The sequence below is a fragment of the Nelumbo lutea genome, chromosome 2 (genome assembly GCF_056320005.1).
Source record: "Nelumbo lutea isolate HS-2025 chromosome 2, American lotus-T2T, whole genome shotgun sequence".
In the NCBI taxonomy this organism is placed as follows: domain Eukaryota; kingdom Viridiplantae; phylum Streptophyta; class Magnoliopsida; order Proteales; family Nelumbonaceae; genus Nelumbo; species Nelumbo lutea.
Window position 1 is genome coordinate 19,643,303 of NC_142685.1, and position 72,089 is coordinate 19,715,391.

At 36.8% G+C, this 72,089-nt stretch overlaps 2 protein-coding genes and 1 long non-coding RNA gene across 6 annotated transcripts; 1 reads left to right on the top strand and 2 right to left on the bottom strand.

Moving 5' to 3' along the window:
- Nucleotides 1-11,520: 11,520 nt before the first annotated feature.
- LOC148869004 (uncharacterized) lies at nt 11,521-12,278 on the bottom strand. The gene is made up of 2 exons (XR_016107769.1): nt 11,932-12,278; nt 11,521-11,847 (listed from the first exon to the last, which is right to left on the bottom strand). It is a non-coding gene; the product is annotated as an uncharacterized LOC148869004 (long non-coding RNA).
- Nucleotides 12,279-20,107: 7,829 nt separating this feature from the next.
- On the top strand, nt 20,108-46,638 carry ELF6 (Zinc finger (C2H2 type) family protein / transcription factor jumonji (jmj) family protein). Of its 2 annotated transcripts, XM_088972349.1 has the most exons (7): nt 20,108-21,796; nt 22,879-22,957; nt 23,063-23,130; nt 32,711-32,861; nt 42,068-42,747; nt 44,180-44,371; nt 44,536-46,638. In XM_088972349.1, the coding sequence occupies exons 1-7, from the start codon at nt 20,647-20,649 to the stop codon at nt 46,404-46,406; spliced, it is 4,191 nt and encodes a 1,396-aa protein (XP_088828475.1). In that variant the 5' UTR covers nt 20,108-20,646; the 3' UTR covers nt 46,407-46,638. The 2 variants fall into 2 exon arrangements, with proteins under 2 accessions (XP_088828475.1, XP_088828476.1); XM_088972350.1 differs by lacking the exon at nt 44,180-44,371.
- A 2,363-nt stretch (nt 46,639-49,001) lies between these two features.
- Nucleotides 49,002-58,496, bottom strand: LOC148869006 (uncharacterized). 3 transcript variants are annotated; one of them, XM_088967917.1, is made up of 6 exons: nt 58,185-58,486; nt 57,907-58,073; nt 55,258-57,069; nt 50,864-51,270; nt 50,685-50,745; nt 49,002-49,931 (listed from the first exon to the last, which is right to left on the bottom strand). In XM_088967917.1, the coding sequence occupies exons 3-6, from the start codon at nt 56,920-56,922 to the stop codon at nt 49,422-49,424; spliced, it is 2,643 nt and encodes an 880-aa protein (XP_088824043.1). In that variant the 5' UTR covers nt 56,923-57,069; nt 57,907-58,073; nt 58,185-58,486; the 3' UTR covers nt 49,002-49,421. The 3 variants fall into 3 exon arrangements, with proteins under 3 accessions (XP_088824043.1, XP_088824042.1, XP_088824041.1); XM_088967916.1 differs by lacking the exon at nt 57,907-58,073 and having other exon boundaries at nt 55,258-57,086; nt 58,185-58,496; XM_088967915.1 differs by lacking the exon at nt 57,907-58,073 and having other exon boundaries at nt 58,185-58,488.
- Nucleotides 58,497-72,089: the final 13,593 nt, after the last annotated feature.

The window sequence follows — 72,089 nt, forward strand, 5'->3', positions numbered from 1 at the left end:
ACCCCAACACTTCCACTATCCTTGGAAGTTGACCCACGTACCGAATGATCCGAAGGGTGGTCAACGTGCATGGCAGTTGCCTCAGGGAATCTCATACCACTTAGACGATTTCTCGGAAATCTCGGATACGGTGCGTGAAGCCCACGCCAAATTATGCCTATATAAAGGCACCAACCCCAATGGCATAAGGGGGGGAGGGCAAGTAAGCATATTCTAGCTCTTATACTCTATGGTTTTTAGCTCGCAGTCTACCATGAGAATACTGACTTAAGCATTGGAGCGACATCGCCGGGTTAGCCACCCCGGGTCCTCTGACATTGATTCCTTGCAAGTCTCTAAAGAACTACGAAACTCAACAATCAATCCAACTCGGCACCTAATAGGCAGCTCGGCCCTCTGGTCATCTCGGCACATAATATGCAGCTCGGCCCTTTGGTCAGCTCATCACCTAATATGCAGCTCGGCACTCTGGTCAGCTTGGCAACTAATGTGCAGTTCGGCATTCTAGTCAGCTCGGCACCTAACCTGCCCAGCTCGGCACCTAATTTGCCCCCAGCTCGACCTGGTCAGCTCAGCATCCAGGTCCTCATCTAGCAAAAATTCTCTACTTCGGCCTTTAAGTCATCGATCACTAGGAAACAAACCAAACGATAAGATACTTAGCACAAAAAATTGATACATGACCAAAAATTGATTCATCACTTCTCATTCTTTGTTATTCCAGCAAAAGAAATAGAGATGGTTAATCCTCGACAGAAAGCATGAACTAGGTCTTATTTATACACGAAGTCCGACTTAATCCATCACTCAGAAACCTAACTTTTCCAACCTCAACGGCTCGATCGACTTGCATTTTGTGACACGCACCAGTAGAACGAATCAAAGAACACAAGAAGAAAAACCCAACCACATCCACATGTAGCTGTAGTGGGTGCATTCCGATAACTACAAACAAGTGGCAATGCGGTCACTAGGTGAAGTAACCCGTCTAACCCCCAGATTCCACGATACATATCCACATATTTTCCTAATAATAAAAATAATTTCCAACTCTAACGGTGGATCCCCGCCGCTGCCGTTGCTACTTCTGGCGACAAAGAAGACGCGTCATCTTCTTTTCACTTCTCTCCTCTTCCTCTGCTTATTTATTAACTCCTGCATTTCCTTTCTTTGCCTGTTCTAATGAGGAATTTTGGGTTATTTTCTTTCCTATCATTATGCCGACAACGTCACAACCCCATTTCCTCATTTGACAACAATGGCAACCGTGAATGGGGTTATTGCTTCTTCAAGTGTCTCCCCCACTCCCCACCAAAGCAATTGTTGACCTTGTACTTAGGCTTAGAATGGGTAAAAATGAATAACATTTATTAAAGTATTTTTGTTACAAAATTCTTGTCATGCCCCACATTCTTAATAGAATGGAAAATTAGCCCGCACAAAAATTGAGGTACCCACAGCATGAAAAATAAGCATGCCCCATCTTACTCATTTATATTATTTGAGGAAACTTTGCTTACAAAACTTATGTTTATTAGCAGACTACTGTGAAAACCCTACAAAAGTGTTTTTTTATGAAAGTAAAGTACTTTTACGAAAGTACTTTCATAAAAGTACTTTTACACGAAAACACTTTTATAAAAGTGCTTTTACGAAAATATTTTTATAGAAGCACTTTTATGAAAATACTTTTATAAAAGCACTTTTATGAAATCACTTTTACGAAAGTACTTTTGTAAAAGCACTCTTGTGAAAGTACTTTCATAAAAGTACTTTTATTCATTCACTTTTAATTGGACCAGATTGGGTTAAAGTAGGTATTGTAGTGCTTTTTTATATATTTTTCGGATTTCTCATGTTATTTTGGTGTTTAATTCAGTTTGGATTAAATTGGACCCAATCCAGTCCATTTGCATTTTATTTGGATTGGATTGGGCTTGGTTTGTATGGATTTGGACTAGATTTGGTCCAGTCCATTTGTAAATGGACCAATATTGGATGGACTAGATTGAACCAAATCCAATCCAATTGACAGCCCTAACTGTTGGCCATCCACCGGTAAACATCTATGCCAACAATTTTGGAGACCTAGGCTAGTAGTTTATGAATACCGGCAAAATGAGCAACATACAACACTTGTTAGTCTGAAAGGAATTCATTTTTAAGAAAAAAGTGTTTGGTTCATACCAATATTTTCTCATTATACCTATTTTTACCCTTTCTTGTCCATTTTAGAACTAGTAAACATGCACATGCTTTGCATGTGGTAATTCTAAACCCCGATAATGATAGTAATAATATATCCAATTTTTTTATAAAATTTTATGTATTTTTATATTTTTTATTATTAATCGGATGCAGATTACAAAATTCATAACCGATTACATAAACATCCCATCCAAATATGTGATAATCGGATCACATTATAAAGTTTCAAGTATCATTAACAAGCCTACTTGCTTGGCTAGAGTCTTCTTTTTGTAGTGTTTTATCTTTTTTATGCATCTTTTTTCTTCTATTCATTTATCAAAAAAAAATATAAGATTTAAATAGAATGAATTGAATGAAGTGAAAATTAGTAGTTTAATTTACAATTTAAACCTTACAATTAAATAGGGACTAAATTCAAAAATGAATATTTTAGTCAAAAGAAAGTTTCACAATCTTATTCATATTTTTAATAATAGTGTAAATATAGAACTATGGATGTGTTCTTTTTTTTCTATATTTTTGTGTAAAAATAATTGTAATATATCACACTTAATTTTTATTTAATATTATAAATATATGATATTATACATGTGCCTGAAATTTTTTTTTTGCAAAATTTATGTATTTTTATATTTTATTAATGTTTATTATTTATTTATGACACTAAAGATTAACACATTTATCCCAAAAGTTGAACTATTTATTATCAATTTTTATATTTCATTTTTGGTTAGTTTTAAATTATATATTTCATTTTTCATTATCAATAAAAATAATTCTTATTTATTACACTTTCTTTTTAATTTGACTAATAAAAATATCATAAATGTGTCTAATTTTTCAATATTTTTTAATTTTTTATATTTATTTCTATTTTAAAATTTTTATTACCTAACTATGACTCCATAGGTTAATTAATTTGATTCGGATGGTTGAATTGTTTAGCCACCACTTAGACAAAATGACTTTTGTTTTTGAGTTAATTTTAAAACATATGGGTTTATATTGTTATAAATATTGACATAGATCTAATTAGTAGAATTATTAGAGAAAAATAACTTAAAATATAGGATTGAATAAGAGAAAATGGGATTTAATGCTTTAAATATAAGACTTAATGAGAGGGGATCAAATGAGGTAGAAAGTAATAATTGAAGTTAAATTTTCAACTCTTATAATTAGAGATGGATTAAATACACAAACTTAGGTGTTTTAGTAGTCATTACGGCTGGCACTAAAATTATAATAAAATGACTTTTACACAATTTCTCAAACAAAAAAAATATAGGGTAATTTTAGTCCAAAAAATAAAGGGTAATTTTAATCAGCCAAAAAAATTAACTTTCGAGTAAAACTTGTTTTAGTAGTTTCTTCAAAGCAACTCAATCAAAACTTTAACTCTCCTAAACATGGGCTCCGTAGCCAGTCTTTAGACAAGCTATAGGAAAAGCTTAGCTCCGGGCCCTTTCTCATAATCAGTGAGTGTAACCCATTTCTTAAATACAATTGTGTACCAAGGAAGTAATAATCTAAATTCATTTCTGAAGAACCATACCACCATGATTTTATCTACCAAACAACAATATAAAATAAGATGATGGGCTCAGCTTGATAATGATTTCCCCTGTTATTTCATCTATGATGATTAGGGCCTCTAGACCATTATCTTGTATGTGTGAGGTTTGGGGGTGGTGAGAAAATGATAGGGTATTAATGAGTAAATAAATAATATGGATTGAGACATAGTTTTATGTTGAATCAGTTTGCAATGAAAACAATAAATAAATAAATAAGTAAACACATAAATAATAGAGTTGCCATTGTTGACCCAAAGGTGGAACCAAGAAGCCACTGAGCAGACATCAGCTGGTTGAACCGTTCAACCTACGACTTATACATGGTTTCCAAGCTGGTACGTTTCAGTTTGAATAGTGTTGAAAGCTATATGGGAAAAAAAAAAAAAAAAAGAAGGAAATACATTTTGGTACGAAACATGGTGTATAATATTTTATACTATATTGTTTTAAAAAATAATCTGAAAAAACTATGCACTAATCCAGATTTCCTATCTACTCTCAATCCGCCGTGATTTCCCGTTTGATTATGCACATATAGCGTCCAATTGAATATTGAGATTATTTCCCGTACATGTATATTAAATTTATGGGAAGATATTCTTCATGTACGGCTGAATTTTCATACTTTGAGATTGATTGTATGTATAGAGGTTTTACTTGCAGAAAATCTGATAGACAATTGAAGTAAATATGTTTTGTGAATGTTAAACTGACTTGTCATATTTGTTGTGCCAGCAATTTAACCTAAAACATAAACACTGAAAACAAGCTCTTCAATGTCTGAATCTATACGGAATGATTTTTGCTTTGGCCTCACGTCAGACATGAAGGCTCAGTTAGTTTGGAAGGAGTATAAATACAAATATGTAGAGTGCAAAACCTTATATTTTGTATGTATTTGCGCAGTATACATTTGTATTTGTACTCCTTCCAAATGGAGACTAAGACAAACTTTCCTTATCTCCATCATGGGATAATAAAGGGCCATGTCTTTTAAGATTTTGAGATGTTTTTATTTTTCTATTTTTTTTCATATTAATTCTCATAATAAGCAACTACTATACATCATTTATCATTTGCCTATAATGTATCATTGGCATTGGTGTGAGCCATAAAATTTAAATTTAATTATATAATATTTAACTTATATTTTATATTTTATGCATAGCACATGCCCTTACACTAGTACCATATAAAATGAATATACATGCCAATGGAGTGGCATGGCTTGGTTGTTACGACAACTCGGCTGTCCCAGTGGAGATGCAGATTCGGGTGTATGATATTCAAAGGCAATCTTCTTTTGATGATTATTCCATTTTTTTAAGAATGAAGGCATGCTAGGAATTCAGCTATCTTCTTTAATAGGCATGTTGAATATGTCAATAAATGCATAGATGTCCCACCAATAACTCAATTAATTATATTATAGTTTTAGTTGAATATAATGCAATCTAATTAGATTATAAAATCAGTTTATTTAATTAAATTTTCCACTGTGAAACTAATATTAAAAATTAACTTGCTTCTTGATAAAATTAATAAAAAAGGATAAAATAATACAAGGTGGTAATTTTTTTAGTTTTAATGTTTATTTTCAATAAATTGTAGCCATAAAATAATTAAAATGAAAAAATAATAAAAATTAAAAAATAAAATTAAGTACAAAAAATACTAAATATAAAAACATAAAAATGAATAATTATAATAAAAGTAATAAAATTTGTTTCTCTCAACAAACTTATAGCTAATGATTTTAAATTAAGTATAATTTCAAAATATAATTAATAAAATGTAAAAAAATAAATTAATGGAATAACCCCGAGAATCAATAACCATAATTAAATTAAATTAATTAACTAATTAGTTATTAGTTTCTTAATTACATTAATTAACTTAACAAATTTAGTTCACTTAGAAAAGGATTATATAATTAAAAAGATTAACTAAATAAAAGATAATTATATAATTAGTTAACTAATTATAACTTAATTACTAAAGCTTATTTAATTAGTTAACCAATTAATTAATAACATAATAAATTAATTAACTAATTAATTTAATAATGTAATAAAAAATATAGATAAGAATGATATATATTAGCAAAAATTATTTTAATAAGAATTAAACAATTAACAAAGTTATTATATTAAACTTAATTATTATTAATTTAAAATACCCTAATCCACTAAATAAAAATTTAGTAAAGTCGAAACAACTTAATAATAAATAAATAAAAACTAATACAATTAGGAAAGTCACAATGCTACTTCTTGGGGTGCAACTTGGATGAGTTGGGTTTGATTGAGGGTCAACCTAAGCGCAACCCTAAGTCTCAAACCTTGAGCTTAGGCTTGGCTCAACTCAATGTTAAGCTTTAGTGTACCAACCCAAGCTTAACTTGATATTAACCCGTATCTTGGGTTGGGCTTGAACTTGGGTGTGTGTAGCCCAATTTTTAGGTAGAATAGATTGATGACATGCAGATATGTATATCATAAAAATGTTGGGTGGGTTCAAATTGGGTTGAGTCAGGTCAGGCGACCCAAGGCCTCAATTCAAGCCCAACTTGAGTTTATGTTAGGCTTAAGTTTTTTACCAGGACCAACTTGAAGTTCGAAAACTCAAGCCCAACCTATGCAAAACCTTTGGTTGAATTGGGTAGGACTCGGGTTGGGCTCACCCAAGTTGCACTCTTATCTCCTTTTGTTTTAAATTTTTTAACAAAGCCCGTGAATCGCACAGGTCCCTACTAAAGTTAGGGTAAATTATAAAAACTTTCCGTTGAGTTTTCTGACAACCCTATAAACCTACACTAAATTTTATTCCCTGATGTTTGAAAGATGGTGAAAATACCTCCCGTTTCTTATTCTTCTTCTTCCTTTTTTTTTTTCTTTTTCTTACTTTTATTCTCTTTTTCCTCCCTCACTTGTGATTTCCATCAATAAATGTATTAAAAGTCTAAAAGTCCTTCCAATAATCTCTCTCTTATTGAAGATGAAAGGGTCTCTTCAACGAAATCCACCAAAAATGTCACCTATGTTGATTCGAGTATGTTATACGATGATTTGTGAACAAATGAGGATATCAACTTCAAACGAGTCTCGACTGCATTGGAACTGGAGGGTATTATTTCATTTACAATTTTTTTTTATATGGCTACACAACGGGCCCATTGGGTAGCCCATCCCCTAACCCCTAACCCCCCAATCCAGGTGCAGGCGGATTCAATTGGGGGTGATCATGGGCCGGGCCTGAGTCAGGCTTTGCAATTATTATAAGGGTTATAGCTTAGGCCTGAGCCCGGCCCGGCCCAAGGTTTCAGGCCTGTAAGATAAGCCCTACCCAGTTCTATACGGATCTGGGCCGGGCCAGACCTGACTCTGGACCAATGTCTTTCATATATAAAACATTATGCATTTATAATATTTTATATTAAATGATATAATATGCATATAAACTTTTATTATATATTATATAATATAAAATATTACATATAATATAAATTATACATATCATGTTATAATATTTATATTTAAAATATATAATATAATGTAAAATAACATGTATACATATGTATACATTATACACAGAATGTATATGTTTAAATATATGTGGGTGGGGCCGGGCCTGAACACAAAGCCCAGGCCCAAGCCCAGAATTTCTGGGCCGGGCTTGTACCGACCGAGCCGGGCCAGGCTAAAGTGATCACCCCCAGATTCAATCCCAAGTCTCCGATACAACCAACAGCAAATCTTACCAACCCTTTTGTTGGCACCTTGCATTTTACTTACAATTTGTTATGGTTAAATACAACCATTGATAATTACTGCATTGAAACATGGATTAGGGAATCTTGGACTCATCATGCACAAAGTGAATTCGATTAGAAAATTTGATATTCGAATCTGATTAAATGTTTGACTATTCGTTCAAATTCGATTAATTAATTATTTTAGATAATTAATAAATATATAAAATAAATATTTTATTGATATAATTTATTTATATAACTTAATTATTATATGTACATTATACAAAATATTTTATACATTATACATAAGAATTAAACAATTGATCAAATTCGGATATCTACCAAATCGAATGAAATCATATCCAAATTTGAATTCGATTAACTATTCGGTAAGAATAAGATGTCCGAATTCAATCGATTAGATATTCGAATTATCTGAATTCGATTCGATTATATCGAATATTGAATTCAAAATCAGATTTTCGAATACAGTTGACACCCCTAGCAAGTAAGGGTACATTTATAAATGCACTAACATTTACACCTTGGAAACAATACTGGTTTTAAGTCTAAACTAATTTTCTACATAAATTAGCTCCAATATGTAGAATTCAGGGGCCTGATCCAGCCAGGGGCAAAGTCAAATATAGTGGTTGGTTGGGGGGGGGGGGGTCCTTGGCCTCCCAAACTTTTTGTTAAATCATTATTTGTATAGGTTGTGTTTGGAAACAATGCAAATGAAGTGTAAATTCCGGTTTAGGGTAAATTTGCACTCTAATTCACTTTTGCTTTAGTAACATTATATTTATGCATTGACAAATGACAGACCAATTCATATTTACAGTAATAATAAGATGTAAAAGTACATCAATAAAAAAGAAGTAAATTTACACTCAAATGGGTTTTTAATAAATAAATAAATAAATGCATATGCTTTATTGAAATTCATGTTTGCATCATCCATTACAACAAACAATCTGTCCCCCCCTCCAAAAAATAAACTAAGGATCATATTCTAATTCTCCTCCAATCCCCAAAACAAAAAAAATGAAAATATTTATTTATTTTTAAATATGTAATAGATTCAAATCTTTTCAAACCATTTTCTCCTATACCCTACTTCTACTGCTCCCTATCTCATTTGCACTCTCATGCATTTGGACCAGTGCAAATAAAATTACACTAAAAATCTGCAACCAACCGCAGCCTAATTCGATAACAACGAAGAGGTGGTGGCATGTCGGTGATGTCAACAATGATGAAGATGACAAGGTGGTGTCTTGGATTAACGTTGGCATTTCACGGCCTTATTAAGCCCGCCCAGGTTTGAAAGAAGGCCCACAGAAATGACAGCACCAAACAGTTGTTGGATCACCGATTCTACCAACTTGACATTCTGAGTTAAGCAGCGAGTCATGCTTGCTCGTGGGTTGTGGGCCTCTGCTTCTCTTATTGCTCTATAAACCCAAATTTCAAATTTTTGTCTTTATCCGGAATACTATAGGGAATGTGTTTGGTATGTGTCAACTTCGCGAAGATAAGCAGTCTCACGAAGTTGGAATTGGGCTTGACCCAAAACAAAATTTGCTGAGGTTGCAACTGCTGAAGGGTTGAAATTTGAGAACACCTTTTAAGTTTTGGATTAATTTGCAAATGAATCTATATTTTCTATCTATCTATCTATCTATCCATATCCTGCTTTCTTTTAACTCTCTCTCTCTCTTTCTCTTCTTAGTTCATTTTCCCTTTCCAGCCTCTTATTAAGCCAAGTCACTAGGGATTTAACCTATCTTATTAGGCCACATCATCCTTCTTCTCAACAATTTAAATCTTAAAAGTATTTTCCCCCACCTAAAACTTTCTCATAATCTATTTCACATACCCAATAAACCATTTAGGCCTCGTTCACTTTTCAGTAAATTACCTACCCGGGTAAATGTAGTTACTTGGATAAGTTTTTCTTGGGAAACACTTACCCAGGTAAGTGCATTTACCCATGTTCTTTTATTTCTCATGTAAATACAGAAATAACCATTTTATCCATAAAATTCCACTATTAAAAGGGGCATTTTTGTCCCATTCAAGTATTGAAAACTTTCTCCCTATGTGGAATAATTATTTATCCACGTAAGTGATACCTAGGAAAATAAACTTTCCCTAGTCCCCACATAAATCTGAAAAAAGAACATGGGATTCTTGGTCAATGGGAACCAAAATCCCATTGACCAACTTTCCCCCTCTCAAAATCCAATAAAAAAGAACGCCCCCTTAATTCTAGCATCTCTCTCTCTCTCTCTCCCTCTCCCTCTCTCTCTTCCTTTTAAACACATGCATTTAATTTTTTCATCAATATATTAAAATATTAATGTTTATATTTAACTTTTTTAAAAACATTTTAAGGTAAAACTTAAATATTGAAATAAGATAACTTAAAACTATCTAAAATAATGATAGAGAAAATAAATAAGACAATAAGACAAATAATAAAAAGTAAAGTAATAAAGTTTAATAATTAATTAAAACCCTTATTCTAATTATAAATAATATTTTAATATTGTCATTATAAAATCTATCTCTGTTTCTGTGGGACGTTTTGGGCCCCACACATCACTATCTATATTGATGTTGAATTTTTGTAAACACTATAGCTAGAAGATAGGTCAACAAAATAAAAATTTTTAGTTACCAATGTGAACATATCTTGATTGATTCCAGTTTAGTTTGCTAAATCTATCATGTAAAATTTTTTTAGAAAATATGTCTTGAAAATAAATATTAGAAACACTATTAATTAACATACTTTTATCAAAATATTAATTTCACTACTAATTAATTTCTTATTAAACTGTGTTTTTATTATATTTAAAAAAAAACATATTAAATTTTCATTGAAAACTTTTTCTATAAATTATGTGAAAATTTCACTACTAATTTCATAAAAATATTTTTTATGAACATGAATGGTCTCCTTTGTCTTATAGCTCCATTGTAGCAAACTTAAGTTTTGGAAGTATTGAGTGGTAAATCAAATGGATTAGATTGTTTCCCAAGTTTGCCAATTTCTTAAGAAAAGAAAAAAAGCAAAAGAAGAAATGAAGGGGCCCAAAAAATCGTTGAGCATCAAGAAGACAAAGTTCATGGGTCGTGTTATTTGAATACCTACAAACCATCAATCCACTAGCTTCAATTACCGGTTCATATTGAATTGCACCAATTTGGTTTCATCTATTTGGCCTAGTTATGCGATTTTGAAAATTAGAAGAGAAAATAAGAGAAAACTTTCACTAAAAACAATTTTATGAATTAGAAAATATCATAAAAAAAAAACAAGGAATGATAATACAAAAAAATTATTAACAATTTATTAATTAATAGAAAAGTAGATAAAATAAGGAAATTTTCTAAAAGAAATCAGAAAATAACAACAACATTAGAAACTTAGCATTTTAATTAATTGAGAAAATAAGAGAATTTTTCACTAAAAATAATAGAAACTTTTTAATATATTAAAATTAATATTTATTAAGAAAATATGAAAAAAAAAATCAATAGAAAAAATATAAATAAGGGAAACTTAAGAATCAACGGCTTACATTGCACGATTAACTTATTAATTAAAAGAAATTAACTAACTTAGTTTTATTAACTTACTCCAAAATTAGTAAAATCAATTTTATAAAAAATTAGCATTTAAATAAATAATAAAAAATACATAATTAAAAACAATAAAAATAGTTAACATACTTAGCAAAAGTTAATTTATTAGTTAAAATCAATACAAATTAATAAAAACATAATTTAATTAAAAGAAATAAAATTTAATTTTTAATTCAACTTAATAAAAGATGAACTCTCATTCTCCCTAATCCCTTCTAGATTTTTGTTTTTTTTAATTTATTTATTATATTCAGCTTGGTCCAATTAGAAATGTCCTAAAACTCTTGTTTAAGTATCACTTAACAAAGCCTACGCATCGCATTTAAGAGTTATAAAATTTATAAAATATAACCCAAAAATAGTTTGAGTTGGACTTGGTACCATTTGGCCCGACTCCTGCAACAATTTTATTAACAACACCGTTCATCGCACAGGGCCCGACTAAAATAAATAAATAAAACATACATGAAATAAGCTTAATGGTAGGATGATGATGGCTGAAGCGCCTGAGCCTTCTCCCCCAGATAGATGATAAAAGAGGGAATAACGCAACTGGAGAAAAAAAAAAATTGAAGGGATGAATCCGATGAAGAGCTCAGTTAGCCAAGTTTTCAGGGGGCTTTTGTTTCTTGCTTGTCCGAGAAATCCCTGTATGTTTGAAAAAAGTGTTTTAATGGGTTTATGAATATTGTCTTAATTTAAGAAAAGGAAAAGAAAAGAAATGTAAATTACCCCTTGAAACTTCTGAATATGAATGGGGGTTGTCTTGATGAAGATGAGGACTGTTCCAAGTCGAACTGCTGACACCCTCTACCGCAAGCTGCCATACAAACTTGAAGAGTAGAAGTGGGGAGCTTCATGCATACGGGCATGCAAGACATTCTACAATTGGCAGAAAGGCCCATTTGAAAGCTGGCCATCATCACCAGTGCACAGATCAAGAGAACTCCAACTGCTTTCCTGCAGGGCACCATGGTCGGCTGCTTCTGTGTGAAAGCAGGAGATCCTCTTGATCACCAGTGCTGTGGAATGTGGAAGATGGAAGAGGTTTGTTTAGGTGATTTATAGGTAGCTAGGTCAAGGGGTCCTCTCGCCCCATTGAGGGGTTGCTATAATTTGGGCTGAGACCCATGATTTTCTGTGGTGCCGAGGACAACCTGGACCTATAACTCGGATCACCTGCCAATAATATACATTTCAACTTCTGACACCGTACATCTTTATGAGTCCGGATCTTCTGCCCAAACAAATTCTGCTCATATCTACCTACATAACACGGAGAACATCTCATTCTTCTATATAGTATTATGCAAGGGGAGATGTTCCCAATTCACGGGGATAGTGTATTGTGAGTAGAGTGGGCAGAAAATCCGGAGTCCATCTTTAAACATGGTGGCTCCCATTTTCATGGTGAGAGGTGCGGTGTTAGATCAAGTTGATAGAGGTTGGGACATGATTTATTGGAGGAGATCCCAATTCAATTAAAGCATTGGGATGATTATATGAGAATTAATTGAGAAAATTCTCCCTTTTCCTTTCCATTTCACTCCTCTCTTTTGTCTCTTTAACTTATTTTGAATAAAAAAATGATATTTTGCCTTTAAATTATCTCAAATGCTGATGCGGACAACAGTTGCAATATATCCTTTTTTATTTTCTCTAAGAAAGGGCTGCAACTTGGGCCAGGTTAGCCCAAGCCCAATTTCGGATTCAAAGTTAGGTTGGGGCAACCTGACCCAACCCCACACTAAGGGTGCAATTTGGGTGGAGTTGGGTTGGGAATTTCTTAAATTTTTCATGGGCTTGAACCCTATGATCCGAATGTAATTGAAATTCTTTAAATTGAACAACCCAACTTATAATATATGATTTCAGATTTGCGCCCCACAAAATGTGCCCCACAGCAACCGTGCATCGGGAACATCTTCCACAGCAAACCCTTATATAACATCTGCATGCTAATAAAATATGTATCAAATATGTACCAAAAACTCTAAGGGGGTATTTGGCAATGTGATTGATTCTATTTTCTAAAAAAATAGAAACAACTACAATATCAGCAAAGCCAATGCATTTTTGCTGCGTGTGGCTGTTTTTTTATTCTGTTTTAGATGTTGTAACATAATTATTTTATTCTTTTTTTGTCTGTTTTTTGATAATGATGTCATTCTGAAACACCATAACTTTAAACAAAAAAGATGAGATACATCGAGTAATTGTATGAGCTAGCTGCTCCACTTTCAGATTTTGGGAGTATAAAGAACTGGGGTATTGGTGAATTCTCCTAGGTGTTTCCTACGGTCTGCGACGAGTCAATATTGGAATTTGTAAATTTTTATGTATTTTGTATTGTTTGATTAGGGTTTTTTGGTCATTAGAAATGCGTTTGTGGGTTGTAGTGTACTAATTTGATTTGTCTAGTTATAGTTGGTTGGTTAATGTATATATATAATCAAATTCGACCTGGGTTGGTCGGTTTTCTAGTTGATAGTGTGTGATCTGATGCTCTCTATTGGTAGACAATTCAGATGCCGGATTAGGTAGGCCGTTTGGTCAAACTGTAAAGAAAGGGAGAAAAGATCATAGTACTCGGGCTCCTTTACTCGGTTTGGGCACTCCAATGCTTAATTTAAAGAAATGGATTTTTCATAAAAGCTAGAAAGAGAGAGAGAGAGAGAGGTGGTTTCATGCTTGGAGGTGGAGAAGTGGACTCCACATAGGTAGGTAACGTTTACCCAATCCCGCCTAAAACGAGCAGGGTGATAACCAGTTCCTTCAACGTGGCATCGTGATCCTGGGGAATTTGGATGTGATAGTTCGCTTAAGGGGAGGTCACTCGGCACTAACGAGGCTCTCATAAGAGGGCCTCATCTTCCCAACAACCATCTAGGGCTAAAGCATCGAACCAATTCGGTCCCACTATGCTCTTTGTCGAGAATATCTATGAGCTTGTAGCTCGATATAGGGTTCCAATCTTCTAAATCAATTCGGATATTCCTTTCCCCTTGGGCAACACCTGTGGGAGCACATTGAAGATGAGGTCACTGTCTTTGAGGAGGCCCTAAAAGTAGGTCTTCGGTTCCCCTTTCATCCATTTATTCCCAAGGTGTTGAACTACTATAACATTAGCTTATATTAGTTTCATCCCAACTCTATTAGGACCCTGGTCGGCACCATTTCCTTTTGTCACCACACCGACTTCCCCCTATATCTTAAGACCTTCACCAACATATGCCATATAAAGAAAAATCATTCTAGTACTCCTGGGATGTACAATTACTACTTGTCCTATCGCCCCGGGTGTAAGCTACTGAATGACTTCCCATCCAAAGTACCGGCCTGAAAGATGAAGTATTCCTTCCTTGATCGAAGTGGCGGATGGCCATTCTTGACGACCTGGAGACAAGGATTAAAGTATTAGTATCAAGTATTGTATTAGACAACTTGGATATGGATACAGATATGGATATGCTTTGGAAATGCATGGATACAGATGAAAAATATGGATACCTTAGGGAAACACATAAAAATTTCATAACACATTAATAATATTAAATTTAAGGTCAAATAACCATAAATAATGTATAAATACATAGAAAATGTATATTTTAATGGTGTATATGAAAAAAAAATATTACAATTAATATAATATGATGCATATATACCATACAATTTTATTGATAATGTATCAATCAAGAGTCCAAAATGCAAAACATATTTTCCTATTATATTTTAATTATTATATCAATTATTTTCGATTTTACTATTTTTACTTTTTTTTTACATTAACAAAGAGGTCAACCAAATATTAAATTCAATATGTAAATTAAAATATCCATAAATAATTTATAAAAATGTTTAATCTCAACTTAAAATATATCAAATATATTAAATTTCTAAGATACATATCATATGAAAATTCATAAATTTTAACTTTTAAAATGATTATTCCACTATTATATTTTTATTCCTATAATTTTCTAATTAAAAATCTATTTTGGTATAAATGTAGATTAGTAGATTTGATATATTCAATTTAAGATTATATTCTTGAATATTTTATAAACAATGTTTTTATTTTCTAAATAATAAATATGATTTTATGTAATGTAAATTTATATATATATATATATATATATAGATAGATAGATAGATAGATAGATAGATAGATAGATATAGATATATCATGTGCAAATTTAAAATTTTTTTTGAGATTCAAACAATATTTTGATATAAATGTGTATTTTATATATTATTTATTTATATTGTTTTATAAAATACTAATTTTAAGTATTACTTTTTTTTTTTAATTTTTAGTTGGAGTTAACCATAATATGCATTTAAGTAATAAAGAAATAAATTTTGTATTTGGAGTGGTGTAATGGCTTAGTGGCACGAACGTTAAGTTGTCCTTTATTTCTTGACACAAATTTGAATCATTGCAACTTTCTTTTTTAGTAGAAGAGTATGCGCATGCGCATTTGTCTTGTGGGTAGCGTATCGTTCTACTCCATAGTGTGACAACGTGGCATTTGCGAGACTCGAGTTGATTATCTTGCACCATTCCTACTCCATAGTCTATTTGAAACTTCATCAATAGATAGTAGGTCGATACTACTGCTTGGAGGGCGTGCAAGATAGGCTGGCCTAGAATGGCATTGTAGGGAAAGGGAGTCGCGACCACTGGAAAGTCATGGTTGAAACGTATTGGATTTGGTGCCAATTCTGTTGTTACTGACACTCTCACCCGGACTAGGGGACACGCCACTTCTCCACTAAAGCTGACTAGGGGAACGTTGGCTGGCTACAGGTTTTTCTTCTCAAGCTCCATCCCAAAAAATAAAATTATACATTGAACACCCTTAGGGCCTGTTCATTATTTCCTCTTAATTCTTATCTCTTAAGAGTCATCTTTTAACTTCAAGAGAAAATTGGTTGTATGTTTCCTCTTATCTATAATCCGTTAAAGTGCAATCATACAATTTTTTGTTTTCTAACGATACCTCTAAAAAGACAAATAAAACTCTTATATGTAGGATGAAAATGGATATTGATAATTTTTAGAATTCAAAACAATATTCTCTACATTCAATGAAAGAAAAGTTCACCAATACCAATACACATCTTAATGTAATTATTGCACTTTCAGATATCAAGCCCTATAGCTTTGTAAATATTCATCTTTTTCCGAACTTGTGCAATTCACTCTCTTGTTCATAATGGAAAAATTATTTCACAAATCAGATGCCTTAGCTAATTTGGGCATTGATAGTGCTTCAAGCTACGCTTATTTCTCTGTTAACCATATGCCTATGTATGTCAAAGTTTTGGTTTTTGAGAATACACCGGTTTGTCGGTTCCCATATATACTTATTAAATTTTTTTTTATTTGGATCAGGTGGAGTGATTTTTGGGAGAGATTCGTTGTGTCTTAATTTAGGGCAAGGCGGGCCATCCCAATTAAGAAAATAAAAAAAAATGGATGACCCGTTCTAACAACAAAAATTACAGGCAAAAAACTGAGCGTGTGACTCACATATGACTTGAAAACGGAACCGTTTTGGCCACCGGTTTTTGGGTTAATGATTCGACTATTCGGTTCAAATGAATGGCCTGTTCTGACAACAAAAATTAAAAAAAATGATAAAAAATCATTGAACGGGTCAATGGTTCGATCGGCTGGGTCAATGGGTCATTGACCGATTCAACGATTTTTGGCTAGGGGCCGAGATTAGAATAAAATGGAACCGATTGCCTGGATGGTACCCAATTAAATAAAAAATAAAAAAAACAGCTAAAAACCATTAAACGGATTAACGGATCGACAGTTCAACTACTTGAATCAATGAATCGTTAACCGATTCAACAATTTTTTACTAGAAACTGAATCAACGGATCGACAACGATTCTATTCCAGCCTGTGCGAAGTAGGGCCCTCGGCTAGTCTTCTAATTAAAAGGATTCCTATTAAGCAGGAATTACAGTACGTACTAGTCCCCTACAATAAATTGTATCGTCATTTGAAATAAAGCATTGCCATTATCATATAATTAAGCCCCTTATTCCAATTATATATGTGGATTGACTACATGAATAATAAAATACCACTCTTGCCCTCATAATAAAATAAAAATAAAAGAAGGTTCATCAACTGAGAAAATACATGTTTTATTATTACAAACCCAAATTAAATTTAATATATATATATATACAAGCAGTAGACCAAGATAGCTAGCAATTATATACATCCAGAATGCAATGCAGGATTGCAGGGGGCTTCAATCCAAAAAGCTCCCCAATTGAACCTGAGAAGAAATATATATATATATATATATATATTCTCAGCTGCTTAATTAAGGTTATGTTTGGTTTGATGGAAAAGGTAATTAAGAAAAGGAAGAGAAATGTAGGGAAATTAATCTATACAAGATTTATAAAAGGGTTTCCTACATTTTTCTTCCTTTCCCTACATTTTCCTGAGTTGTTGTGATAGGCCGAACAGAAGAGAAGGAAAGAAAAAGGAAATGAAGAAGGGTGGGAAGCCAAAACTAAAGAAAGCGAATGGTGTATTCTATTACGCAGTAGAGTTGAGGTGTTGTTCTTCTTGAGGTACCCCCATCAGTCTGCAGCCATCGTCGCAACTACTTCGGCACATTTCTTCGGTTGCACCTTGCACGCCCATGCATACGGGCATGCAGTTCTGGAAACATCGGGCGACGTAGGTGTTGTACGCTCTGCACACTCCGATATCGCTCGTTATCAGCAAGGCCGTGATCAGAAGAACTGCGACTACTTTGCTGCAGGAGGCCATTTTTTATCTGATGAGAGAGATCAATTTGTGTATGAATTAATCTCTCAAGTATAGAAGATATATATAGACGACGATGCATGCATGCATGGGTTTGTGATGATCTATTTATATATAGTGGGATTCAATTAGAATTTAGAAGCAGCAAATTGATGGATGATATACCGTTAGTTTCTTGTATGAGGTGGTTATAATTTGGAGGAAAATATGGAAACGTAGAGCCAACGAAATTGCGTTGAAATTGTCTTGAACTGATTTTACATGTTAAGAAGAGTACTCCAAGTAGAGGATGGAGGAGAGTAGGGGTGGCAATTTTTCACTCAACCCACCTAGTATCTAATCCGCCTATTTACTTGGTGGGTTGTGTGATCAACTTGTCACCCAATCTGCCCATTTAAATGGGTTGGGTTGGGTTAATTATTACAGACATTAGTATTAATTCTTTAGCCTTTTATTTTATTTTCTTCATTTGAATTAAATAATTTATAATTAATGTATTAATTTTATATTAATTATTGACTAAATTTAGTTTTGTCTTAAATCAATACACTTCACCCATCCAAATCAATTTGACTCAAGTCCGGACTAGTTCAACGTGGTCTGACCCGATCCAACATATACCGATCCGAGTCGACCCGAATCCGAAATAAACATCAGACAGGATGGCTCAATACCACTTGCTTTGAACCTTCACCACTTGTGTAAATAACAACTACTATTACCACTAAGCTATGACTACCTTATTTGTTAAAAGGAGTTAGTTTTTTGTTTCAAGTACATAAATATAAGATTAATGGGTTTGGGTTGAACCAAAGCCATTTAATTTTATATAACTGGGTCATTAACAGGCTGGTGGGTTAAATGGATTGGGTTGACCCGACCCAATCCAGAAAAAAAAACTGGGCTGCTTTGGGTTGGGTCATGGGTCAACCTGTTGACCAGATTGCCAAGTCTAATTAGTACTATTTGTACATTGTTAGAAGTTTCAACTCTTTAATTTTTTCTATTTAGTCTTTACTCTTTATTTTATATTTGGAATTTCAAGGTTAATTCCTTTAATTTTGGCAATTTTTATGTAGTTTCTTTATTTTGTTTTAAATTTCAGTTATTTTTTAGGATGACCCGAAGTGACCCATGGGTTAACCATAACTCGAACATTTAGAATTAGGGTCTAGCATTTGATAATCCAACCCGAAATTCAACCCGATCCAAAATCAATCCGAGGTGTCTCGACCCAACCCGAACCCGACCCACCCAACCAAATTGCCATCGGCCGATTCAATGATAGGTCGCAATCACTACTCTTATTGCAATTATGGTTTTATGAAGCTGATTGTGCGCTATTTAACCAATGGATTGGCATCAAAATACAAAATCACCCCAATGAATGGAGAAAAAAAGCAAACAAAAAAAAAGATATTATTAGTTTCTACCAGCTTGACCCAAATCCATGCTTCAGTGATAGTATGAGTCACAAATAAAGTATTTAAGCAATATTTTTTATTCAGAAAAATATGATTTGTTACCCACTAACTCACTTCAGTTGACCTTCGTATCCCCCAAAAGCTAAGACACTCGAGCAACGATACAGTCGCGTTGCACTGTAGCACAATGCCGCATACGGGCCCACCCCCATCCATATACGTAACTCATTAGTCACTACGTACCGTATTGATATTATGCATGCAGTTATTTGATGGATATATCTTTCCATTTTGTTTTAGATCAAAATGTAAAGGAGTGATCTGATGGTTAGGATCGACGGATACCGAGTCATCGTATTGAATAGAACGTTATGATGTCATATTCGAAAATCCGACGGCTCGGATTGAGTTGGTATTATAATATTAACATGGGCATTTGCTCTATCATATCATGGACTTTCGTTCTTCGGCTCGTGGAATTGGACCAAGGTCCAAGGCCCACAAATTACTGCGTGCGGACTTTCTGTTTCTGGTTTATAATCTATATCCGTAGTGTAGAGTCATAGTCATGGAGGCTAGGCTACTGTCTATGCGTGCTAACGTGCGCAGATGGGCTAACAATAACACGATGTGATTGGGTGTGGGAGTTGATAAAATCTGCAGGTAGTTCTTTTATGGACAAATCTAAACAGGCAGCCAGGCAGGCAGTTTAACACGAAACTCTGAGCTCCCCAACTCCCAACCGAAATCGTGCGAACCACCGTGGCTCCGACGATGCGCTATACGCCATGGGCGTAGATTAGGACAGTCTTCAGAGTGCGGTTCCATATTGCGCAGAGAGAATGTTCCTTGGAACCCAGACAACCGGTTTTCAGTTTTGACACAGTAGAAATCGAGTCCTCTATCTCGTTACCTCAGTGTCTCGGAAGCAAAACCCTACCACTCAACTGCCGTTACGGGTTCCGTCGAAGGTTATTTTCTTCATCTAATTCCCTACTAGCTAGTTATTTCTGTTTTGCATGCTTGTTCTTCGATTAATGTATGCTGAGTCAGAGGAAACCAGTGGAAAATCTGTCAATAATCTTCAGCCTAGGGTTAGAAAGACGTACTTAATCCATGGGTTATTGGTGTTTCTATAAGGAAATTGTATATGTTTGCCCAGTGTGGTTTGTTTCTTGATTTATTCTGCTCTGGCCCTGTAAATCTCGGTTCACAATGGGTGATGTAAAGATACCTAATTGGTTAAAAGGTTTGCCTTTGGCACCCGAATATCACCCAACGGATACCGAATTCGCAGACCCAATTGCTTATATATCAAAAATCGAGAAGGAAGCGAGTGCCTTTGGGATTTGCAAAATTATCCCTCCATTGCCAAAACCTTCAAAGAGATATGTTATTGCCAACTTAAATAGGTCACTTTCGAGGTGCCCGGAACTGGGTTCTGATGTAAATTCCTCAGCTGTTTGTGCTTCCTCTCAACTGGGTGGTGGGGATAAAGGGAATGATGGGGAGCTTCGGGCGGTGTTCACGACAAGGCATCAAGAATTAGGCCAGAGTATGAAAAAAACCAAGGGACCCCCTCAGGTTCGGCAATCAGCAGTGCAAAGGCAAGTTTGGCAAAGTGGGGAGGTGTATACACTGGAGCAGTTCGAGTCTAAGTCCAAGGCTTTTGCTCGGAATATTTTAGGCATGTGTAAGGAAGTTTCTCCACTCCTTATAGAGGCATTATTTTGGAAGGCAGCTTCTGAAAAGCCTATATATGTGGAATATGCAAATGATGTGCCTGGGTCTGGTTTTGGAGAACCCAAGGAACCATTTCGGTACTTCCACAAGCGGAGCAGGAAGAGAAAGTTTGATAAGAAGGTTCCGGGAATCCCTAATTGTGAGAACCAGGTAGTGGATAATATAAGCAATTCTAACAAGGATGTTGAGAAAGACACCTTCATTAGTAATGATTCGATTCCATCTTCAGAGAGTTCTAAGCCATCTAGCTCGTCAAATTTGTCATCAGATGAGGGTTCAAAGTTTTTTAGGCAGAAGAGTCTAAGTGCTAGTTGTGACAGGGAAGGTACCGCTGGTTGGAAACTCTCAAACAGCCCTTGGAACTTACAAGTTATTGCACGCTCACCTGGCTCACTTACACGCTTTATGCCAGATGATATCCCGGGAGTTACTTCTCCCATGGTTTATATAGGCATGCTGTTCAGCTGGTTTGCCTGGCATGTGGAAGATCACGAGCTTCACAGCTTAAATTTTCTCCATACTGGTTCTCCAAAGACTTGGTATGCAGTTCCTGGAGATTATGCTTTTACTTTTGAGGAAGTTGTTCGTGCCCAAGGCTATGGGGGAAATCTTGATCGGCTAGGTACATTCACATGATTCTGCTGAATATTCAGTCCATCTTATGAGCTTTCATGATTTCATTTTTTTTTCTTGATGCCCTATTCTCTTATGAATGTTATGTTACAATCCTTCCCCCACCCTCCAAAGCCTGAGAAAAAAAAACAGCAAATTGACAGTGGTGGAGTAACTTTAATGTTTTTTTCTGATTGATGCTGTCTTTTACTTCTTAGGCAATCTGCCATTCTGCCCATTTCATTTCATAATTTCTTTCCAAAAACAGTGGTTGTAAGCAGATAGTTTTCAAGATGTCTAAGCGACACTGGGGCGCCTAGGCACTAGGCGATTAAAATTTTATAATATAAGAATCTGACTTTTGGCTAGTTTCCTAGTTTTATATACCATTCATCATGTATGTTAATTGAAAATATAGTAATTCTCTTTATTAAGAGCATTGAATTCACTCTAAAAATGTGGAAAATCATCACATCTAAAAGATAAAAAGTCTTTTACATATATTAATTTCATTATTTTCAAAAATAATACTGCTATAACAGGTATTTAATAGAGAAAATTCATATTAATTAGCAGCTAAAGATGGTTATCAACTTTATATGATAAATATTCATGATGGAAAGTAAAATAGAAAAAAAAAACAAGGATGGAGTTTCTGTTTTATTTAATTAGAGAGAGAGAGAGAATAGAAAAAATGACTTTATTATTCTATTCTTTCTTTCCTCTTTCTTTTCTTTTTTTCTTTCTTTCTTTTTCTCTTCTCAAAACCCTTTGATCTTTGAAATTTCAATAGTAAAACATTAAAACAAAGTATAATTGATATATATATATATATATATATATATATATATATATATATATACCATATAATAAAATGTATTAACACATACATTAATAAGATACAGCAATATAAATGATATTATAAAAGGCGCCTGCCTTGTCATTTTTGTCGCCTAGGTGGGCGCCTAGTCGCCCTGACAACTATACTAAGCACAGAGAATAATATCATTTCAATGACACACAGATAATGTTTCTTCTTATTCTTTTTTTTTTTTAAATAAAGGATAACCGAGTTTCTTTTTTTATTGTTAGCTGCACTTGCGCTTTTAGGAGAGAAGACAACTCTATTGTCACCTGAAGTGGTTGTTTCATCAGGAATTCCCTGTTGCAGGTGGGTCCTTATAAGGTGACCACTGTTTATTCCACTCATATGCCTTTTAGATATAGACTAATGTTTATGCTTGTGGTTTTCTTTTCTTTCTTTTTTCTCCTTTAGGGTAGTACAGCATCCTGGTGAATTTGTTGTGACTTTTCCAAGGGCTTACCACGTTGGATTCAGCCATGGTAATTACTTTACAAAATTCTCCTATTCTTAGAGAGCATTTGCTTATGAAATATAATTGTTTTAACTTTGTTCCCAAACTAACCAAACTAATAGTTGTTCTGAACTAGTGTCCTATGATGATCCTTGATACATTATTGTAAAATTTCTTGAAGGCTTGACTAAGCAAATGGAAAATGCCAATTGTTGACTTTCAAGCCTGTTCATAATTTTTAAATATCAATAACATGCATTTTTTCCTTTTTTTTTAACAATTTATATGTTAGATTAATACTTAATTTCATCTCATGTTGGGTCGTAAATGTCTTTGTCCCTTTATATTATGGTCGCCCTATTATAAAATAATATGAGGGGCTGCTGCCCGCTCTATTCTATTGACCATAGTACAAAGGGGCAAAGACATTTATGATAGGCTTGACTCCACTTGTTACAGAGATCAATATTACGGGGGGTAGGAACTCCTTTTGTAAGGATACCAGTGAATGAACTAGTTTGAGGAAGTGATGTAAGGAGTACAGATGTCTACCCATCTCTAACTTCTCTCTAATAAAATGCTTTTCAACTTTAACATGCTTTGTTCTGTCATGAAGAATAGGGTTGTGGGCAATACTGGTAGCAGCTTTGTTGTCACAATATAAAGCCATAGGGTTGTCACTGGAAGACCCAACTCAAGAAGCACGTTCTTCACCCATAACGTCTCTGTCACTCTATGAGCCATTACATGGTACTCAGACTCTGCACTTGAACAATCACCACAGACTGCTTCTTACTTCTCCATGTTACTAAATTACTCTGCACTAATAGGTTTCAACCTTCAAGTCTTCTCAGGAAAAAAAAAAGAACCCTTCAAGTGTCCATTGTTAACAAACAATATGCCTCTTCAAGGATGCTTCTTCAAATACTTCAATATCCTTTCAGCTGGTAAGATGCGTGATATTTTGGGAGCATGCATATGTTGACTGAGAACCTTGTATCTCCCATAGGAGGTCTAGAATATATTTCCAGTGGGAAATATATTCATGGATGTTTAGTAGGACTCTGAAAGTGCTAGGGATTGTAGAGGCCTTTAGAGGACCACCAGATAAGGTAAGGTATTCTAGGATGCAACTTGGACTGGGTTTGCTTGGGTTGATATCAACCCTAGCTCAATTTGATGTTTTAAAACCTTAACCCAACCCAATTTTGAACCCAAGGTTCTTAATCCTAACCCATTGAAATGCTACCTACCAACTTTGCAAATAGATGTATAAATACATACTTTCGTACTCATAAGTCATGCAAGCACTCATATTTTACAAAGAAGCATCATCGCCAACCTTTTTCCTCTACACCTCTCTCCCCATGAACACACTTGTCTACATAAATCCATACATATCCATATGTAACATTATAAGAATATACAATTACAAGTGAAAAGAATTGTGCCAGCACATTTTAAAACAGGTAGAATTGTAGATGCCTTGACAAATTGAAAAGTAAAAAAGAAGAGGACAATTGGCCCTTAGGTACTAAAACACTTAATAAGAAAAGCTCAATATTTGGTGTCATGAAGTGTTCATTTAGATAGATTACTAGATCAACTAATATTGTATCTAGGGGTGCAACTTGGGTGGGCTTAACCTGAACCCTACCCAACCCAATACACACACAATGTTTTACATTTGTTGTATAAATGTAGACATATGTTGTATAAGATATACTATTTAGATGAGGTGTATGGTGGTTACAACTTATTAAGTTGCAACTTATTGTAAAATACCATCCATAAAAGTAAAAGATAAATAAGAAACAAGTAGACAACCCAAGGCCTAGCTTGAGTATGTTAGGATTTGCCTTGAGCGTTGGGCCTGGGCTGACGACTTCTGGCTTGGCTTCAGTTTGGGCCACACTTCGTGCTAAGGTTAGTCTTAGGGTGGGGAATAGGTTGAGCCTAAGCCCAATCCAACCTGCCTGAGTTGCACCCCTAATTGTAATGGATGCAGTTGCAAGGGGTGGAGTAACAAGGTAGTATTTTTATTTTTTGATCAGTAAATATGTGTTTTATTAAAATTCAGATTGTAATCATTTTATACAATTTGATGATGGGACTATTGATCCCTTTTCCTCACTCTATTCATCCCTCATTATAGTGTAGCCCAAAATAATTGCTGTCTCAATACCCCTTGTTTTGCTTATCCATCAGTTAGCCCATTTGCACTTCTTCTTACCCATTTAAATTCAGCCTCAATCTCCTTTGTAATCTTCTCCACTTCCCTAATCACATGTTTAAACGTCCATGGGGTGTGGCCGCTATTTGTTGCCCATGAAGTTACTACTTTTGAATCCCCTTCCACTTCAACATGTCTGCATCCTAGTTGTTTGGCTAGCTTTAACCCTTGTAGTAATGCCAATAGTTCAGCCTTCAGCGAGTTTCTATTGCCAATCGGCCCTGAGAACATACCCAATATCCTCCTGTCAGGGTTTCTTAATACTCCTATTCCTGAGATGCCTGGATTTCCATATGAGCACCCGTCAAAATTCAGCTTTACTTTATTGCCTTCAGGTGGTTTCCACTCCAGCCTTACTTTATCTCTTAATCTCGAAGATTGTGCTACTTCAGACCAAGTTCTTAGAATATCTGCGACTGAGAAGACTTGAAAGCAGTCCAAGAGTTTTACCTAATGGGCTACTTTCACCTTGATATTATCAATCACTTCCTCTACTGTTCTACTTTTTTCCAAGAAAATTCTGTTGTTTCTCTCTTCCCATATTACCCAACAAATTGCTACCTTTGTTGCTTTCCACATTACCATCCCTCTTTTCGTTCTCTGTCTCAAGAAATCATGGTTGAAGAGTCCTGTCACATCTTGAGGGGGAGCCCACCTACAGCCAAAGAGAGTACAAAAGAAATCCCAAATTCGATGCACAAAAGAACAGGATATCATTAAATGAGAAAGGGTCTCACCACTTTCCTTACACAGTGAACACACATGAGGAGAAAGGCACGTGTATGGGTTCTTTTCTGCAGCATATCACAAGTGTTTACCTTACCAAGGAATACTTCTCAGCAAAAAGCTTGGATCTTCGGGGGAATTCCGGTTTTCTTTCACAGGGAAGATCCCACCTAGAGGGTTGGGGGAAGCAAGTACTTTGAAGAAAGAGGAGCAAGAAAAGAGGCTATCTGGAGAGCCTACCTAGATTCTTGAGTCTTCCAATGAAGGGTCCAGGTGGATCTGCCCTAAGAGGTTCAACAAGCGAGTTAAGGATTCACACTCATTCTCCCTTAGTCCCCCTTCTAAAGCCTAAATTCCAGTTCACACCAGTTGGACACAGTGATCCCAACATGGATATAGTTTTCCCCTTAAGGTTAGATAGTGCAAAGAGATCATGGAATTTGTCTTTTAGTGGGGTTTCCCTTACCCATAGATCTTCTCAAAACAGAATTCTATTACCTTGTCCCACATCAAATTGGATGGAATTGAGGAAACTAGGGTAGATTTCATGAATTGCTGTCCAAGGAGAAGCCAAAGACCTGTGAGGGGAAACTTTTTTATCCCAGCCATTTCTAGCCACCCCATGAATGCTCTCAATCACTTTGTGCCACAACCTGTCACCCTCAAAGGGAAACCTCCAAAGCCACTTACCTAGTAGAGCTGTGTTCCTTAAAAGGATGTTTCCAATTCCCAAACCCCCTTGTTCCTTGGGTTTACTAACATGCTCCCACTTGATCAAGTGATCCTTCCCTTCCTCTCTTGGGTGCCAGAGGAAATCTCTCATATACTTCTCTAGGCATCTTGCTACCTTAGAAGGGATTCTAAAAGTTGAAAGGAAATAGGTGGGGAGGTTTGCCACGGTGGCTCTAATCAAGGTTATTCTTCCACCCAACGAAATGTAATTCCTCTTCCAAAGGGCTAACTTCCTATCAAACCTTTTTAACATTGGTTTCCAGAAACCAACTGACTTGGGGTTTCCTCGTAAGGGTAAACCTAGGTAACTAATAGGCCAGCTTCTAATCTCACACCCCAAGATTTCTGCAAATCTTATTAGTTCTCCTTCTTCCAAATTGACCCCTACAATTCCACTTTTGGTCCAATTTATCCTCAACCCTGTCACTCTCACAAAATTATTCAGCAACACCCTCAAATTTTCCACCAACTCCTCATTGTTTCTTTCACAAAAAAATATGGTGTTATCTGCAAATTGGAAATGGGTAACAATCATTCAGTTTCTACCTACCCTCCACCCTCTGATGAGGTCTTGAGCATCAGCTTTTGCCACCATTCTACTTAACACTTCTGCCACTCAGGTAAACAAGAATGGGGATAGGGGGTCACCTTGCCTAATTCCTCCTCCTGGCCGGGAAGAAATCCTTTGCTGTACCATTGATTAGGATTGAGTGGTGAGCTGAACTTAAGCATCTTTTGATCCAAGCCCTCCATCTATCTCCGAATCCGAATCTTTCTAAAACTTTTAGGACATCCCAATTAACCAAGTCATAGGCTTTTTCTAGATCTACCTTACAAACCAGCCCCTTTTATCTACCCTTTCTTCTTTCCCCTACACATTCATTAGCCACCAAGATTTGATCCACAATCTGCCTTCCTTCTACAAAAGCTCATTGAAAAGGAGAGATGATCGAGGGCAATACTTTTTTTAGTCTTTCTGCTAAAACCTTTGACAAATTTTGTAAACACTCCCAATGAGACTTATTGGTCTAAAGTCTTTAGGGGTTTTGGCCTCTTCTTTGGAATCAAAGTGATAAAAGTGGCATTTGCTCCTGGTGATACCTCCGCTTTGGAGAAAAATTCATTAAAGACTTCCAGGATGTCTGATTTTACTATATCCCAACATTCTTGATAGAAGGCCATGGAGAAGCTCCCAGGGGCTTTAGATCTGTCCATTGAAAAAATAGCTTCCTTGATTTCTTGCAGAGAAAAACTCCTTTCTAGGACACGAGATTGTTCTTCTGACAAAATATCCCCTTCCATCTCTAGCAGTCCTGGCAACACTCCATGTGGGCTTGAGAAAATTTCTTTAAAATGATTTACAAAAATCCTTGTAATCCCTTGGCTTCTCTTACCACTTGTCCCTCTTCCTCCACACTCAAGATTAAGTTCTTTCTCCTTCCTGTTGCAAGAGAGCAAAAAAACTTGGTGTTTCCGTACCCCTCTGCGAGCCACTGACATCTTGATTTCTGTTTCCAACAAAGCTCCTCCTTTCGTAGTATCTCCTCAAGTTTTTGCTTTTGATTCCATCTTTCCCCTCTTTCTTCTTCTTCTGAAATGACTCTGAGAGCCTCTTTCCTATCTAGCTCCTCAATCCTTCTCACCAAAATATCTTTTATTTCCTCTACCCTTTCGAAATGGGCTTTATTCCATTCTTTTATTTTTTCTTTTAGTGTCTTCAGTTTTCTGGAGAAACCTACCATTTTCAACCTCCCCAAAGGTCTGTGTGCCTCCCACCACTCCTTTAGCCTGGTCTTAAAAGTAGGGTCTTCAAACCACATGTCCTCAAATCTGAATGGAGAAGGGCCTCCCCCTGGGATTTCTTTCTCAACACAAATAGGGCAATGGTCTGAGGTAACTCTAGGTAAGCCTCTTGCTATCAAGGATCCCCACATTTCTTCCCACTTAGGAGATAAGAGGAATCTGTCTAGTTTGGGGAAGGTTGGGGGGGATTGAAAATTTGACCAAGTATAATCTACCTGAAGCAGGGGGGGTGTCTCTTAATTCTAGTGTGTCTATTAGCCTATTGAATCTCCTCATACTAGTAATAAACCCTGATTCGGGTTGTTTGATTCCCCCGAATATCTGATGACATTTAAATCACCCCCCACGCACCACGGGCCATTCCACAATCCCCTGATGGCACATAATTCCTTCCAGAAAGCTTCTCTTTCTCTGTAAGAATTAGGGCCATACACATTTGTTAAAGCCCATTCTCTTCCGTCCAACTTTTAATTTTTAGGGAGATTGAATACTGGCCAATCAATTCTTCCACACATTCCATTTCCTCATTCCTCCATATGGTCAGAATTCCCCCTGAAGCTCCCCACGAGGGTGTATATGATCAGCTCAAACCCTTGGCTCCCCAAATGCTCCTTATCCACCTTCTATTCAGCTCTGATAATTTGGTTTCTTGAATCGTGATCAAAGTCTGGTTTTTCTTTCCTGAATTTCTTGAATCATGAACAAAGTCTGGTTTTTCTTTCCTGAAAATATTCCTGATTAACCTTCTCTTCTTGGCATTTCCTAATCCTCTTACATTCCAACTTATTATTTTCATCTTAGTGATTTGTGACACCCCTGGGTTGGTTCTTCTCAACACTCCCCTCTTCTTTTCTTCCCATTTTCCTCCGCATAATTTATTCCACTCTTAAGCTTCTCAATCTCACTCATTTTCCTTTTCCTTTGCTTACTCTTTTTTCTCAGGTAGACTTTCTTTCCTTTTTGCCTTTGTACCGCCCACTCTATCTCCTTCTAACCCCTCCTTTCCTTCCTGCCCATCTTCCTTTGCCCCCTCTAGGGTTTTGTTCTGGGATTGCTTCGTCTGGGTAGTGAGTGGGTTTAAGCTAGCATCAGCACTATCCAAACCTAGGGTTGGGTCAGCTACAACTTCCAGGATTAATGATATAACCCTAGCCCTCTCCTCCTCTACTCCATCTCCCAGCAGGTTCTTTGGCTCCGAAATTGTGGCACTTTGGATTGAGAGTTCCATGGTAGGTGGGGTTATGACAGGACTTGCACAGGTAGCCAAGAACGAATTAGAGACCTCTTTAGAAGGAAGCAAAGGAGAGGAAAAGGAACTGGAGATAAAGGCGTAGGGGTTCCCTGGTTTGGCACGTCCAAAACCTTCCTTCGATCGAAACCGGCTGATTGAGAGTCCCTGGCAGGTAACACTGGGATAGCATCTAACTTCTGTTCCTCTTGTGTATCTGTGCTTTGGATAGTTCTGATATCTGGATCTCTGTCTTGGATATCCCGAGGTTGTGTCTCCCTTGGTGTTTCTCTTGGATCACTGTTGGCTACAACTCAGTCCGCCTTAGGGGATGAGGCAAGTCTCATTTCTATTTCTTCTTCTGGTGACAATACATAGGTTCTAGAGGGTTCTTCAAACAGTAAATGCGTCCCTGTTATCTCATCATTCCACAGATTATAAGTTTTAGTGTGTGAAATACTTCCAATGCTGCTTTCATCGTGCCAGACATCTTCTTGCCTTGGATCTTCCCAATCGTCTTCTTCCTCAGAGTCTTCACGCTTGGACCTGTTAAACTTCGGGTTTGGCTTGTCTGGGGTTGTGGAGTTTGTCTTCACAATCGGCATCCATTTCCAGTTGCTCTTTGACCGGACGGTTTTTACTCCAGCGTCATCGCCGGCTGCTTTCAGAGGGGTTCCAGAGATATTTTCCGCGACCACTGTAATAGAGGAGGTTGCAGGGGTCAATTTGGATGATGATAGACCCCAGCAACCGTCCCCAAACCTTTGTGCCGGCCTGTGCCCATGTGACTTTAAGTGGTCACGTGACCTATTTAAGTTACCTGGTTCGACCGGTTTAGACCCTGGGTCCAGTTTTGGCGCCCTTTCAAAATTTGTTCTTTTATTTCCGCTCCCTCCAGCTGCCACGTCAGCATAAGATTTTTCTTAGCTCGATGATCTGAAATGAATGGCTCAGATTCTAATCCTTCTTTAGAATTCTGACGGTCATCTTTCGAGTTTACTGCCTGCCCGTTTGCCTTCTCCTTGCAAAGACAGTCAGACCTATCCTCCAAGCTTCTCCCATTTTTTACCTTTGCCATGTCATCATCTTCTACCTCTTGCAGGCTTCTACAGAGTCTCTCCTCCACCGACGACAGCAACCAGACTACCTCATGTGTGTCGCCTACCTCCAATCTCACTGTTCTCGGTATTGATTCTACTTTAACCCCCCCCCCCCCCCCCCCAGTTTCATCGAAGCTGCACTGATATTAGATACGTCCACTTCCTCGAGGACACCGCCCCACAGATCTGCGATTTTCTTGAACTTTTCACTGGACCAAAGATGAAATGGGAGCCCTAGCACTTTTATGCGGAAGATCTCTGTCTGATCTACACAATTCGCATTCAGACACCACTGACTGATCACTATTACTCCTTCAGAAGTCTGAATGGGAAGAGCATGTATTTCTTCCACCCGATGGTCTGCTTCTAGTTCTAATAATGCCTTATCTTCTTGAAATGGCCGAAGAACGAAGCTTCCGTCCACTTTCAGTTTTCTTTTAATCTCCTCTGCGACACATCCCCAGCTGCCTACTCTTTTGTTTGCAAGTATCACATATTTTTTACGCCAGTTCTGGTATGCTTGGTCTTCCTTCCCTGCAACTTCCTTTTCACCAACTATATGCAATAGATTTTTCGGAGCTTGGTTGGGTTGGATATTCGTTTGCCTGTTTTCGTTTCTCCATAAGAACATCTGCAATTGCTTTACGAACAGCAACCACCCCTTGCTCTGTTTTCCCATAGGAATACTAATCATTTGTCTTCTACCTTTGCCGAACCATTCTGAAACTGTTACAAACCAGCCCTTCCTATTTAGTCGAAGTTCAGCTACAAACTCCTTTCCATTGATTTTGATTGAGTTCTTCCAGGCTTGCGTTTTCCTTGACACCAAAGCTACATCTAGGAAACCTTTCAACCATGCTGCTACCTCCCTTTGGATATACACTGTGTCTCTTTTTTCTTCTCTTATCTTCAGAAACACCAGAAGCCTCGTTTTCACTTCTTCTAGTTTGTATTGCTTTGCTTCGAAAGAGATTTCCTTTCTCCACCTTCCCACTACTTCGAACTCTCCCTCCATTACAATCAAAGACTGGTTACACTATAAGACTTCCAATGCAAGAAGAAAACAAAGAGAGGAAAAGAAAAGAGATGGAAAGAGAAGAAAAATTAAGAGATTTTCTAGGTTTTACAATATCATCATTATCATCTAGTCCTATCCCAACTAAATGGGTTGGTTACATGAGTAACAAGGTAGTATATAATCCAAAGAGACAGTGAATTATTAATTTATTATGATGGTTTATGGCTCTCCTTTGGGCTGATTGTGTTTTGTATCCCTTCTGCTGTCTATAGAATGAGAGGGGTATTTTCTTCCTTGTTTGAGTTTTAATAAAATTTTATTTTTTATTTTTTATCTTTTGATCAGCAACATAAGAACAACTTTTATTAGAACATATGAAAATATTACAAGAATGAGTAGCCTTGGCTACCCCAGAAGAGCTTAGGATAACAACAAAAATATTTCTTATAATTACAATTGAGCTCAAAACCAATTCCTTCTATTGACCCTTGCTTAGCTAAATACTCAGCTAAGCTGTTTGCTGATCTAGGAACCCACTGCAGAACCACTGGCATGTCCTAGTTTTAATAAAATTTATCTTGGTTAACAATCAAAAGAAAAAAAAAGGTAACATAGAAGATAGGATGAGAGGGGTATTTTTTTTCCTTTGCTTTGGAAAACTGAAATCATTAGAAATCTCCTTGAATGAGTGTCTGTGTGTGCCTTTTACTTTTTCCCTCTTTCTTTTTGTTAATAGGTTCTCATGACCTTCCTTTCTGTGGAAAAAAGGTTTTAATTGCGGGGAAGCTGCTAACTTTGGAACCTCACAGTGGCTCAAGGTAGCCAAAGAAGCTGCAGTTCGTAGGGCTGCTATGAATTATCTTCCTATGCTTTCCCATCAGCAGCTGCTGTACTTGCTGACCATGTCATTTGTTTCAAGGTCAGCTTGTAAATTTTCTCAAATCTCAATTCCTCAATATATATTATTAACCAGTGCTTGTTAATTAGAAACTTCTCTATGAAAATTTCTTTTGATGTTTTGCTGTGGTTATCTACTAGGCTTGGATAAAAATTTGTAAATCTTGAGCTTTAACACACATTTACCTGATCATTAATCTGGAATGAAAAAAACACAAAAACCTACAATGGGGTGATTGGCATAGTTCTGTGATTTGTAATTTTTTCTATTAACAAGTTAATAAAACTTTTTTGATTGTTACTGATCAAAAAAATAAAAAAATAAAAAAAAACCACGAAAACCTTTATCTGATCATAGTATATCTTGGACATGTTATGACACCTTTTGATTCAGCTTTGTGGTTTGTAAAATTGTCTAAATCATACACTTCTAGCTGGTTGATAGACTTGCACAGTATTCTAATTTTCTTTTTCTATAAACAATTTAATAACCTTGGCTTGATGTAGGGTAAACCATTTCATGCCATGTAAGACAGAATAACTACCATAGTGTCATGGGGCTAGTTGACGTTGTACTGCATTAATGTGTTAAGTATAGGCACACATTTGATGTGTCAAGGGGAGCCTGTGCTTAACCTTTACACCTTAGTTCCCTTCTGACTACCTACCTCCTCTTAAAGAAGCACTTAAGCTTTGGGGGTTCTGACAGAAGAATACATCAAAATGTTGAATAATCATACTGATAATTACAATAATGTCATTGGCATTCCCCCACATACAAAATACATACATAGCCCCACCTAGACACACATGAGGACAATCTGATGGCATGCTGAGGGCAGCTATGTTTGTGCATTGCTCTCTCTCCATTGGCTATGCTCCAATAACCCAGAGTCAGCTACTTGGCTCTTTGTGCATTGCTCTCTCCATCAAATGGTCCAGTTTCAGGGGGGGTTTTAAAGTGCAACTATGTTTCCCAGAGACCATTTTTTTGAAGAGGTAAAGTAAGATTTTATTATGAAAAATAAAAGGATACAGGAATTGTTCACTGCACAAAGGCTGTGCAAAAGAAACACCTTAGGAATCCTCCAAAAAATAATCATTACACAAGCACTCGATACATCCCCTTTGAACAGCATATTTGAACTCAGCCACCCTCTCAGATCATCTACAACTGAATTTATCACCTTTTCTACTTGGAGCTGTTTTTGATCAAAGACCCTCCTATTTCTCTCCCTCCAAATGGACCACAAGATTGCCAAAGGAATTGCATTCCACAAGATCCTACCCTTTTTGCCCAAACTTTCAACTTTCCAGCTCTCAAGAAGGGACTTAGCAGAATTAGGCATGCAAGAGGAGTATTGTTTGGCCTTAACAAAGTGACTTCAAATTCTTGAAGAGAATTCACAGTAGAGAAACAAGTGACTGGAAGTCTCTTCTCCCTCACCGCATAAGACACAAGAGGCATCTGACAGCACCATCCCTTTTTGAATCAGCAAGGTCTTTGTCAAACACTTGTCTCCAACCACTATCCATGCAAAAAACTTCACTTTAGAGGGGGGCGGACCACCCCAAACTAGATGACTGGGGAAAGAGTCTGAGTCATCAGGCTCCAAAGCAGAGAAAAAGGATTTAACTGAGAACAATTCAGATTTGGACCAACCCCAACAGCGCTGATCTGGGGCAAGGGGGTTTAACCTTATGTCTTGAAGCTTTGCCAACAGCTCTTCCACCTGTGGAACCTCCCAATCATTAAAGTCTCTCCGGAAAGAGGGAGTTCAGACAAGTGAATCACCTGAAGCAACACAGCACTTAGCTACCATAACATCCTTATCAGCAGCCAAGAGAAATAATTCTGGAAACAGATCTTTCAAAGGGCAATCTGAGCACCAGCTGTCATGCCAAAAATTCAGCCTTGTACCATTCCCAACCTTACACTTAATTCCTTTCACAAAATGAGGATAAGCCTTATATGTCCCCTTCCACAAAATGAGCACCAGCTGTCATGTTTCCCAGAGACCATAAAAGCATTATTTAATTGCTGAAAATGAAAGGCTTTAAGCAAAAGAGGAAATTGTAAGGTGCCAACCAGCAGGTTGGTAAGGTCTCCTGCTGGTTGTAGCGGAGACTTGGGATCGAATCCTGTCTGCACCTAGGTTGGGGGATGGGCTACCCTCCATTGTGTAGCCCTTCAAAAGATATCAAAAAAAAAAAAAAGCAAAGGAGGAAATTATTTTGTTCTATGGTGCCTATAGTGGTGATTTGGGCTGTTTTGAGTGAAAGGTCATACATGCTTGAAAGCAAGGAAAACTCATGGAAGGCAATCTTGTACTGTAGGTACTTTAAAGTTTGTAGCTTTTGGTGCAACAGAGCTTCAGGAGTACCATGCTCTTCTTTTTTGACTTGTTATCTTTGAAAAAAATGAATATAGATATCCTCCCACTGTGTTAGCCTAGTGCACACAGGTTCTGGTGTACATTTTTTATCTTTTTTAATAGGGAAATTGTCCAAAACTCACCATGAGTTTTCAGCATTTCTCTTAAACTCACCACAACTTTTCTAAATGTCTAAAATTCACCATGTCACTAACTTGACGTTAAACAAACCAACAGGTGTTAATATATTACCATTTTAACCTTCATAGAAAAATATAAAATATATACAAAATAAATTAACAGGTGTTAATATATTACCATTTTAATATTTAGACATGAAAAAAGGAAATTTCAAAAAGTATTTTCAAATATAAAATACATGAAAACATAGAAATTCCAAAAAATATAAAAATTATAAAAATTACAAACAAAATAAAAAATTATTTTTAAATTATAGAAACTATAGAAATTGAAAAACAAAATCAGAAAATAAAAATTGTAGAAAAAACACAGAAATTACAAATAAATAACAAAGAATACAGGAAAATTTATAGATTGTAGAAAATAGAAAAGTTAAGAAAACAGAATTTATAAAAAACATTGGAAATTATAACAAAATACTAAATTGCAAAAAAAAAAAAAAGAAAATTGAAAACTAAAAAAGACCATTTTTTCTCTAACTCGCCATTCAAGGGTAATTTGGTCATGAAAAATGTTATTTATGCTGACATGGACACCTCTGTTAAGAAGCATTAACAGTGCACTAACGGAAGGTGAGTTTTGGAAAATAAAACTTTACTGACATGGTGAGTTTTAGCCATTTTGAAAGGTTGTGAGTTTTAGACAATTTCCCTTTTTAATATACATAAATGGAAGAGCTATACTTTACCTTTCAATACACACATACAGACCATACAATCATATACTCGTATAGGTGGTAAACCAAACTGATCAATGGACAACTAGGGAAAGTAAAAGGTATTAGAAATGGTAATGGGACAATGCAGAATGCTCCTTGAAATGATCAAGGGTTGGAGCAAATGTTGCTCATTAAAGTAAGGGGTAATGAAAGCTGGGACTTATGCAAGTGTGTTAGGCTGTGCAATCTCAGATTGGCCTTTGAATTACTTAGGCCTCCCCTTAGGAGATAATCCCAAGAAAGAAAGCTTTTGGAACTTGGTGGTGGAAAGATTTAAGAAAAGACTTGCTTCTTAGAGGAAAAATTGTCTTTCCTTAGGGGGAGGATCACTTTGATTAGGTCTACCCTAGATAATTTACCTGTTTACTTCCTATCAATGTTTAAGATTCCCACAAACGTCTCCAACAATTTGGAAAAGTTAATGAGGGATTTCTTTTGGGGAGCCAGGAGAGGAGAAGGGGGACCACAAGGTGAGTTGGGAAGTGGTAACTAGATGTAAGAAGCTAGGAGGTCTTGGGATTGGGAATATTAGGAAAAGAAACATGGCTTTGCTAGGGAAGTGGTTGTGGAGGTTTCCTTTGGAAAAGGACAAATTGTGGATGAAGATAGTGGCTAGCATTCATGGGCTGGAGGACAATGGCTAGGATCCTGGAATTCTTACAAGGGCTACAACTGCTTCTCCATGGAGAGCCATCCATGATCTACTTCCAGTATTCTCCCCTTGGATCAAGTATGGCTTGAATTCAGGTAACCTAATAAAGTTTTGGGAGCAAACTTGGGTTGGGATTTCCCTCATGGATCAGTTTCCCTCTTTGCATACTTTGTTAAATTTGAAAAATGAACCTATCCCTTCTTTCCTAGTTCCTTCAGACTCTACTTCTGGTTTTGGGTGGAACCTAGGCCTGAGAAGGGCCAATAGGGATACAGATTTAGGTTGCATTTTGACTCTATTAGCCAGGACCCTACTAAGGAAGACATCAGAATTTGGAACCCTTCCTCCTCGGGACCTTCTCTTGTGCCTCGTTCTTTGAAACCCTAATTCAACCTCCTACCTCTCTTGGGTTGTCCATTCTTGTTAAAGAGATCTGGAGCAAGCCCATTCCTCCTTGGCTTGGTAATTTTTGCTAGGAAACTTTCCTACAAAGAATTAACACAAATGACCTACTTCAAAGAAAGAGACCCAATTCTTGTTTATCCTCGAATAGGTGTACTTTCTGTTAAGTTGATGGGGAAACTGGCTACCACCTTATGGTTACTTGCCTGTTTGCTAAAACTACTTGGGAATGGGTTTTCTCCCTTTTTGGGTGTAATTGGAATCCCCCTTTGAATATGCAAAGCTTGTTCTCTCCTTATTTCATATGGCCTAAGAAAAGAGGGAGGATTATGTGGAGAAGCATTAGGGCAACAATATGTTGGTTTTTATGGGAAGAAAAAAACTCATGAACTTTTTTCAAACAAGGAAAGAACCATTGAAAACTTATTAGAGTTGATACACTCAAGGGTGGTCCATAGGCTGAAATATTTGGACCTATTCACAGATTTTTCTGTGGTTGATTTGTTGAGAAATTACAAAGAGATAGCTGATTCTGCCTAGATTAAGAGGACTCCTAGCCCCTCTTGGACCTCTCCATCCTCTGGATTCATAAAACTAAATTTTGATGGTAGTAGCATAAGGAATCCAAGGCCTTTTGAGATTGGGGGAGTTTTCAAGAATGAGGAAGGGATTATTCTTTCCATGTTTTCAGGTCCAGTCGGAGAAGGTAACTCTCTTAGGACTAAGACCTTTGTGGCTTTTGAAGGAGTCCAAAGAGCAAGAGAGTTGAACATCAGAAGATTGGTCCTTGAAGGTGACTCGAAGGTGGTGATTAGATGGCTAAAGGAAGACAGCAGTGGCATATGTGGAGCTACAATAATGAAAGGAAAATATTCAAATGGCTTACTAGGGACATTGAGGTGAAATACAGTTGGGTGAAGAGTACTGCTAACTCAATTGCCGATTGGTTAGCCAAGTAAGGGGTGAATAGGGATTCTTTGTTTTGGGCTAATTTCTAATTCCTCTTTCTTTGTAATATGCTGGTGGGGAGTTAAGACATTTTACCCCCCTCTCTTGTAATTAAAGATTCAGATCCTTAATAAAGCTTATTGTTATTGATAAAAAAAAAGTTGGGAGTTATGGTTATTTATTTCTCATAAGCCTTAGGGGAGTTGGAATTCTTTGATGCTTGGGAATTTGTTCTTCTAGTTTTTCTTTTATAGCCATTGAAACCTTAGGATTTGGGGACACATGGAGCATTAGGTCCCACCATTGGATGGGTCCTACCTAGAAGAGTATATTGTCGTAGAAGACCAATATAAACTGCTTGAGGTGAGGTTTGAAAGCTTCATTCACGAGTGCTTGAAAAACAAATGGGGCATTTGTAAGCCCAAAAGGCATCACCAGAAATTTGTATTGGCCTTTGTGTGTTCTAAAGGCGGTGTTGTGCACATCCTTTGGGCATTTGGTGGTACCTTGACCTCAAATCCATTTAGAAAACACTGTAGCAGCCCATAATTCATCCGATAACTCATCTATGACCAATATCGGAAATTGGTCTGTAATAGTTATGTGGTTTAGGGTGCTATAATCCACACAGAACCACCATGTTCTGTCTTTCTTCTTGACTAAGAGGATTCGTGATCAATGTGGATCAATACTTGGTTGTATCATCTTCTTTATCCATTCTTGCACCATTTTTCCGATTTCATTCCTTTGGAAATGAGGGTAGCAGTAGGGTCTTACATTAGTGGGTGGTGCCACCGCTTGTATAGGAATGCGGTGATCTTGGACCTTGACCAAAGGAAATTCCTTGGGTTCAACAAACACATCAACACATTGTTGTAGGAGATGGTTCGATGGCTGTCTGTGAGGGTTGGCTTGCGCTACCTCTATAGATAAAAACAACTCTAGGCCAGGCATAACTAAGCCCAGTTGCATGAGGACTAGCTATTGGGACCCAATGTTTTGAAAATCATATTTGTATCGTAAATCATAGAGAAAGTTGAATCGAATCAAATCATGAATCATATCGTAAATTGTAAGATTATTTCTATTTTTACAAACTTGTCAAAAAATTAAATATAGATATATTAAAAGGCTAAATATATATAGGAAAATGACTTTACTCCATTTTAAATCTATATCTACCATATATGTATTTAAACCAATAAAATTTACCACTTATACAATGGAAGCCTAAGATGATATAATCAAGTTTGACTTGAAAATCAAACAAATTTGCATAAAATGGCTCTTTAACCTACATATGATGGAAATTAAACTCATTTCTGTCTTAAATAATGTACATAAATCATTTTCTTGTAAGGGCTTTAAAAATGCCTCCCTTGTTAGAACTAAATATAAACAAAAAATAACAAATTAGAGAACTAGTTCTTAGTTGAATTTATTTGAATCATAGTGAATCGTAGAAATCATAAGATTTATGAATCAAATTGTGGGATTGAAACATAAATATAAGTTTTTTACAGAAAAGGATCCAGACATAACATTCAAATCAAAACATTGATTGGACCACCACTGGAAGCACTTGAGGTTCTCCTCTTGGGTCTCCAACTGATTCAATTGGGCTTAATTCCCTTGAGGAAGTGTGTGATACCATTCATTTGGAATTCCATGATGAGTTGGGCCCAGTCATAGATCACCCGGCCCAACTAATGCAACCAATTGCACATCCAACATGATGTTTGTTCCACTGGACTCTAATGGATAAAAGGCCATTGTCAAGAGTTTCCCTTGGACTTTTAGTGGAGTGGATGACTAAGCCCATCTGTCTGGCCAGATCACCCTTGATAAAATTCTATTTACTATCACTGTCAATGAGGATCATGACAGCTTGACCCAATAGTAGACCTTCAACTTTCATGGTTTGGGTAGAGTTGTGGCCCATCAAGGCCTGGAGAGATATTTTAGGAACCTCAGCCTATAGTTGGACAGACGTTTGTTCCTCATTTGGGCTTGCATCATTAGGTAGATCATCAATTTGTAGTAGATAAATCTGCTGGATATTCTAACAATGGCCTGGTGCAAATTTTTCGTCACAATTGTAACATAAGCCTTTTATACGCCAAGCTTGCATTTCGGCCCAAGTCAAGTGTCTGAAAGGCATAGGAGATTGGACTATAGCCCCAATTGTCTTCAATGGTGGCAGTTAGGCCTGATTGGGTGGGGTCTTCAAGATCAGCCCTGGTCTCTGGTTCACCTATCTGGGGATCTCTTACCCAAGGCCTCTGATGAAACTGCCAACCAAAGCCTTCTCCAACCAGCTGGTGCCCCTGGTGGTGAGCCTCCCAAACTCGACCTGGTACTCTTGAATGGTCTCTATTTACCTCGGCTTTGAGGGAGTCTCATTGTAATCTTTGTAGGCCGGTGAACCAAAAAGAACACAGAAGGATTTAGTGAAGTCCGATCATGTGATCCTCCTGTCCCATTGAAACTACAAAATCACCTCTACATCAAGGTAGATGGAAGCTATTGAGACCCATTGGTGTGGAGGGGTCTTGTGGTACTCAAAGTAATGTTCAGCCTTGAAGATCCAAGACATTGGATCATCATTGGAGAAGGTATGGAAATCAAGCTTTGTGAACTTGCCAGTGAATCCGCCTCTCCTGTGATTACTTCTGTCGCTATCCTGTTCTCTTTGCTGCCGAAATTCATTCTCTCGCTCTAAGTATCATCGTGGAGAATGCTTCCTTGATAAACACATGCCTTCCATTGTTCAACCACCCACTATTTATATGCCTTTTACAACTGAATTAGTTAGTTATAGATCTCATTTCAACCACTAACTGACGTGGTTGTCTGGATAAACATATCAAATGGGTGGCCTCTAGGTTGCTGAGCTGGGGTTGGATGGACCTGAGCTTTTAGGTGTGGAGTTCTGGGCTTGGTTTGGGCTGGCCACTGCCGGGGGGGAGGGGGTTGGGCTTGTTCATAAACCATGCATGTCTAAAACAATTTACTACAACATGCACATACAAACTCTGGGAATATCCAAATTCCTTAATTTTTGTGAATCTAAATGATCTTAGTATCCTAAAATTTGAATTATTTCTTTTAGGGTAAATGGTTGTAACCTTGGTATTTGGTAAGCCAAGAGATTTTTCCTTTTCTCCTTTTTTATGTTGGTGATAGATCCCCGGTAAAGGGTTTGGGGGGGGGGGACAAAAGAAAGGAAGTAATTGGGTGATTTTGAAAATCTTGATAAAGAATGTTAACAAGATGGTGGGAAGTTTTCCAGCGTTGGACTTCTGATTTGTATGTCTACTATTTGGGTTTTTCCTTCACTCTTGGATCATTAAGCTACTGCGTTTATCTTTTGTTGTACACTTTCTCACCATTAATTGATTCTGCATCACACAATACTTTCAAGCACTATGGAATCATTGGAGGGCCTGCAAGGTGCTGCAACATCCTGAAGGTAGAATGGGTTTACAACTACCCTATGAAATCAACCAATCCTAAATATCTTTCCATGTTTTATGATTTCAAATATAATAGTCATCTAATGGCTACACTGGATTCATTAGTTCTATATCTGATAATCCCAACAGGAATCTCCAGAGATGCCTTTGCAAATTTGCAAGTAGCTAATGCATTTCTTCTCTGTGATTGTGTGTACAAAACTTTTAGATTTATATGTGGTAAATCAGGTTCTTATGCCCTTATGCTTATGTGAGTTGTTGAGTTATATATATTTATACTCTAAGTTTTCACTGGAAAGTTTTGGTAAAATATTGCACCACCTTTATAATTTTATTCCTTTTGTTTGCCTTCGTAGATTATATTTCCATTCTTGTGGTGTCCAAACATTTTAGAGAGGGCACCTAATCCATAACTTTTTCTCCAGTTTGAATCTGCTGGACTTATTTTCATGCCAGAGTACCTAGATCCTTACTCCCAGGAGCACGAAGTTCTCGACTGAGAGATCGCCAGAAGGAAGAAAGAGAACTACTAGTAAAGAAAGCATTTGTAGATGATATGTTGACAGAAAACAATCTATTATCGAATCTTCTTGGAAAAGGATCAACTTATCATGCAGTATTGTGGGATCCTGAATCACTGCCTTCCCCTTGTAAAGATTCTCAGTCATTTCCTTTGCCCACTTTTCCAGATGCATCTAGCTTGTTAGTTGATGAGAGAAACATGAAAACCTGCAACAATGAAAAGAAAATTTTCCATCTAGAGAATGTGTTACATGATGGGCCCGATAGTGTTGGTACTACATCAAGCAGAAAATTATTGCCTATTGGTACCAATAATGACGATTGTTGTGATAGTGTGGTTGACCAAACAAAGTTAAATATGGACACTTCCGACAACTTGTATGCGGAAGATGCTGATTTGCCATATGGTTTACATGTTGACTCAGAAACATTGGCATGTGTGGCTTGTGGGATTCTTGGTTTTCCATTTATGTCTGTAGTACAACCATCTGAGAAAGCATTTGAGAAATTCTTTCATGCGGATTGCCAATCGTCTCAAGAAGGGACAACTCTAAACTCTGAAAAGTCTTTTTCTTCTTCATACATGGATGTCAGTTGCAATGGTTCTGCTTCAGGTTCTACTGCTGCAAACTTGGTCTTATTTAATATCTTTTCCTGGTTTCCTTGGGTTATATAGTCATTATTTTTATAATTGATTGGATGAAGATCTCACTTAAGAACTTATTGTGCTATGCAATTTTCTATGCAGAGGAGTGTATCCCCCCTTAAGCCATCTACTAAGCCAACACTTGAAAGAATTAGTTGATCTCACCATCTATCTGTTATGTTTTTTAGATTTGTAGGGAAATAGTAATGAAAAGCCAGGAACAGTGTGCTTGTAATGTCTCTTTTCCCTCTGCATTGGTCATCATAGGTCCTGCAGAGGGTCAAACATGTGGATGCGTTTCAAGTTTGCTGAACTGCTAAAGTCTTAATACAAAGGGACTTGTAAATTTGCAACCTTGAGATGATCTCCATGCATATGATGAATTGATAACCTTTCTTAGTCTCTTTTTTACCCTTGGAAAGATAAAGGGGGGAGTGGCTTCAAGAGATCAACCTCTAGATACTGGCCACCAATTTTCTTTTCCACATTGACCGGGGGGGGTTGTTATTATCCTTGTGCAACTATTTCAAGCATTAAATAATTCTGTATTCTACTCAGAATTCTACCCTGCTTCAAGCATTTGCATAAGGTACAACTGTCTTGACTCTGACATGACCTTTAATGTTGGGATTTAGCATAAACTGGGGTGATTTTTGTAGGTCTAGGGTATTCCTTAAGAAGCTTGAGTATCATAATTGTGTTAGGATGAAAGAAGCATTAAAGTGGTTTAATCCTTAGGTCAAGATATTTCTTTTTGAGGTATGATGGTTTCTAAAGTGGTTGTATGGGAGAGGTCCATTGTCTCTGTTATTATAGGAGGTAGATCATCCCTTTGTTTTATTTTTCCATCTTTGGGAAATTGGGGGGGGGGGTTGTCTTCTGCAGGTTTTATGTACATTTTTTTCTTACCCCTTAAAAGAAGAGACCTTTAACACTGCCAATTGTGTTTTTTTTTTGTTTTTTTTTTTGTTTCTGATAAAATAATTGTCTTTTTGTTTGATATTTTGTAAAAAATCTACTCAACTCAACCTTAATTGCAATTATTTGGGCTCTATATATTGTGTCAAACATCCAAGTCCAAAATGAAATATATAAGTGAGTGATTTTCAGTATTTTGTTAGGTTAAAAAGATTTGAATTTTGTAGATGTTATTATACAGATATACAAGGGGGCCAAGATAAGAATGAAAATAGGAAAAATTACCTTCAAGCTGCAAGAAGAATATAATATTATACCCATGACTGGAGCCCTGAATTATGAGAGGGATTTCAAGAATCAAGCTAATAAAAAATAACAGCTGGAGATTCTTCATCACTACCAATCATCATGAAAAACAACCAAGTCACTTAACTGTTGAGGCATTTTCAAGTGATTGAACCATTACATGCTTCGATCTGCAGATTTCATGGCTGGTCCATCTATTTCAAAATCTGGGAGTCTGCAGATGTTTGCATCTGGTAAGGTTAGCAAGCTGTGGAACACATCTAATAAATTTCTAAGACCACGGGTCTTCTGTTTGGAGCACACACTAGAAATTAAGAAGCTATTGCTGTCAAAAGGTGGTGTAAATGTACTCATAATTTGCCATTCAGGTGAGACAATCTATTTTATATTATTATTCACTTTATTATTTTACATCTTTCTGTGACTAACATAGCTCTACATGATCAAACTAGATGAGATATCTGAATTTTGTCTATCTTGTATACTTGAAGAGGACTGACTATGATTTCATTTATGGATTTGATTTCTATAGACTATCCCAAGATAAAGGCACATGCTACAGCCATAGCAGATGAAATTGGTGTTCCTTTCAACTACGAAGACATTCCACTGGAGCATGCATCTCAAGAAGATCTGAACTTAATTAATATTTCAATTGATGATGGACAGGAAGAATGTGGAGAAGACTGGACCTCAAAAATCGGACTCAACTTGCGATACTGTGTCAAGCTCAGGAAAGCATCTCTCTCAAATCAGGAGCAGCATGCTCGTGCCTTGGGTGGGTTGTTCTCTGATATTATTCCTGGCTCAAGACTCTCGGGGCTGAAGTGGCAGTGCAGAAGATCCCGAACACATCACAAAGGAATTGGACCAAATCAAGCAAAATCCTGTGAGAACATACAAGTTAAGAAAAGCGATGCTGCCGATGCATTGGTAGGAAAACCAGATGACAGCAAGGTTGTCACAGAAAATAAAATCATTCAATATTCAAGAAGAAGCTCCAATGGTAAAACAGGTAATCCTGTAGGAGCTAATCGGCCTTGTGGCTACCTTAGAAAGCCCCTGTTGGGGGAAGTTGCAATGGTTAATAATGAAGACCCAGATGTTAACAGCAAAAAATCTTCTGAAGATGATTCTTGTGGCGCTGAGAAGCAAGAAAATGATCTTGGGCAGTCATCTATTTTCGTCATTCATAATGACAACATACATCATAAAATCCAGACAACTGAAGAAACTAGAAAAATGAGTGTGATTTCTGATCCATCCCAGTCTGCAGGTTTGCATGCCATTGCTGTTCCAGCATTTGGAACTGCTGAAGCACAGGCAGATAAAACCGTGAAGACTGACATTGAGGGCAAGGCTTGTAATTTGGTTACACAGGATGGTTCCGAAGAGCATGACATGCAATTCACCAATGAAATCAACAAGATGAACGAGTTCTCTACTCATCCAAATTCCCCACGTTCTCTGTCTGTTGCTATCTCAACTGATAGAATTTACGAAACAAATATGAATGACGGAATGCTGGGGGAAACAAATGAGAAGGCTGAGTCTCATAATTATTCAACACTGGATAAGTCAGAAATGCAACAAGTTATCCAGACTGTAAATGGGACTAACAAAGATCCTGAGGGTTATAATGATGGCAACTCAACAACAGATCAGTGTATTCATCCCATCCCAATATTAGAATCTTCTGAAGTTCCAGAAGAGATACAAGATACTGAGGGGCTATGCATTGGTCCTGATGATCATTCTTCACACAACAGAATGGAGTTGGAAGCGGCGAACTCCAGTATTTTGGACACCAAGCTGAATAAAAAAGTGGGAAACAAAAGAAGAAGAGAAGTAGAGCAGATTACAGGTCAGTGCCTTGAGGGCTTTATTAGAAGCCCATGTGAGGGGCTGAGGCCAAGGGCAGGCAGAGGTGCAACATCTGGGCCTGGAACTCGTATCAATACAAGAGTGGAAAAGGCAGTGGTTAAGAAGATAAAGAGACGACTGGACGGTGATACTGCTTCTAAACAAAATAAAGATGAAACTAAAAGGGTGCACAAATGCGACTTTGAAGGCTGCCATATGAGTTTCAAGGTAAAAGCAGATCTCCTTGTGCACAAGAGAAATCGGTGCCCACACCAGGGCTGTGGCAAACAGTTCAGCTCCCACAAGTATGCCATGCTTCATCAGAGGGTTCATGTTGAAGACAGACCTCTCAAGTGCCCATGGAAGGGTTGTAAGATGTCATTTAAGTGGGCTTGGGCAAGGACAGAGCATTTACGGGTACATACAGGGGAGCGACCTTACAAGTGCAAGGTTGCGGGATGTGGCCTAACATTCCGGTTCGTGTCAGACTTCAGCCGGCACAGACGGAAAATTGGGCATTATATGAACTTGCCCACGTAGTTACATTCTTTAAGTTTTTGGTAGATTTAAGGGTTTATTTGGGTCATGCAGAAGTGAACAAAAAGTTTCAATTCTGCATACAAGAGATGCACAGTATAGTGCAAACCCGAATGTCCTGATGGGTGTACATTAGACTGATAACCACGTTAGGGCTACATTCTCCACTCATTCTTAGATTTGTTGTAAAGATCATTCTAAATTTTGCATGCATTTTAGTTCATCTTTCTGGTTACATGATCATTCGTTCAGGTTTTTTGCCCCGAGTACTCTATAGGTGGTAGCTGCGGTTTGAGTAGCAAACAGCTTTAGTAACTTCTCAAAAATCGTTCAGCCATCTAATGTTGGACGGTTGCGGGTGGTAGCCTACATGGACATTAGGTGTAGGTTTAGGTTGAGATCTGAATGTGGCAGCTGGGTAAAGCGCCAGGGCCAGGGCCCACATTTGTAGTGTAACAAGGGGCCGTTTGATGACAGCTGAAATGGCTGAACTGAATGTTTTATTGTCTTTTTGTGAATATAAAGTCGTTAAGGAGGTTCTGAGTTCGTTAATGGCTGAAGCTGAAGTTGGACTGATTATTGTACTCTTGTATATTTATTATTATCGTTATTTTATCCAACAGGACAATAAATATAAATCATTCAGTTCAGTTCAGCCACTGGAGCCGTTTATCAACCGAATGGCTTATTGACCCAGTGGCAGGATCTCCGTGTCCGTGGTGGTATAGGGCAGACCTTGCGTGCACCTCGCCTGCTCTCTCCCTTGTGTCGATTTCTTCATCAGCAGCTGAGCTCCAACCGTCCTCTGTTCTGTTCTACACTTCTACTCGTACTTCAGTTAAGAGTTCCATGGTTGATCCGTCTTTGTTGGAATTGGATTAGCGGTTAGCCCATTGTTTGTACATTGTCCCCATACGCGGCACGCCATGACTCATGAGGATTTGAAGTTTTGAAATATGGAGACATTTTTCAGAACCACTGCTCTCCACGCGTTTAGTGTTAAAAAGAAGGGTATCCAAGAAGCACCAATTCATGTATTATTAGCCCAGGCTCACGTACGTGGTGGCGGAACCCTTTAACTCGTAACCAGATGATGGTACTATATTACTATTGCTTTTTTTTTCTTTTTTTTCTAATTTTAGTTTTCTATTTCCTTTTATTATATATATATATATTTTCACTTAATGAAGTGGTATTTGTCTCTGAACCAGAAACTAAATGTTGAGAGAATTGGACCGGGCATAAACCCAAAATGGCATTTTTTTGGCCAAAAATAAAGTGGGTCAATACATAGATTGCAGAAAGAGGATGACCTTTGTGCAATAGCTGGGTTGTTTCATTGAGACTAGTGTTCAAATCTTGGAAAGAGCCTCTTTACGTGCTGATATAAGGCTGCATACATCTATCCATGGTTTTCAAAATCAAATCAGACCAGATGGTCGGATCGGAAAAACCGTTCAGGCGACCAGTTTCGGTTTTCCCCAAAATCGGAAATTTGTCCAAAACCGCTAATTTTAGTCAGCAAACCACTGACCCGAGACAGTTAACCGTTCGAATGATTTTGACCATTTTTTATTTTTTTTTGTTAAAATGGACCGAATGTTTGACCCGATAACCAGACCCCTGACCGATTTAGTCTCCAGGTCGTTTTTAAAAACCATGCATCTACCCTTCAACTCGGCATTGGCAGGAGCCTTAGCCCAATACATAGATTACCCCAATCAAACAACGGACTGCAAAGTTATGTGATAACCTTTTAAACTTTGCATTTATGTTTAAAAAAAATCCAGAAAACTAGGAGACTTTTTGAAATTGGGATTGGTTCATTACTTTTTTTGCTTGAACCAACCGGTTGATGATTTTGGCTGATTTTTAACACATTCTGGTTCGAGGGATATTACTGAATCGGGCCATGGGCCTGAATCATGGTTCGATCAGTTTGACTAATTGCTTCCTCCAGTCCAGTTTTCTAAACATTGCTAGAAACAATTCAAAACTGGCTCTGTCAATGGGTCGGTTTTACCTGATCAACTGAATCGAACTGGTTTTCTTAGTTCTGGTTCTAAGATTTTGTCCCAACTAATAAATTATTATTTTAATGCCACTTTTATTAAGCTAATATTATGAAAAACAAAATTTTAATTTATCATTTATATAATAAATATATGCATCGATAGAATCAGCTCTATTGGGCCAGAGCCAATTATCCCAATTATTGAAGGGAATGGATTGTCCCAATTAATATTGGGGCGCTCAGGTTCTATCCTGTTCTGAACTGATTCAGACCCGGACTAATTATTTCGTTAGTAATATATAAAGCTTTTCCTAGTTTTTTTATAATTTTTATTATATTGTCTAATAAAAAAATTTGATAGATGACATATAAATTAATATTTAGTTAAGAACACTTGATTTATTAACATATAAATAATTTACCATTTACTGTCATTTTACTAAAACTTATATTATGAAAAATCGAATTTTAATTTATTATCTATCGTTCAGACCCTATCTATCGTTCAAACCCTACTCAAACAATTCCAATTTGAATTTCCACCTAAAAAACTTTTTGGTTTTTTTGTAAAAAAGCAGAAAAGCTTTTCCCTTAATTAACCATGGCGCATTAAATTATCAAATTGATGAAAAGAGTGTTACTCAATTAATTAAAACCAAAGAACCAAAAAAAAAAAAAAAAAACAAAAAACAAAACAAAAGAGAGGCACTGCTCCTTTAGTCCTTTCTACTTTTCCCTGTTTTACCTTACAATGTCAGTCTGTTGTATTGGCATGATCCCATTCATCCTTACTCTCTCTCAACATGCCGCTCCCATCTCTCCAAGCCTTCTTTTATAGACGTTTCCTCTGACGTACCCATCTTCACTGGTGCCATCCGATCATCAGCTAACATATTAATGTTATTTGCATCAACCAAACATCAAACCCAATTGAGAATATAATTAAATGAGAAGAACATATTTGACCCCAGCAATTTCCAGGCGATCTTCCTCTATGAACCTAGTCATCCTCCAAAATTATGAATCATCTGACCTCCAAAATGTCTCTTTAGATGACATTCCTCCTGCTGCTGCAGCTGCTGCTGTGCATCATCAACAGTGTGTCTCAGACCTAGGGTGAGAGAGACAGCTCCAAGGCCCCCCATGTCTAATAACCCGCTTTGATGGTATGGCACAAAACCTATCAACCCATTGTCCATGCCCGCCGGAAGCTGGCAATGCATTCTCGATTGCTTCCCTTGATTCCAGTGTGGAAGATTCCTGCCATCGTCGGTGTTCAGCACAGGACCTATTCCCAAACAAACTGGTCGTTTTTCAGACATGGGCTCAACCATGAGCTTATTGTTGGGTTGATCCCCTGGAGGGGCGCTATCATCATTGCTGAAGGCGGCCCAGCTTTCGTTCTTGCTAGTATTCAGGTCCATTACAGCAGAACCTTTGGTTTCAAGCATGTGGATCTCTTCAACCATAGGCTTCCACACTCTTACCCGAGCATTGATGAACCAGTTTGATACCTGAATACATAAATCAAATGGCGAGTGCCACTTAATGTCAGCCCTTGGGGAAAAAAACAAAAGCAAACAAAATGAACCAATTTGTATCACTCTTGGTGTCAGTTGAAATGCACGAATGCACATACTAACCAGCAGATGCAGCAAGGACCAAGACTAAGAGCAGCACCTAGGGATTGGAAAATACTAACAGCAACCATAATAATACAAACTACAAAGGCCACCACAATTTATAGTTTTATAATGTGATTTAATATTTTGCTAATGGTCCGACTACAGACTACACAATCACGATTGCACCACATCATACAGGCACACAGCAGGGAACCACAGAATCTCAGTACTAGACTGCTGGTAGCAAATGTGCACAGTTTGAAGAAACTAGGCCTGGAAAGAGAGGGCTTTAAGACCAGGCACAACAGGGAACCACAGCATCTCAGTACTAGTAGCAAATGAACAGTTTGCAGAAACTAGGCCTGGAAAGAAAGGACTACTTCAAGATCAGGCACAATAGGGAACTACAGCAACTCAGGAATAGTAGCAAATGCACAGTTGGAATAAACTAGTCCTGAGAAGAAAGGACTTCAGTGGAAATACGCAGCCAGGACTACTAAGGATACACGGTCTGCAGATTCAGCCAGGACTACCAAGGATACTCAGAAGAAAGGAATTCTGAGTTACACGTTCTATTTTTATTTTTTTATTTTTTTTTCTAATGAAATGAAATGGGACATGTAGAACAAATGTGGGGCCAACCTGATTTCGAGTCAACCCAGTCTGAGTAGCTAACATTTGTTTATCTGCATCAGTTGGATACCTGAGAAAGTGAAAACTCCCAACATTATTTTTATTAGATAAACGTGTGCATGTGTATGTGTGTGTGAGAGAGAGAGAGAGAGGGGGGAGAGAGAGAGAGAGAGAGAGAGAGAGCTTACGGGTGAAGGAAATGTTCAAATAACCATGCTCTGAGAATAGCAACTGAACGTTCTGGAAGGCCCCTTTGTGGTCTCCAGACATGCTGCTGGGGTTCAAGGAAGCCTAGACTATCCCCATTTAACTTCTGCTTCCGAAAGTATTGATCGACAAACTTCAGCCTTGGGGTCATTGTATCACCTTTACTACTACTTGTACCAGTTGTGGCAGATGACATATCTTCTCCTAGGATCTTTGTAATGTGTGTCAGCTGATCTGAGATGGCAATCTTCAGGCACCGGAAGTGTTTCGAGATAGTCTTCAAAGCCAATGAGGTATAGGGTGTAGCAGCACTGAGACCAGCTACCGATTCAAACGATGATACCACCATTTGCATCTGCTGCTGGTATTGTTTGTACCTTCTGCTAACCTTTCAATACCATGGGAGAAGAAATCCATTACCAAATGGTGTTTAAGACATACAAATCTAACATAAATGTAGCTAAAAAATGTGAATTAACCCATTCATTAAAAAAATGTGAATTAACCAGGGAAAGAATAATTTTTTTCACCAGTGAACATTCTTTTAACACTAAAAACTCTTCCAACTATACTGATCCAGAGATCAAATCACCCCAACATTCACCAATTATAGACATAGCTCATAGTATATGGGTAGCAATGGTGACTGGAACAACATTCACTTGCAATGGTTCTGAAAATGAAGGATAGATAAAGTAAAATGATAAAGCAATCACTTGCAATAGTTTTGCAATTTATGAGGTAATATATACAGTAAAATGATCATCTAAATTGAGTCATACAAAGGAGAATAATTAGGAGGTGTTTGACAACATGGTTGGTTTTTTTTTTTTTGAAAAAAAAAACTGCAACATTGTTTTTGTTTTCAGAAGCAAAATTAACCATGTTGTTGAACACCCCCTAAGATGTTCTAGTCAAGAGTGACATGACAAGAAAAAGTGCAGTTGCCATCCACTGAATGATCACAAACTAAGCAAGACCATCGGTGGTATTTTTAATGGTTCTAGAGGACAACTAAATGAACTTTGACACTTGATTTGGAAAGGTGGGTAAAAGTCTGATGAATGATGATAATAAATGTTAACTCAAACTGGGATGTCCACACGTTTGGACAGCCTCTTCAATGTCTTTCATATTTATTTACTATCAAATAATTCCTTTCCCTTGATTTTTTTTTAAATAGTAGTTTGGAAATAAAGGAAGGCACCATGCGAAAATCCAGAAAGAAGATGAAGCCTTCTTTAAGGTAAAAACAATGAAGATAACTGGAAACATCTTGGCACCATCAAAAAATTATCTCCAAAACTTCCAACAACCCCAGGGATATATATGAGAATGATCTTCAACCTCTCAATTGAATGACCTTGAAATTTTCCTCCAAAAATAAAATAAAGAGACAACATCTTAATATGTAATGAAGGGGATTCAATTTATGTAATAGTTGTATTTTGGGTGTCAAAGAACTATGAAAGAAAGCAAAGTTCTCCATCCCACTTGGCTTGCATTTTAATTGAATTGCTTTGGGATGCATCATTATTCTCATGCACTTCACTACCGCTTCATCTATTAAATTAGTGTCTGCTTCTAGGATATTTTTGTGAGATACTTCTTTATGTGATACATAAAGACAATGATACTATCTTTTGAACATTATAATGTCACAGAGGGATCAAATGAATGTAATTGCTTGCCAGAACAGCAAGAATATGACAGACAATTAACTTAGGTTGTTATTCATTCATCCCAATACAATCTTGTTCCACCTTCCAACCAAAATTTTTGCAATGCAGAAAAGGTACTGAATTCACCAAAAACCACAATGGCGAATTTCACAAATTTCCTGAGAAACCACATAGATATTAACTATTAAAAGGGGAAAACCTAAATTTAATAGAAGTGTCTGCCTGGGTTTTGACATGGTGCATTAATTAAACATCTTCAGAAACAAGAATTTGCCCACAAATATCTCCTTTTGTTCTTAACTCAAAAATCTTAATTTCCAAGGTAAAGCTTCAACAAGATAGTGGTTCTACGTCTTACTCCTTTAAGTTCGGACTTCCTCATGCTAAAGTAAACTGAAACATGAAGTCCTAAAAGAGATTATTACTCTTCTACAGTTTCAAAGTGGTAGAACCACCTAGACATACTGAAGTCAATATCAACCAAACAACCACGAGTACTTCTATACCAAGGTAATGGTGCAAAAGATGCACCCTTACAAAAAATAGGAACCATATCAACGTTTAAATAATATCCTGTTGAAAGATGCACAGAATTTGTTTGGATAAGAACTAGAAAAAAAATGATTCTTACTAATTAGAAAAATGTCACATGACGACCATTTGGCTACAGAAGATTTTGTTAACATATAAATGGAATTCCTCTTATAAATCCATATTGTAGTAGAGATTTATACAAGAACTAACCTAGCAAAAGGATCATGATGAATAATAAATTCATACTTAAAGATATAATGGTACCTATATTGTGGAATATGTACAATGAGACCTACATCACAATATAATGAAATATTAAAATACATTTTTTTCAGCACGATCAAGGGCTTGAAGATAAGGGTGAACAAGAGATAATGGAAAATCGAGATAAGGGCTCCAGGCAGCACAAGAGAACAAATGATGCTCTCAATGAGGATTCTCAATCTGAGGTGGAGAGAGTAGATCTCATGGAGTTAAAAAAAAACCAGTACCATGATTAAAAAACATCTTGATGCTAAACGTACTACTACAGTGAAGCAACAAAAATGGGGGAACTTAGACGGTTATGGTGGTCATGGAGGCTCATAATGTAGAGGAGGATGCTTATTCCGGGGTCATACATCCAAAAAGGATCAGGATCCTTCAGTGTGTAAACCTTCAAGATCAAATAAAAGCAATCATCCTTTATATGCTTCTTTAATTTACATTTCTTTGTTTATTTTAGAGAAGTTTTCTGTTCTTTGGTACTAGTTTTAAGGGGTAAGGTTCATGCCTCCCTCGGCTTTCTTTATTAATAAATTCTTTGCTCTTTTTTCTTAAAAATATACATTTTTTTTTCAGAACTCCAATAATGACACATTTAACAATAACATATGATGGTACACTAATGTATAGGCACTAACAAGAAGTCTTTGAATAAATTCAAGTTAATTATTTGAAATCCATCCCATAAATTTAAATTCCCAAATCAACAGCTACATGCTAGGTCATGGAAACAAAAAATATCATCTACAGCCTTAATCCTGAATTGGTTACTGGTATCCCTCTATCTATGTACCAAAAATCAAGGATTTTCCTCTATTGAAGCCTTACAATTAAAAGAAAACTCCCACCATTCCACAATGCACTGTAGATCTCTATACATAAACCGAGTTGAGAAGCAGAACACCCCCACTCCAGAAAAGAAAGCCAAAGGAAATAATAAGATACCTTACTCATTCAATGCTAGTGGTGATAGAAGTTTCACCAAATAAATCCCCAATCGAATGAACTTGTACAACATGCAATCCAATAACCAAATCATGAAAAATGATAGTATGGTTTCTAGTCTTTGAAAGAATAATAGGTTTCCTTTGTTCTAATCAATACTTCAGGTGGATCATGTCAAGAATATAAAGGATTTTCCAATAGCAGCAAATTTTCCTAAAGGTTTATGGATATACTTTTGTGCTTTTCTATAGCAAGACGACAAAAAGGTAAATACTTGGAAAAGCAACATCTTGCTTTGTAAAAGAATTGAAAAAACATCTTTATGTTATCTAAAAGTTCTTTTTATGTGACCATGCAACTGAACATCTCTTACTTTTATCTTTTCCCTCCAATGAAAGCACTTTCAAAAAGTTTCTCCAAACATCATGCCCCATAAATAGAGTGACCTGAGGCAGCATCGAGCATAGGGCAAGGCAGTGAAGAACTAAAAATGGAAAATATTTAAAAAAAAGAAAAAAAAAAAAAGAAAGAAAACCAAAACCCATCATGGGTTGACGGTTTTCAACTTGAACCCAACCCCTATCCCAATTAAGGGCGTACCAAATCCATCCCAATAAGGATTGGACGGGTAACCCAACTAACCTGCTCCACCACATTATCAATTATCATCAGCTTCAATAATTGAATGTAAACGTTATGAAGAAAAAAAAAACATTTAAAAAATACCACTTTTAAGAGGCAAGTTAATGACCTGAACCTATCTGAACCTTGACATGCACATAGAGTTAATAAATTCGCATATTCATTGAGATCATCTTTTACTGAATTTGTTTGTTTAGAACCATAAAACAATCCTTCACGGGACATGTAACTTATAAATTAGAAGGAAATGAACAGAGCTAGATAGCTAGCTATATAAAAAATATCAGTCTGAAAAGAACATCACTAACCTCCTCCTGCATGTATAAGAGCTTTGCTTTCCTTTGCTGGAACTCAGGGTGATGTGACTGATCATAAGATCCATTTCCAACTCCACCTTCACCACTCGCCTCAGTAGAACCGTAAAATGAGGTGGAGGCACCAGAATTACCACCCCTCACACTAACCTCGTTTCCAGCATTCCCAGTATCACATGAAGTGCTTACGTCTCCCAATCTCTTCTCAGACATCTCACAAATCTTGTTGAGCTTTGGACCAGTTACACTGCAAAATTCATCCAGTAACTTTTGGGCAGGCTTCAGGAACTTTGAATTCTTCAAAATTGTTGCATACCCAGTGAAGGGCCCAAGGGGACCCGTACTTCGGCGTTCATAGGTAGACAAGCTCACAACGCCTCCCATCGAATCTCTATAATAACCTTTATTACCAATTGATGACTTGAAACTTGAGCATAAATAACCAGAGTTGTTACTTTTGAAATCCTGAGAACCACTGGAAATACCAGTCCTTGATTGTGAAATTCCAGACCCAAATCTTTCCCCAAACTGAGCTGCATGCAGCTCAGAAGATCGGTGGGAGGACAGTGATAAGGATAGAGCCTGATGAGATGAAGAATCACTCGCAACAGTCCTCAAGTCTCCTCCAATTTTGTTTTCCGCAAAGCCCAAATTGGAATTCCATTGATTACTACCATCCAATGGCCTCTGTGCCGCCCAAGCACCAGCGCTGTTAAGTCTAGAAGGATTGGCCTGGTTTTCATAGACCGGCAAAAGAACCAGCTCATTTGCTCCATCCATCCATGAACTAGTTTCTCTATTAATGTTTTGCTGTACAAGAGAAGCCATTTCAGAACCTTGGCTCTGAAGAACATTGGAGGAAGGTGCAACAACCTCATGAAGGGTATTTTGGTAAAATGAAGAACTGCACTGCATTGATTCATACTGTTTATGGCAATCTTGACTAGATAATTCACTGGATGGGTTGGTCAAAGATGATTGAACATCTTGGTACCCACTGAAACCGGGCTTCGGATAGTGGGCATAAGCAGAAGATTTGTTTTCATTCACCGTGCCAGATAAAACTCCCCCAGCTTGTGAAGGGCTCTGAGTACTGCATGCATTAATTACCGGTCCATTCACATAATTCACTATCCAATCACAGATTTGCTGAGACCCAAAACCCTTCCAAATCATGGGGTTGTGGGTATCACCGGCTTTAACCAAAGGGTTAGAGTTGGATGGATTTGGATACGATGAATTAGCAAAAGAAGAAACCTCAGCTCCTACTGGCTTACCAGGCCGATCTGGCCCGGATTCTTCATGCAGCATTCCATGTTTGTGAGCTAAGGAGGAATGGGTGTTCGTCGTTGAGAAGTTGAGCATCTCTGAGGAGAAGATAGTAGGGTCATACAGAAGGTCGCCGCAGTTCCTAACATTCCGAACTTGAACCAGATCTGGGTTCAATCCGCCGGTATCTCTGGGTACTTGCACCAGATGCTGGGAGGAATCTTGCGTACGGTGGTGACCTTGACTTGAGCTTTGCTGAATTCTCAACTTGTCGCGACGGCTTTGCTGTGCAACATGAGAATCGGGCCTACAGTTGCTAATGCCCAAAAGCGAATTCTCCAAGCTCGTCGTTGCGGAGTTGAAGCATTCTGAATCAAATCGGTCAGACATGGATTCTTCTGATTACGATCACGCCCTCAAATTATCTGTCGCCTTCAAAGCTCCCCAAGCAACGTCTTGCTCAGAATTCAGATGAAAAGAACTGTGAACTGGTTCCAACCATTCCAAATCCATACCACCATACTATTCCCAGCATTCCTGCAGTCCAAACCAGTCTATAGAATAATAAAAATAATTAAGCAACAAAATCAAAATCAGCACAGAAATTAAGACTTTCCATACAATATTTAGCCATGTAAACATAAAAAACATCAAGGGGAAAAAAGTGATTGTTTTTTGTAGAATGGAAGAATATTAGCGAACAAGCAAACGCAAGAGAGAGATAGAGAGGGAAGAAAAGCAAGTTAATATCCATTAATGGAGTAGACAGCATTCAACCATGATAGTAACTGAAGCAGACGGGAAGATACTATACAGGCGGAAGAATTCGAGGATATCACATGGATTGTGAAAGACGAAAAATAAAACAACAAAAGCGTGAAAGCCATGTCTACTCAAGCAAACATCACATGACTTGGTGAAAAAGGACCAAGAGAAAGATCTCTCTCTCTCTCTCTCTCTCTCTCTCTCTGTTTCATTTCTCGATCGTCGCTTTCTTTCTTTAAGAATCTTTTGCGTTTTAAGCCAAACACCTTCTCCCCCTCTCTCTCTCTCTGTAGAGACCACAAACAGTGCAATTTTACTACCATGGGTAACCTCAACACGGAAAACTCAGAAACACGAAAAAACATCACAAGTTTCAGAGAACACGAAAAAGGAGGAACTATGTTACTGCAACCACAAACAGTAAGCTCTGGTGAAACCCTAACTTCGGAAGAGACACTAGCGTATCGTGCTCGCAAAAACTCAAAAAAAAAGCCACTCATCGAATTCCGCCTGCTTAGTGAAAAATCTCGAGAATCTCAACTCAACACTCACTGGATCCAGCTCAAAAATGTTAAAGAAACTGCCAAAGTCAATCGACCGTGAACTTACAGTTTTCACTCGCTACTCTTAACTGCTGTTCGTAGGATAATTACTGAAACTTAGAAATCTCTCTCTCTCTCTCTCTCTCTCTCTCTCTCTCTCTCTCTCTCTCTCTCTCTTCCTTCAAGTGAGAAAAACATGAAGAACAGTATCATTTCTCCTATAATCAACCGAACCTGATCATTAGTAATTATCGAGATGAACATTAGATCTACGCTCGTCGATGAAAAAAAGAAAGAAAGAAAGATACAGTTCGTTTAGTGAAGGAAGACGGAATTTTTTATTACCTCCCATTGAAACCTTCATCATCAGAACTAAGTTCAGAGAGAGTCTCCATTAAATCCAGACTTCAAGCTTTTCACCGACGAGGCTTCGCCGGAAATCCAACAGAAACCAGACCGGACTTCCAGGTTCAGTCGAGCTGGAGAACGAGAATGGCAAAGCGACAACCGCCGTTACCTTTAACGTCCACCACAGTCGGCTTTAACGTCATATCGCCGTCATCTTTAACGTCAAAAAACTTGCCGCCGTGACGGTGAACACTCAACACAGGAGGATCGCGGCAGCTCCTTCCCTCCACACCAGAAATATTTTTTCTCGTTCTTTCCTTCCTCGCTATAAAGGCAAAGAAATGAAAGAATGAGTCGCAATGACCAAACTAACCCTTCATTAATCCCAAATCACGAAAGCACTACTCCTCAAAAGGTTGGCGAGTGGCGAGTGGCGAGTGGCGAGTGGTGAGTGAAGTACTGGGTATAGTAGCCGAACAAAAGAATTTTCCGACGTGGTAAAAAAAATACATGGAAGGCCATCAAAAGGCTAGACTGTCCTCGTAAAGATACCATAATGACGAAACGGCCAGCGTGCCAGAATATGACACGTGTCAATCAATTATTGGTATAGTAGGCTGGTAGCCCGTACTCCGCTGGCGACGGAAGACATGTTAATGACGTCAAGCGACGGCCGTACCTGGTCCGATCACTGCGGGGCCGCTTCGTATGTCGACGGCCAGATCTTTTGCTTGGCGAGGTCGCTTTTACCGATTTCCGAGAAAATACAAAAAAATTTAAAATAAAAAACAGAAAAATGCGTCAGTCACGTACGGCCAGGGTCTGTTGTTCCCTGCTGTCTTCCGCTCGGAAACTTTCACTCTCGGTTATGCTTATGGTATAAAGAATTACGAGAAAACCGATTTTTTTTTTTTTTACATTTTCTTTTCTATTTTCTCATGGAGAGTGATTCAGTAGAACTCACTCACTGTAAGTTTCAACGAAAACCGTCAGCAGGGATTAATAAATTAATAATACAAGTTCCACACTAAGGCTGTCAGATCGTGAGAACCAAGCTTTTTAGGAACCCAAAGAATCCACGGAAACCGACGCTTGATATCCCCCAACCATCCATTTCATGGTCTTTGTTTCATGATATGCCACGTGTCAACTTTCTTTGTCTACAGCATACGATATGAACAGTATGTGTGCCACGTGGCTAAGCTGGTACGCTGAGAGACTGCGTGGAATATTCTTGAGGCACGTGCGGCGAAGCTGATACGCTGCTATTTTGTCACGATGGTTTTTCTTTTCTCTTTCACAATTAATTGAAAAAGACTGGAGAATCAGTCGTTGTTGGTGGTAGGAAAGTGAAATTTATGAGAAAAATGGGGTAATTAATTAAGGAATAAAAAAAAAAGGAATAAGATGGGGAAAATCGGAAAGAAAATCTTCTCCGGAAGACGGTAGCTGAGAGTGGAGAAGACGGCCAATTAATCGGAAGGAACAACGATCAACCCCACCACTCGACAACAAGCCCAATCTGCTGACGTCACCTTTTCACATCACTGCAGGAAGCCTACACAAACCTATATAGCCCCTATGTTTACTCTTTTTACTTTTTTAAGAAAAAAAAATATTTTAAGGGGTATATAGTTATAGGCGAAATAACTCTGAATGCCATTTTATCTTTCTTAGACGAAATTACCCTCCGGGTCAGGAAAAAAATGTCCCACAGGCCACATCCCACATCCACTCGTTCCTCCTCTTTATTGGGAATTTCACACGGTTCATGTTTGGTTGTCAATTTGCCTTTGTCCGGCTTGTTTGTATGCCGGGTTGGTGTACTTCATTCAGGCTCAGATGAAGCGAGACAAACAAGTTTCTAATTATAATCTTGGGTGATATTAACTTCGTTGCCAAACGTCTACATAAATTATTTAGGCCACGTTTTTCAGCCGTGGAACAAAAACGCGCCAATCCAAGGACGACTGGACGAGAGTGTCAATTGTAATTTGGATCAATGGTTTAATATGAATCCATTATAAATGGAACAAGTTCAGTTCACTCGGACGAATACTTTCTACTATTTTAGACCGGTCCAATATCTAATTATCTATTCAAATTTTTATATTGGTTTAAATGTAAATTGATTCTAATTCAAACTTAGTTCATTGACACCTATATACTTTTAATGGACAAAAATATTGATTCAATCATATCCAATCCAATCAAAATTTATTATGAATGGACCAGATCCAATCCAATTCAATAAAATACTTTCAATTGGTCCAATTCAATGCATAGCACTACATTATTGACTGTACAAATGCTACTTCCATGCATAGCACTAGTACAAATAAAATCATATTGCAAGCAAATAAAGCCTTACATTCTTATTATAAGTACAGAACCACGAATCAAATAGGCAAGTGAATCCAATAACGATATGGACCCATTTGAAATTGTAACCTACCTTCTCATGGGTCCCTTTTGAACACAGAGTTACAGAAAGTATTTATTATGGGCCATTTGGAAAATCTATGACAATAACTAATATATGCAATATAGGCTGATAATTGTATAGGATATATAGATAGGTATTAAATTGAATATGGGGTTCCTTCTGTCTCTAATTATTATGTTCCCACTAGTACTATGGACCAATTAAGATGACACAAGTCTCCCATTTGGTGGACTTAATGCTCATTTACCAATATTGCATGCAAAGACCAACTATTACTACTTAAAATATTAAATGTTGGACAAACTTGGTCTTTATAGGTTCTTGCATAATATAGAAAAAACTTTATTTTATAATAATAATAATAATAATAATAAAATCCCTTAATTAGAAAGAGAAAAGAAGGAAAGAATCTGTGAGATCTATATAGCTTTGATACAAAATGAATGAATATAGTGCACTAATGGGGAGTAGATCCAAATCCGGGTCAACTTGTGTTCGGATTAAGTGGAAATGGGTATTGAGGGGCAGAATTAGAGGCAGCTGATTCTACAAGCTCCTAAATATTTCGTGTTTTTTTACTTTTTTTCTCATGGCATAGTGGAATTAAGTAACAGATTTTAAACGTAGGTTCTTTATTTCTTATTTTTTGAGCTTATTATTTGAAACCCATAGAACTGGGTTCACAGTGGAATTCAGTTATATTAATTTTCACACAACATTAAGGCTATGCTTGGTTTGAAGGAAAATGTAGGGAAAGGTAGGAAAATCTATACAGGGTTTGTAAAGGTTTTTCTACCTTTCCCTTCCTATCCCTATTTTTCCTTCAAACAAAACACAGTCTAAAGAAAAATAAAAAGAAAATGCTTTATTCCCACTGTTATGTTCTAATTTCACTTAATATTTTCACAAAATGGTATAATTGTCCAACTACATGGAATTACTATGACATCTATGCAAGGCTCAAAAGTATCGATACATATTAATCCGTATCAGTCAATACATATCGTATCGATAGCTTCCCAATACATCCCCTGTATCAGGTCAGACCACAGTCTAAAAAATAACTGAGACTTAAACTGATCCTTCTGAATCAATTTAAAAATAAGTAAATGAAACATAAAAAAAAATACCGATACTGGCCGATATGCCCCACGGGCGAATCAGCCTATATGGGTACTTTGAACCGTACATCTATGGAAACAACTAACAAAAAATAACATCCTTTCATCATCATCATCAAGGAAGTCTAAACTAATATCCTCTCAAGTCTCAACAATGTCCATCATTAATTATATCTTTCACCTATTGCTTTCTTATTTAATGCCATCATTAATTATATTTGTCAAATTAGATACAAATATAATTTTACAATAAAACACTAAAATAAAGTAAAATTTTGATAGTGAGTCACCATGAAAGATGAAAGTTGACAATTGTCAAGTGAATTGATTATCTTTACACTGTATCTGGAGTATAGAGTTCAAAAGAATTTCTAGAAGCCAGTTTGATGATTTTGAGTATTTGATTGACAACTCTTAAAGTTTGCATCAAAACCACTAGCCAGTAGCCACTACTAAATTTAGGTTATAGAAATATAATTAATTCATAAGCAAAAAATAATAAATAATTAAGAATAAATATTTGGAGAATATTTACAAACAAAGAGTAATTCTAATCATGAATAAAAATGACAATTAATAATGGAGTCCAAATCAATGTTAATTATGTAAAACATGATCTGGGGGTGATGAATTCCTACTGAAAGGCTGTAATAGGAAATAGATCCGTCTAGGTCAAAATTAATTTGAATGGATTAGACGGAACAACAAGATATATTGAATTGGGCCAGTCCAGTCCAAAGCATTTATTGGGTTGAATTGAATTGGATCCGATCCATCCGTAATGGATTTATATTAGATTGGGTTGGATCGAACCAATATCCGATTAGAAGATAACAATACAGGCATTGCCAACGGACTAGATTTGAGTTAAAACTAATTTGAACAAATTGGACAATCCAGACATTGAATTAGACTGGTCCACAGTATTCATTGGATTGGATTAGACCTGATCCATCTGTAATGGACTCATATTGGACCGATTGGATTGGATCAAATCTGATCCAATTCACACCCTATTAAGAAATAGAATGTGAACATTTTACATTTGAATAAAATGAAGCATACCACAACAAGGATTTCTTTATGGTTTACAATGAATTGAAATCCTTGACAACATTTCTGACGACCATAAGAAAAAGTCTGAATTACAAACAAATAGAGTGTGCAAGGCAATAGTATCTAATATCTTTGGATGTATTGATCCTGAAACAATGTAAAAACCATATAAGTGATTTGCAATCTTAATAAGACACCCATATAATACTACAAATTAAAAGTGTTTGATCAGGCAAGGCAATAGAGCTATACTGAAAACCTAGAGGCTACAAGAGGAAGCTCTTAGGGTCACCTCAACACTGAATGGGTTTCCTTATCTCTCCTCCATTAATTGTTGCTTGATATGTTATATAGGCACTTGGGTCGATTTTTTTTTTCCATCTAATTAATCCACCCATGTGCTAGCTTTTAACTTCTCATTCTTTTGTTTGTCTGTTTCTTCTTCTTTCGTGATGGAATTCTCTTAACCAAAAAAAAAAAAAAAAAAAAAATCAATGGTCTACATTGTTTTACTGTTAGACTACAAATTTTGGAGAATGCAAATGACTGATAGTACTTGGACTGCATATATAGATATGTGTTTGACAAACTACAGAATATTATGGCACGTGGGCATTCATTATATATGGAATTTGCCATGAGATTTAAACAAAAAGAACTGATAAACAAGCACTAAATTAAAAGAATTGTTCGTTGGTTCACGTGGGCTTCTTCATCCATGACTTTTTTTTTGCCACGTGGAAAGATGATGTACGTGCATGGCCACTCCAACTTGGCCATCATATATATAATTATATATGTCTAGTAATCCCTAATTCAGCAGGAGGGAATATTTACTTCTTATGGCTAACATTGATCGATGGTGTAACTGTAGCCACATCTGGGTTCTATATAAAATATGTGAAGTACTGACGATTTACATCAAAACGATTGATTCTTTAGGGACCCTTACGTGGTTATTATCTATGATAAGCCTTGAACAGTGTGGCCACAGGATCATTTTTGTTGGAGCTCTCTGCGACTGAAACTTGGGTGATGAAAAGAAAGAGAAGACAGGAACATATGGAGACCATACGTTCGATCATTTGAAGAGACAGGCTCTCCCGAGTCCTGACCACTGGACTAGTCATGGTACGCTATTCACTTAAAATCTTGCAAGAAGCCAGCATAAAAGCCCAAGACAAGTGATACCCATTACTGTCCAGGAGGATTCTTTTTGTATGGCCCAAGTTTGAAACAGTGTAGTAAGAGAGAGAAACTTCTAGCTAGAGAGAGAGGTAACAGATGGAGTCGTAAAACCCATGAACTCAAAGCCAAGACTATCAAATCAGAGGACCACTGAATTAGCCATACATGTAGTGTCTTTGTCCATTCTTATTTGGACACATCACTGAGAGTTGCACCCTTCAGCTTTAAGTGATAGTCCTTGAGCCTCCTCCTGTATGTTCACGAAAGGAGGAAAAGAAAAGGCTCTCTTCTCTGGCACATGCAAAGATATGAAAAGTGAACAACTCACTTGGTCACTACCTCCTTGTAACCATTATGGGGAGAAAAAAAAAGTGCAGGGAGAAATCTAAGCCTGTTTGGTCCAAACTGTATAATACTCCTCAACATTCGTGGCCATATGTTTTCTATTTATAGACCATAAATTTTTCACATTTTTATGATATCTAAAGAGGAGCTTTCTTTTTTCATGCATTCTTAGGCTAGGCTAGGCTAGGCTGTGTTTGGTTTGACACAAGAAAGTTGAGATAAAGTTCTTATTATTGAATTTGTTAGCAACTTAGATGGTGTTTAGTATCGATGTAGCTTTTGGAAGAAATGGTGCCAGTTCAGCATTGGAGATGCATTTAATACCTAAAAAGTTATTTGGTTGAGCTGTTTATCTGATAAATGGCTTTCTCAAAAATCATGTGAACCGATTATTAAAAAACACCAATTTTGGTGTTTTTCATTTTCAAGACTGATTTTTCACTGCTTGGCTTATATGACGCCTAATGGCGCTGAGGTGTAAAAAAATCGTACATAACATTTCTCTTATTTTCTATCAAGCCAAGGATAGTCTAAAAGATTTTATTTTACAAGGTCTTGATTAATTAGGGTGCCCCAAAACCATTCTCCTATACATTATGGTGGTTTTGTTGGTTAATTGGGTCATTTGGTTAGTAAGGTTTTGTTTAATTACTAGAATTCTGCTCTAAATAATCACTATTTCGTGAATGTGTATTTCTGAGACAAAAATTGATTTAAGCTTTTTTTTTTTTTCTTTTTGTGTTCAAAGAATCAATTCTTGGAATGATCAGCTTTGAACCCATGAAAAGAATTATTAATTCCAACAATTTTTAGAAATCTAAACTACTCTTAAAATTCAATAGAGTTGTTATTTCTCCAATCCAAGGTGGGCCACATATATAACAGAAAAAGAGTGTAGGACTGAAGGTGAGCTGTGACCAATAAGGTGGGTCCACTATATGATGGATTGGCACACTGCAGAAATATAGGGTAGGGTGGTCTAGTGTAGGGCTCCCTGCTTAACCGGATTAGGGAACCCTTTTCCCTTCTTTCATTCCACTATGTGATTCCCATGTTTCCCCCTCTAAAACCAAACCAAAAAAAGTGAAACCTCACGTGCCGGCACCCTGAAAGAATAACTGCCTTCCCTCTGATTCTGATCTTCTCAAATTGAAAACCATTATGCAGAATTATCTAGAGGGGCTGTTTGGATCCTTTTATGACAATTCACATGCAAACAAAAAGATGTAATATCATTGATTTTGAAGCTTGTATCATATGACCCTTCATGTGCTTGATGAAATAAAAGCATCTTTGATGTGGGTCCCCTCAAAGTTTCCGTTTGGACGCCGCCGAGCTCCACTGATTGGATTGGTGACTGAGATAAGGTGATCCCACCACTTACATAAAGTGGGTTTTATTAATAATTTATATAATTTTTCTATTAGGTTGATTCATAAAGGTTTTTTTTTTTGGTATATATTAATTGTATGAAGTTTGAATGGTGGTTAAGTTTAATTTCCATTATATTTAGAGTGTGTTTGGCGATTCCCAGTGCTTCCATCACTTCTAGTTTGTTTGGAATTTTGGATAAGCAAGAGAATTGAAAATATAATCCAATCAACCTGAGGAAATTTCTTGTCGATCGATTGTTTCACGTTGAAATTAATTGAAAGAAACACAGGCTTAGGCCTTGGCTATAATTTAACACGGCACCAGTTTGTATAGGAGTCTAAGCTAAGAGCTTGGATATAATTTAACAAGGGAGGATGACCACGTGGTAAATCGTGAATTGAATAAGTATATATATATATATTGGTTGGTTTCAAAACGGCCACGTGGTATCATTAAATCAGATGATGATGATGATGGTGGTAGTGATGGTAACGATGATAGCAATAATAATAATAATAATGAAAACAAAGATGGAATATTTGATAATTGAGAGTGAGAAACATGGCTTAGTTCAATTACTGCCTAATATGTCAATTTATGAAAGACCAGCCTGACTCACTGGCTCCCTTATAGTAGTAATGGTGGTGGTGATATCACTGGCTCTCTCAATGTACTTGATATGCTGACCATTCAGCTGAACCGCTAATCATTGATCAAATTTTCGGGTTGATCGATGGACGATCCAGGGTTCAGAACACCGGTTGATTTGGGAAGAATGATGAAGCCAGCTTAGGGCTGCTAGTCTCGGACAGTTGTTCAATTTGAAGAATTTTGATTATATCAGGCTCAAATTCAAGCCTGAACTATTCAATTTGTATATATAAAGCCTGAACTATTCAATTAGAGTTTGGTTTGTTTGCAGTCCTATGCTTCCAACATGGTTACTGTCGTTTTCATGAAATTATAGACTAGAATATATAATAAAAAATGTATGATACCAAAGAGGTTGGTTGTGATCAATTTGACGAATACCATATGATTGGTCACCTCTTTTATAACACCGGTTGTTTGGCCATAAATTTTTCCGGTATCATCAGGTGGAACCCTAGGCTTCATGTGTATGAAACACTGGTGTATGTACGCAGTATACATACAGTAAAATTTAAATACTTAATTAAACATCTAAAATCTTTCTTCTTTTTCTCCATTTCTTGTTGAATAAGTATACGTCTGAACTCTGAACTCCTTTATTATGTAAACAAAACCGATCAATGGTTCTAAAATGCCCACATCATTCGTTAATTGCAAAAGATTATTCAATAATATTTGTATTGTTGAAATTCCCCTTCGTAATTACGTGTAAGGCTTGATGAAAGATTGTATCAAATGTTCCGGAATATAAATTTGTAGAGTGCAAAACTTTATATTTTATATTATTTTATTTGTATTTGTACTGTATATATTTGTATTTATACTTCTTTCGTCTTTTCAAATTGAATCGAATAGAATCAGTGGAGTTATGAAGGATTATTGTTAAGATGGCCTTTTTACTCGGCCTTTCTTTATTGGTTTTCAGTTTTTCGCCTACACAACTCAATTGACATCCTACGATCATTAATCAAGTCCAAACCTTCAATATTTAAGCTCAGTTGGTTTAATTTGCAGTGAAATTTTCTGAATGCATGGGCGTGCAAATAGGCTGAGTGATATTTTTCGCTTTGTATTTGACTTTATTTCATTTGTTTGTGAGAAGTAAAATAATATAGTTTCTCAACAATAGAGGTAGGAGGAGGGTTATGTCTGAGAGATTATTAACAAGCAAGATGACTGAGTCTCCACTTAATATGAGAGAGAATTGATGTAGGAGGAAAACTATTTGTTTGAGGAGAGTGAGATAAGAAGCGGCATGTGAGGGAGAATTGATGGAGGAAAGTGGTGCAAATTTTGCACATTTTTTTGGGATGCAAAATTTGAACTTCCAGTGAGTGCAAATGAAACGAAAAAATAAAATTAATTTTGTGTGAGGCGGGAGTGTAAATCATAATTACAAATAGATGCAAAACTGAACTTGGAACAAAATTTGTATCTGGTTCAGATTTGCACTACCATATATCCGGAATATGGTGTGAAAATGGAAAATAAATTTTCAATTCTGCTTCTTAAATAAGCTGTATTTGATTTGAGGTAAACAAGAGAGAAAGAGGAAGTTTAGTTTCTATCAAAACAAAACAGTGGGTTTAGTCTGATTACTCCTTTAGCCTATGTTTGGTTGCAGTGCAATTTTATTTGTTCTAGTATAAATGCATGGCAGCATGGGAGTGCAAATGAAAAGAATGCAAATTTTGGTTTAATTTTGTTTTGGGTTTTACTTTATTCTGCTTCAGGTCTCATTTTACTTCATTTGTACTGCAATTAAACAAAATAAGGTAAACTTTGAAATAAAAATAAAACATAATTCGCACCAAAATCATTTATACTATCATCGTTTTGCATCAATACAAATATACAAATAAATTCACATTGGGTATATATGTATACAAAATTATTCTACATGGATATTTATATTTGTACTCCTTCCAGTATATATGCACACATCAAATGGACTATCCAATCTGTTCAAATTTGTTTTAATTTAGATCAGTTCTAAATCAAACCTGGTCTATTGCCACCTATATTCTTAGCTTCTATCAATGGACTAGATATTGGCTCAATCCAACCCAATCCAATCCAATAAATACTTTAGACCATTAAGTTGGGACTGATCTAATTTAATATATCTTGTTGGTCTGTCCAATCCGTCCAAATTGGTTTTGGTTTGGATGGGGTCCAATCCAAAATCGGTCCATTGGGAGCCCTAATCAGGGCTTCGATCCTTTTGTGGATGAATATCTTTTAAAGTCCATTTTTCGTAGACCTTCCGATGGATCCACATTCCACAGCTAATAGGAGGAAAATTTTCTACCAGTGATGGATGGTGCTACAAACACTTTAATTACAAGGAAATTACTGATATGGGTGTCTCGTTTTTCATTTACAATAAAAGAATCTGGATCAAAATCTTTACAAAAAAAAGTTCCTATTAAAAATTAATTGTTCTCGATAATATTACATCCTCCAACATGGTAGAAGCTTAACAATAGCAAGGGAGAGTGAAAATGAACTCTAACAAGCTAATAAATATGTCAAAAAATTGAAAATTTTGGTTCACTAGTTCATTCTTATTAGGTCATGTTTGGGAGTGCTTAAGTTAAAAATAAGTGGTTACTGATAAATGTTTAAAAACAAGTGCTTATTCAAATAAGTACTTATTTGCATTTGGCACCCAACTTTTTCAAGTGATTATTCACTTTAATTTATATTGGGTGTTTGGTAGTTTTTTTCTCTAATAAGCATTTGTGACTATTTTGTCTTTAATTTTCTTTTAAAATTTCAAAATATACCCTTTAAAAGCAATTTTAAGAAAGTACATATATGAAAGCATTTTTACAAATGTGCTTTTATAAAAGTACTTTCATAAAAGTGCTTTCAAAAAAACTTTCATAAAAGTGATTTCATTAAAGTACTTTCCTAAAAGTGCTTTTGTAAAAGTGTATTCATAAAGGTGCTTTCATAAAAGTGCTTTTACAAAAGTATTTATAAAAGTACTTTTTGTAAAAGTGCTTTCATAAAAGCACTTTTATAAAATTCAACCAGGGATAATTTATAAGTGGTATTTTAAAATTCAACTACGGATCATTTTAGAAGAAAAAATTGAATAAGTATTTATTGTATAAACAATTAAAAAAAGCTAGAAATTTAGCTTAAAAAAGAATCTCTTATTTTTTTAAATAAGCACTTATTTTGGATTTATTTATCAAATACCATTAAGTACTTAATGACCCAAATAAAAATTTATTTTAAATAAACACTTATTTTTAAGCACTCCCAAACATGGACTTAGTGAATTTTAAGGACAATTAACTAAAGCACTAGAATTATTTAGACATTATTTAATTATTTCCCACCACTGAAGAGTCTGAGACAAGATAAAGGGGAGAGAACAGAGCTGACCATTAATGGTCTCATCTTAGACCAAAGACCAAGTTAGATCCACCTCCCCCACATCTATGTCAAGCCCTAAAGCTTTCCACACCGTATTCGAAGAACCCACTATGTAGTTACGGCACGAAGGCTGGTCGGCGTGCTCCGAGTCACACCCATACACTGAGTCAGACTCATCCACCACTTTGGTCGTCACACTCACTTTCCGTTTTTGAATGTTATGCGGATCATCCGCCCACGCTGGTGGCAATCGGTGTACCATCCAGTGGATAGCGCCACCACATATTCGCTATCGGGATGGTATTCCACAGCAAGTGCAATAGACAGAAGTACCCTACCTACACTTGCTCCCCGCCGGTAACCTCTGCCGCTTCTTCCATACTCACAAACAACAATTTCAGTGAAGGTGGAGACGGTGGAGCACCATTAGAGTGTGACGAGAAATAAATACCTGTCGGTTGCTCGACAAATGCTGCCTAGAGAGCAAATGTGCGTTCCCACATCTAGGTTGTCATTGCACTTGCTGCTGATGTAGATTAGCTGACCTTCACAGTCATTCAAAGTTCGACATGAGCCTTCGCAGGAGGAGAGGGTACTTATAAGAGCAGGAAGGAAGAGAAGAAGATAGAGAGAAGCCAACATTTTGGACGCCATGGCAACCAACAACAGAAAACAACTTGATTATTATTTTTTTTTCAAAAGAACTCAGAAAGCTAGCATTGATCAAGGAATTTCATTACAAGAGGGTCTTGGGCTGTTCTCATTTTCTACTACTATGTTATATTTACATGCATTATATGCTAGTTCATGAGCAGCCCTATTCATTCCTCTATTTACATGGTTTACACAAACTATATCAAAAAACGACAACAGATGCAGAGCTTTCTGCTTTATAGGTTGGATGATCCAGTCATCTTCATCATCCCTGTAGAAGTTGTTGACTAAGCTTTCTGAGTAGAAAATATGAATAGAGATTTTAAACTCAGATGTTGGGCATATTGTATGCCATATAGGAGGACCCACCATTCAGTTTGGAGTGAGTTGGATGCAGCAGCTCTTCTGCTTCCTAAGAATATTGCAGCATCATCTGCTGAGAGAATTTCTTCTCCTGTTCCTGCCATTACAGATGTTGATTGATCGAACCATCAATGAATAGCCTGTATTTTGTTGATGAGTTTATATGAGAATGCATGAAACATGGGTGAGAGTTCTATATAATAACTGAGCACACTGGTTAGAAACGATGCATAGTTTCTATCAACTAGAGTGGATTCAAAATAGGTTTTTTATGCAAAACTGCATTCCTCACATCCCAATTTAGTCTGAAGATGACAAAGAACTTGGTAATGAAGGCAACTTGGATTCTATCCATTCAGAAATGAAGACATGTAGAGCTTTGTTCTGAATTTTATCTAGATTTATGCCCAGAGAAGTTGATATCCAAACAACACGAGAATAAGCACATTCAAAGAAAACATGCTGCCATGTCTCTGTGGTTGTTTGACAACAAGGGACATTTCTTCTCTTCTTCATTTAGAAAGTGCAGTTTGTCATAAGTCTTGATGCCATTCCACCATGCCTTCCACATAAAAATTTGAAATCTCATAGGGACTTTGCACTTCCATATGAGACTCCAAAGGGCAAGATGCCTGCATTGCCATGAAATAATCTGTCACCCATCTTTGCATCATACTCACCAGACTTGGAGTTTTTCCAGATGAGCTTGTCTGAAGAGAGATGATGCAAGATCAGAGTTTGCAAGATAAGAAATCTTCTATCTACAGTGAATAAATATTCAATTTTCTGTTGCTCCCATGCACCAGAACTGGAAATGAGATCATTTACAATCAGGCCAATACATTGGGATTGGGCTTCTGGTCGAATTTTAGGAATCCCATTTGGAAATAACGAAACTCACTGATCAAATATATAAATTGAGGATTCATCCTTGATTTGCCAAATGGTATTTTGCTGTAACTTTTCCCATAGCGCTAATACTTGTTTCCACCAACTGGAATCAGACTGTCTTTTCTTTTATTGCTTCCCTTCATAAGCCATTTTCTCCAGAAAATAATCTTCAAATTTGTTTTGAAAATAGAGCTTGATTAAACTCTTTCATCTTTTTGAACCCTAAACCACCCATATTTTTTGGTTTACATAAGGTGTTCCAGGCTATGGTATGTACAAATCTGTTTTCCATCAATCCATCCCACCAGAAATTCCTCTGGGTTTGTTCTAACCTTTTTAGAGTGGAGCATGAAAGGATAGATGAGCCCATGATGTAATTGGGCAGAGCCTAAGGTGTGGATTTTATCATGGTGGTTCTTCCCG

Coding starts and splice junctions, on each gene's coding strand:
- ELF6 (XM_088972349.1), top strand. CDS start 20,647: ATGGGTGATGTAAAGATACCTAATTGGTTAAAAGGTTTGCCTTTGGCA. Junction 23,131..32,710: donor CCACGTTGGATTCAGCCATG/GTAATTACTTTA, acceptor TGTGGAAAAAAG/GTTTTAATTGCGGGGAAGCT. Junction 44,372..44,535: donor ACTCATAATTTGCCATTCAG/GTGAGACAATCT, acceptor TGATTTCTATAG/ACTATCCCAAGATAAAGGCA.
- LOC148869006 (XM_088967916.1), bottom strand. CDS start 56,922: ATGTCTGACCGATTTGATTCAGAATGCTTCAACTCCGCAACGACGAGC. Junction 51,271..55,257: donor TCTTATACATGCAGGAGGAG/GTTAGTGATGTT, acceptor TGGTATTGAAAG/GTTAGCAGAAGGTACAAACA. Junction 49,932..50,684: donor CTGGGTTGACTCGAAATCAG/GTTGGCCCCACA, acceptor TTATGTATTCAG/GTATCAAACTGGTTCATCAA.